The sequence below is a fragment of the Vigna umbellata genome, chromosome 4 (genome assembly GCF_029865625.1).
Source record: "Vigna umbellata cultivar VRB3 chromosome 4, Vumbellata_1.0, whole genome shotgun sequence".
NCBI lineage: Eukaryota > Viridiplantae > Streptophyta > Magnoliopsida > Fabales > Fabaceae > Vigna > Vigna umbellata.
Window position 1 is genome coordinate 8970733 of NC_142168.1, and position 72089 is coordinate 9042821.

Sequence of the window (72089 nt, forward strand, 5' to 3'; positions counted from 1 at the left end):
TACATATTCTTTTGGTTTTGTCCTTTATATAGTTTGGTGGCGTAGAAGGGGGAAAGGGTAATTTGCAGATAATTTGAAGAAAGAAGGTAATAATAATAAAATATGAAAAGAGTTGGCTGAAAAAAGAAAAGCAGAAATGGGGAAGTAGTATAATAGTTTTACGAAAAGAAAGTTGTGAGTGAGCACATAATGGGAAACGAAGGACCCATCAGATGGCCCCAATCGGTGTATTTTTGAGTTCTAAGTAGAGAGCATGCGTGCTTTCCACCATTGAGGTTCGCAATGTCCACTTCAAGTTGCTAAGGAAAGCTACTTCCAATACGTGAAGGTTAATAATGCCAACATGTTTCCGTGTAAGTAATACATTTGAATAATCTTCCATGACAAAAACAATTGCTCTTACCTATAAGGAAACCAACCCAACAAGACACATTCCCCAAATTTTTACAACATTCATATTTCAGTTAGATGCATTTATCTATGTAGGATTTTTTTTTCATCGCAATATCTCTCTGCATCATCACGCCATTGCCACCCTTAGTACCCTTCTCAATCATATCCAGGAACATGGAAAAAGCTGTTGCCAATCAATAGTTTTCAATCATTTTTCATCAAGTGAAACCATCACAAGAATCCTAGCTTCACCAATATATATATATATAATGGTAAGTCAATGATCACATACATTGCATATAATAGAAAGTTGAAGTCAAAAAGTGCTTAAAAATTTAGTTACAAAAGAACAGTGGTTTTCATTGGTTAACAACGGATGGATTCGTCGGTCCCTTTCCTTCTGATAGTAACTTGTCAAACTTATATTAGGTTAGTGTGAAAAGATATAACTGTAATGTTTAATATTATATTAAAAAATAAATAAAATTAAAACTTAGAAACGTACTCTAGAAAATGTTAAGTTTGAACGTATACAAGTGTTAGGCTCTTACGCACAATGATATAAATAATATATTACAAAGTCTCGGTACCCATATCTAGTTATTCTTCGCAATCATCTTATCATTATTTCTTTTCTATGACGTCGTTCTTTTGTGGCTCTTGAACGAGGAAAATATTTCTTATTAATAGGATAATATTTTTATTTTATCTATCGCCTACATGTAAGTAATGCAAAAAAAGTTGAACTATGTACAAACTGATTACATTGAAAAAGTAATTTAGATTAAGCTTAACACATACCAAACCAATGGGAGATCCTTTTATTTTTTTGAAAGGGGAAATTAAATATATTTTTTATGGTGATACTAAGAGTACCCAAAAAAGTAAAATATCTTCTACAGAGTTTACTCGATTAAATGTAATGTAACATGAAAATAGGTTATAACAAAAAAAAAAAAAAATCTCCACCTCACCTGATAGACGTTTTCCAAATCTATCTCACTGTAAGCCACACAAATCCAGAATTTTATTCCACAAAAACGCATTATGTTGAAGCAAAGTTCGTTTTTGTATATCAGCCACGAGTGTTTAGAACTGTCATCATATATTATCGACCACATTCAAGAATGATGTGGCTTTAATACCTTTTATATCAGTTACACCTAGTTAGGTATTTATAGAAAAAGTTTAATTATATGCAAAATCTCACTATAAGAACATGATTGCAAAATGTAAAACTTACTATACAACATATAAAACAAAAAACATATAAAATAAATGTCCTTCTTCTGGAGCAAATGTTGCATGTAGAGTGCTCCCATAGGATTTGGTAGAAATGTAGATAAGTCCATCTATAATAATAAATATAATATGTATATCATATGTCAACAAGGATCATGCAAAAAGAAAAAAATGTTCCATCGTGTTATCCTTTGAGCTTCAAAAGTAACATACAGATGTCTTATCATCTAAAGCAAGTTTACTTTTTATATCTTCAACTATTGATTCTCAGTCTCATTCATCCTTGATCAAATTGGACTGAGTAAAATGAATTGGATCGTGAATTTTTTAATTTTTTTTGCTATAATTTGTAATTTTCAAGCATTTTTTTTAGAAATTTTAGATTACTTTTTTAAAAATAAATTATGATATTTATTATTTAAAAATACATATTTTGTTAATAAATAAATGATTATATTACAACTAACTTTATTAATAATTTTAGTTAGGTTTGGTTGGTCTTGAGTTCAATAAAAAAAGTTGTTCCCATCATTTCACTCCTAAAAAATTGAAATAGATTAAATTGAGTCTAGTTTGACTCAATACAGAGAAAACTTGTAAGAAGTTACGAAATGATACCTTATAACTATAATCACTTTATACCACTTAAATTCACTTAGGAAAAAAATAATAGTTAAATATATATATATATATATATATATATATATATATATATATATATATATATATTTTAAACTCCTAAAAAATGTTGTATTTAGTTTTTAAATTAAATTATAAATTATTCCGTTTTCAAACTTTATAAAAATTATGTAAAATATTTTTTTAAACAAAATACATGTAAAACTTTTTTCTTGTAATAAATGAAATTTCACATATAATTTTCACATGATATTTTACATTATTTTCATAAAATTTAAAGATAAAATATATAATTTTATAATAATTTGAGGATGAAAAACATATTTAAAAAAATTACTTCTAGAAAAATGACATGTTGGTTATTTAGAAGGTAAGTCGTGCTTACATGTAAATTTGATTATGAGTTACTTCAAGAATCTTTAGGGTTTGTGTCCGTTCAGTTGTTTCATTTTTATGGTCGACCAATTGTAGTAATGTATAATTTCGGTTGTACGGACAGTACATTTGTTATCACATTTTATTATTCGTTAAGTATTAAATAACTTCTGTAAAATACTATTATTAACTTCATCTAAACGTAATTTTATAAAAGAAAATAAAAAGAAATAATGAAATATAGTTTTATAAATTAAATTTAATTTACGCATAAATTAAAAAAAAAGTAGTATGAACTCCTAGAAATGAATTTATATGTAAGCTAATTACTTATAAATAAAATTATTCCATTTTTCACTTAAAAATCTCGGTGAATTAGTTTCACTAAAACTTATATACGTAAATTAATTTTTACTAATTAAAATTGATTTCATTTATTTTTAATTTTTTTCTTCTATAAGCATTTATATGAAAGTTTCTCTAAACAAATTTGTATTTACATTTATGATATCTTTGGATTGATATACAATCACATGAGAAAAAAAATCTATATCAACAAGGACCAACCAAAAAAAAAAGTCTTTTTTTAACACCATCTTGACATTTTTGGAGATATATAATTGCATATAGAATCCAAAGTTGTCCAAAGATGAAATATTATGGTCATGTCCTTCTCAAAGTGCTTGCATTATCTTGGAGGACCATGCTTGACAGATTGTCTATTGAAACTAATGTGTGTAAATGAACATATTGTTTCAAGTGAGTAAATTTTACGTGTTTTATTTTTCCATGAACTGTGATACTCTTTACGTGTATTTATATTGTCTAGTAACCAATGGACTTTGTAATACTGTTATATGAGTTTATTATTGTGAAATTTGTCTAATGACATTTCTATTCTTTATTGTGTTAAGTTTAACTTTATTTTATATGGCATATAAGTGATATGATTTATGGAAAAATAACAAATTTTTAAAAATGGGTTTTAATAGATTTAAGACTTTGTTTTTTCATATTGTTAGATCGTCAATACAATAAATTTGTAATGGTTGTGTTGTCAAAACGGGTCATTCCGTTTGACCCGATTCGACTCACCACAGACTCATTTATTAACAAACCGAAACAATTTGAATCTGGTCTGACCCACCACTTGGTGGATCAAACGGGTTGACTCACTAGTTCACTTAACTTTTTTTCACCCTCTTCTCCAGGATTTTTATAACAAGTTACTTTGATTGATCAAATTTAAATAATAATAACTGGACCAATTGATATAAAAGAAATTGAAATAAAAGAATTCTATTGTTATATATTCTAAGCTATCAAACATAAAATTTTATCAATTTAGTTTAATGAGACATACGCAACCGTTTGACTAAGAAACTAAATATAACAATTAAAAATATATAGCTCAATACTTGTATATTCTAAAACTGTCATTCTTGTAAATAAGTCTAAAAACAAGATAAAACAAATGACAATTCAATCTATAATATTATCCATATATTAAATTGAAGTTTTGAATGAATAAATGCACAATATTATGCTCTTTTGTAGTTGCGCAAATGGAAAGACTGTATGTTCTTTTGCATTGGGAGCGCAACGTTTTGAGTTACAATGTTTTTGGTTTGATTGAATAATTAATTTCATTATATTACAAAAGGATTGATGAGTCGAGATCTTAGTGAACCAGGTCAAAATTGACTTTAATCAAAATTTCACATCTCAAATTTTTTTTTTCAATCTAACCCGACCTAGACCCATAGTAGGCCAAATTCACTTATAAGTCTCATTCCATTTTAACAACACTAAATTCACCTACTAAGTCAAAACATAAGAGATTATTACAAAGAGAATTGTATCTCTTAGATATAGATGACATGCAATAACCAATTATTTTTATAAAAGATAGGTGCAAGGAGTTATTTGATAAGGTTGGACAAAATATTTGTCATTAAGTTAAAACGGTTAATAGTTGAAAATTAAACTTGTGATTTGATCTTGATATATTTACTATTTGACAAAATGTTGTAAGTGATAGTTATAATATAATATTTTTTATTTAAGATCATGACCAAATGTCATGATTTGTTTAAAATTTGACTCACTTTGACTTTTAGAGAATTGATATCATTAATAATAAGGTTATATATATATATATATATATATATATATATATATATATATATATATATATATATATATTTCAATATTTCCAATGAAGAGAATATTCAATATTTTTAAATATATACTAAACTCTTCACATATTAATATATACAAACGTTTATTATATATTATTTAAAAATTTTCACTTTTGTTATAGTTTAATAGTATATAAACTTTAATCATTATTTCTTATATTTCAAAAATTCCATCAGTATTTTGTCTTAATTGGTTGATACAAGTAAGTGTATTGACATAAAATCTATACAATCAAATATACACACCAAGATAAACTCAAAATGTAATAAACTAAAATTAAATAAAATATATAAAATATCAATAGAAAGTTATGATTAATCGACTAATAAAAAGTTATTATTTTTCTTAAATTATTTAACAAAAAATTGAATACTCAATACACTTAGTAGTTATACATACTCTACTAAAATCTAATATTATTTGTTGAGAAATTGGGATATCTAAACCTAATACCAACGCTTTCAATAAAACAATATTCTTAATTATTCTCAATATATTCTAATTTAATAAACATAAAAGAATTTAACCTTAATTGATATTTAATTAAATGTTAATGAACTTAAGAAGAAAGGAATAGGAAGGCGATGGAGATATGAACAATAAAATATGTAGGCGTGGCTTAATGTGGCTGTTAAGATGAAGGTAAGTGTGGTTGGACGACGTGACTAATCAACTGTGACATAGAGCAGCTCAGTGAGAGAAGAAAAAATGGAGAAAAGGAGAGTGGAGGCGAAAAAAATATACTTTTTGAGTTATAGTAAAAGAAACGACAAGAGTTTTTTTAAAATAATCTTCATAACTTTTTTCTAACGATCCAATTTTTTTTCTAATTTGATTCTCATTTGATTAATATAAATATAAATGTATGTTCAATTTTATAAGAACTATATATTTGTTTTTTGAAATATTACATTAACAGGAAGATTTTTTATATACATATAATTTAATCTTTCAAATCCATATTTGAAGTTTCTTATGTGTTCTTCACCGTCTACAAAGACATCTAGAATTAGTTATTGTAAGTGGACATAAAAGAAATAAAAGGTAAACTTATTTTTATCATAAATTTTTATAAATTTAAATAATTTTTGTAGTAATTATTTATGATAATTTAATTTCATCAGTATATATACCACATCGTATCAGTCATACAATCATAATCATCTATTAAAACTTTAACATGATCTAGATATTAGTTTCAAAAGCAAATTTGTGAAGGCTTGATCCGGAGCGAACAATATCTTATTTGTGTGGAAATCTATGTGTATGTTGTCCCTCCCTACAATTGGTATAAGAGCCGATGGTTAGTCTTGGTAACCGACTCAAACGAGTACGTCCCCCTATGGTAAGGTGAAGCCCTGACAAGTGACTGGTGGCAGACAGCCAGATCGATCATGGGAGGTGCATGGGTCGTGAAAGAGAACAAAAGATGCTAAATGCAGCCCACAATGTACTCGAGGATTAATAAAAAGATTTCCATTGTAGGAGAGGTGGAGAACCATAGTCATTTGTTTGAAAGGAGGATTGTTACGATACAAACAAAGTCTCACATCATGAGTTTATATACAAATAAGATACCTCCATTGGTAAGAGACCTTTTGGAGTGGTACCAAAAGCAAATCCGTGAGGACGTGACCTAGAGCGGACAATATCTTACCGATCTATGTGTGCGTTGTCCCTCCTTGCACTAGACTCAATTTCAGGAATACTCATGCATTGATTTGAATACTCGTGTCAATCATGTAACTATCATGAATTTTTTCCACATTAAATTTAACAACAACAACAACATTCTTTTTATACAAAACTCATCAATCTTATCCCATACAATCATGACATGGTTAATTTCTTTCCTTTGGATTCTCACCATCTAAACCTCATTCTCTACATGAGTATAAGAGTTTAGTAGACTTAGGATGACTTTGCTATATGGATTCAAACACAATGCAAAAGTGCCTTATTGAATATGACACTTCTCCTTAGGAATGATCATATTAACAAAATTCTCACAATCATAATATATTCGTATCACATGATCTCATAGGTTTTTGATATTCAAGCCTAAACTCTATTCATTCTCATGCACATCCTTATTCCAAGAATTTTGTTACCATCTATTCTCATTAAGTCATAAAAAGTCATCATAGAAAATTTTATATCATATCAATCAAGTTGCATTCAAATATTAATCATTCAACTCATCCTTTAACATTACACACAAATAAACTTATAAGACACTAATAAAATAAATATTTCCCCTGTTATAAATTTTAAATACAATAAATTCAACATCAACAATAATATTTCCCCTTTCCCAAAACGTTATCCTTATCAATAAAAACCACCATGACATGGTCAGTTTCCTTCCATCCTTTAAGTCACAGTATTATTTCGTACCGATCCTGCAAACTATGAACCTCCTTTGACTCTCATAGTTTAAATCTTCTTCTTTATATGAGTATGATTATTTAGTATAGTCAGAAAAACTTCACGCTAGAATTCTCACACAAATGTATACATTATACTATGCAATACACGTATAGTTTCTATTTTTGTGTTTAAAAAGTTTTTTTATGAAAAATTGTATGGATCAGAATTAATATGGATGACCAGGGTTTGTTCTTTGGAGAATGGACTTGTCATGAACTTTTATCACGAGAGAAATTTATGGCCTGAATTTATGGTTGTCCTGTAGGGGCCAAAACTCACTAAGAAAAAGATAAAAAAAATTGCTTATGAGATGATGGAATAAGACTAATTTGTGTATGTAAAGTAAGGATAGAAGAGGGACCCAAAGGATGATCATAGGCATATAGAAGTTGGTCCCATCCCATATGAGCATGAAAATGTGAGTATGAAAGAAGGAAAAAATTGTATGATTAGTTAAATCTCCTAAGTGAGACCCATCTTTTATATCTTCACTAGACAATTTGGGTGAGTTTTCCCATGAAACTATTTGTCAGCAAGTTAACATGAAATGACCTAATTTGAAGTGAGTGAAGTGTAGTCTTATGTTTAGCTCCTACATAACTTGATAAAATGGAAATTCCATCCAATTCATGTTTTCCATGCACATATACTATTCACAAATATCACTCACATTTCGTTGCTTCATACATTCACTCTTCCATCACTAATTATTACTAACCTTTCTTTCTTTTTAATAAACAAAATTAAAATAATAACCAACATTACTCATGTTCATAAGCGAATAACCAACCTTATCCATAAATACATCTTTGATTAGTTCGAATTACACGTGCCTAAGTCATGTCATGACAATAGATAACAATGTATGTTAGACAACTATTTATCATTTTGTTGGATTTTAAACTCTTAATTAACACATTCATGGTTAGCTTAGAGTAATTTGGCTTAACCTATTTATTAAATACGAGTGGAAGAGGTTGTTGATCTTATTTCCCAGTATACTTATATTACTATATTACTGTCAACACTCAATTTTGTCCGGGTTGTAAAAAAATGTGTTTTTATTGGTTTTCTATTATTTTCATTTTATTTCATTTTTATCTTTTGTTTTATTCTATTTCACTGTATTTAGATCTTTGCTTTTAATTTAATTTCTATTTTATTTTTTTATATTCATTTTGTTTTAATAGAGTTAATTAGTCAAAATAATTGAAAAATAAAATTAAAATTAAAAATAAAGTAAAAAATAATAATAATAAAATAAAAAAAAATAAAATAAAATTGAAATAAAAAATAAAAAATAGAAAAAGAGGAAAACGTGGGAAATGGTATGGAATACGTGTCTAGGGTGAGGGGACCAGGTGGTTAGGAAAGGATTTTTCCCAAGATCTTGGGGGGGGGACAAGGTGGTTAGCGGAGAGGATTTTCCAGAGATCTTTGGGGCAGGATTTTGTGGAGTCAGAGAAAAAAAAGGGAAAGGGGGCACAGGAGGGACGTTCATCTACAGCGATCATCATAGAAGATCACCATTGGCACCGGAAAAGAAAGACAAAGGCCAGAGGAGGAAGGAGAGGAAGTCACCGGATTCTTGCAGCAAGCAGCAGCCCTAGAGCTCTGAGAGGTAAGCATCTTGCTCCCCTGTGTGGTCATGTATGCTTACTGCATAAACTCCATGCACCCCTGTCTAGCCAGCCCATATACCATTGTCACAGAATCATCCATCTCACTCATGCTCATATGCACACTACGCACTCATCGTTTCCGATACCAAATGGACCAGATTCAATCAACATTAAAATCAATCAATAAACAATAAAGATTAGGAGAGGCAGAGAGGAAAAGTGGTGTTGCGGGGAGCATTTGGCATTCGAGAAAATCCTCGAATGGGGAAGAAGAAGAGTGGCGTTGATGGCACCGGTGAGGTTAGGGGCGCGACGGCGTTGAGTCCCGGCAGCCCGAGCTGTTGAAAGGGAATCTGGTGGCCGTGGAGATGAACGCGGAGGAGGACCCTCCCTGAAAATCGCTGTTGTCGAAAAGAGAAAGGCGGAGACGGTGACGTCGTGGCTGGTGGTGGTTCTGGTGGCGCGAGGTGTCGCCGGCGAGGCTAAGGCGCGTTCTGTTTGAAGTGACGGTGGCCGGTTATGGTAGAGGCGGTGGTGAGTTCGTGGTGCAGAGCTGGGGACCTTGGGTCAGAGAAGACGTGAGCTGGGGAGTGGGAATGAGGATGAACCTCCTGAACCCCTAGAAAATTCTAGGTTAGAAAGCATTGGACTGGGCCAAGCCCAGAAATGGGCGTACGTCTGGTGCATTGGGCCTTTTGTGGGGCGCTCGTTAGTTGGCGTCCTTTCACCATTCCCCCACAACGAACGCTCGTTATCCAAACAAACGAGCGTTCGTTAAAACTTAAGCTTTTTTCTGACCGTTCGGTCAGCTTCTACCTAACGAGCGTTCGTTATACAAACGAAAGACCGTTCGTCCTTAAGCTTCCACATTTGAACGTCCGTTCGTCATGACAATATCGAACGTTCGTCCTTAAGCATCCATTTTTGAACGTCCGTTCGCCATTTCAATAACGAACGTTCGTTCTTAAGCTTCAATTTTTGAACGTCCGTTCCTCTTTTCATACAACGAGCGTTCGTCCTTAAGCTTGCATTTTTGAACGTCCGTTCACTATCTTTACCAATGTGCGCTCGTTATTTTGCTTTCGATCCAAGCGTTCGTTATTTTGCTTTCGTTCAAAACGTCCGTTCGCTCGGCACTCTCACCAACGAGCGCTCGTTATCCAAACGAGCGAACGCTCGTTATCCATAAGACTTTTCGACCGTTCGTTCAACATTCCAAACGAACGAGCGCTCGTTATCCAAACGAGCGAACGCTCGTTATCCAAACGAGCGAACGCTCGTTATCCTTAAGACTTTTTGACCGTTCGCTCAGCACTCTCACCAACGAGCGCTCGTTATCCAAACGAGCGAACGCTCGTTATCTTTAAGACTTTTTGACCGTTCGCTCAACCTTCGCACCAACGAGCGCTCGTTATCCAAACTAGCGAACGCTCGTTACCTTAAGCATTCTTGACCGTTCGTTCAAATCTTCTCCCTGAAGAGCGCTCGTTATCCAAACGAACGAGCGTTCGTTTCCGAACCAAAGAACGCTGGTTACTCAGCCTTAATTTCCCAACGTTCGTCCTCTCTCCAAACGAACGAGCGTTCGTTTCCGAACCAAAGAACGCTCGTTACTCAGCCTTAATTTCCCAACGTTCGTCCTCTCCCCAACGAACGCTCGTCATTCTGAATACTGTCCCCAACGTTCGTCCAGCCTTTCCCATTTCTTTTTTTGTTTATTTATCTTTCTTTATTGTCTTATTTTATTCTATTTATTTATTTTAGACATTCACTTATCCTAAAATATATATTTAATAATACAATATTGATAGTTTAAATAAAAAGAATTTATAAGAAAAGTTTTAAAGGTTTAAAGCGCACGTGTGACCGCTCGCGTCGTCCTTGTGCTAAAAACCTTTTCTTCTTTTCTTAAATAAAATTTCAAAAATACGTTTTAAAGGTTTAAGCACACGTGTGACCGCTCGCGTCGTCCTTGTGCTAAAAACCTCTTCTTCTTTTCTTAAATAAATTTACAAAAATATGTTTTAAAGGTTTAAGCACACGTGTGACCGCTCGCGTCGTCCTTGTGCTAAAAACCTTTTTCTTCTTCCTTAAATAAATTTACAAAAGAAATACGTTTTGAAGGTTAAGCACACGTGTGGCCGTTCGCGTCGTCCTTGTGCTAAAAACCTTTTCTTCTTCTTAAATAAAATTTCAAAAATATGTTTTAAAGGTTGAACACTCGTGTGATCGCTCGCATCGTCCTAGTGTTCAATACCTTTCTCTCTTATGTAATATTAAACGAGGGTATGAGTGCTCGTGCGATCGTCCGCATCAGCCTAGCACTCAATACTCTTAAGTTTTCCTAAATAAGTAGATAACGGTATGAGTACTCGTGTGATCGTTCGCATCGTCCTAGTGCTTAATATCGTTATCTCTCTTTTAAAAAAAAAATATAATAATTAAAAATATTTAAATATCATTTTAAAGGTATGAATACTCGTGCGACCGTTCGCGTCGGCCTAGTACTCATTACCTTCTTTTTCTTGAAAATATTAAAAACATAAAATCTTCAAAAATTAAAAACATCTAGTTTCACACAACAAACAGTCTTTCAAGCTAGAACTACGTAACCCTGATTTCTCATTTTGAATGAGAATACGTAGGAGCAAGGTCAATCCTTGTCGGGCCCAAAAAAACTAAAAAATATATTTTGTTTATTTAGAATTTTATTTTAGGGGATAATTAAACACTTTGAAAAACCACATCATATTCATGCATTTAGTTAAAGGTACTGCCTTAGGGCAGACGTTGTGGGGTGCTAACACCTTCCCCACGCGTAACCGACTCCCGAACCCAATCTTTGGTTTTCGTGGACCGTGCTTTATCGTTTTGAGGTTTTTCCATAGTTTTCCATAATAAACTATGGTGGCGACTCCAAATCTCTTTTCCAAACCCGTTTCTTTTTTGGATCGTCGTCCCGTCGCGATTCCGGTTGCGACAGATGGCGACTCCACTGGGGACGTTTAGAGAGTCAAGCCATTTAATTAGATGCGCGAATTTGGTGTGGTTTTGCTTTGTGTTTTTCTTTCCCTTTTCTCCATCTATGTGTGATATTTGGAATAACTGCAATAACTGTGGAATATTGAACCCTAGGGTAGACAATATGTTTATATCTGCCTGGGAATTTTTCTGGTTGTTTTGCAGGTGAGGGTTTGGGTGTGCATAATTTCTTCCCTTCACACACACACTTTTGGCATATCATGAGTGGGGCCCTATACCCGGGTCTGAGCGTAGCTTAGAATTAGAGGAGTTGTGTAGCGGTGTCACTCTGGGATGTACTTCCTGTTTGGCTATCGTGAGAACTCCAGCTAGAGTCTGTTCTCTTCATATGTGTTTTCACACCTAGTTGATTACTCGACTGTTGTGGAAATGCTACGAAGGGGGCCATAGCTCTAGTGACCTTTGACCTTTAGGTTCAGGAAATCATCCTTGTGAGATTGCATATACTTGACCTTGAACTCAAAGCAATGAACCTTTGGTAGGGCACGATGGGAGGAATATATGTTTCTGTAACCCTCACGCTGTTCGTTTTTTTATGATATTACATTTCATACCATGCATGTGTTTTGTTTTGTCATGTTATTTTATTATCATGCATCATATTCATACATCATTTAGTAACATGTTAATTTTAAGGGAAATCACAGGTACCTACTTGACTTCATACGAGATGGATGTTAACACAAGATCCGATGCTACACGGCATACCGACTCTTCCGATTTAAGAAAGAAGTATAGTCTAAGGACTCATGTTGGAAATTTGACCGGGCTGATAAACTTGGGCAAAAGGCTTAAGACTATAAAGAGAGAAACCTTTCAGAGAAGATATGGAAATTTGTTGAATTTAATGGAGGTTGAAGTACAAATACCCGCTATCACAGCCTTGGCACAATATTATGATTCTCCGCTTCGATGTTTCACATTTCAAGACTTTCAGTTGGCGCCAACCATAGAGGAGTTCGAGCATATCTTGGGTTTGCCAGTGGAGGGCACCACTCCCTACCAACATTTAGAGCATCATGCCTCTATACCCACTATTGCTACCATCATGAAATTACATCCCAAGGAGCTTGAAGACAGGATGATGATGAGGAATCAAGTGCATGGGTTATCACAGGGATATCTAGAGCAGTATTTACATCATCTGGCTGATAAAGAGGATTGGGAAACTTTCATGGATGTATTAGCCCTTGCCATATATGGCATCGTCTTGTTTCCAAAAATAGAAGAATTTGTGGATTACACCGCGATAGACGTCTTCGTGGCGAGTAAAACCAGATCAGAGAATCCTGTAACAGCAGTTCTTGCGGATGTTTATGGGACTTTGAGTTTTTGCCATGAGAGAAAGGGAAAGAAGATTCTTTGTTGCTTACCGGCGTTGTATACATGGATGACAACGCGCGTGTTTAAACAGATGGTCGACGTTAAGAGTCTATCGGAGAATTTGTCACACCAAGGGCTTAAAGGTAAAGGAGGAAACGATTGGGCCCGATTCCTTGCCGGCTTGAGCGAAAGAAGTATAAAATGGCGCCTTCCTTGGCTCGGAAATAAACTGGCTATACAACATTGTGGTTGTTTTCCTAATGTGCCTCTCATAGGTGCCCGGTACTGTATCAATTACAACCCCCTTTTGGTGCAAAGACAATTTGGGCATCCTATAAAAGGGGCACCTTCATCAGATTACCTTGCTACCCTATTCATTTATTACGAAGACGGGCATTTCATCGAACTGTTAAGAAAGGTTAAAAGCGCCTGGGAAAATGTTGTTCGAGCAGAGAATGACTTAAGGGATGGAGTAGTGGATAGCAGGGTTAGTTATCACACCTGGATTCTGGAGAGAGTGAAAGTAGTCAAGCTGCCTTTCAAACCAATCAAGGATCAATCAGCTAGTGAAGGACCATCTCAAGCTCCAGAAAGTGAAGAGGTGCAACAATTGAAGGCTGAGATGGAGAAATTGAAGGTGAGAAATGCTAGGTTGGAGAATGAATTACAAAGAGCGCGTAATGATCTTGTGGATATGAGAAATGATAATGAAGAAAAGTCGCGGGCTTATGAAAACCTTGTCAAAAGCCAGAAGGCTGAGAGGGATTACACATTTCGATTAAAACAGGATCTAGCTGCCGCGAGTAAGGAATTATCCATGAGGGTAAATGAGAAGAAGGTGGCTTTAGAAGAGGGAAAGGAGTGGAAGCACCTCTACGAAGAAGCCAAAAGAGATAAACGAGAAGCCCTAAAGAGATTAAGAGAAGCGCAGATTCAGATAGAAAAAGCGGGGCATGAGATGAAAGAGATGGCCATGTCGTTTGAGGCGGATATGAATAGGGAGCGTTGGAAGCTAACAGAAGCGGAGGAAGAGCATCGAACTCTGATAAAACAAATGGAGGAATATATCGAGGAACAGGAGGAGCGATGGAGGTCGATAGATTTTGAAGAAAGGCATCAGGCCTTGATAAAGCGAATGGAAGAGCATATCGCCGAGCAAGAAATGGCTGTAAAGCACTGGAAGGAAAGATTCTCTCAGTTGGCTGCCTTGGCAAACGGGGCAATTGAAGACATCCCCAGGATGGTGTCGAATGCTGAAGCAAGCACTCATTTTTGTAACTCACCAGCGGAAATAGAATTGTTTATTAATCATTGTAAATGGTTGGTGGGAGAGATGAGATCTTTCATTGCCCGGGCGCGGGATTGATGTACATCAGAATTATGTGTTTTGTTCCTTAGACTATGTAATGGATCAAATTTCCTTTAAATGAAAGATAAGGGATGTTTGTTGGTATCGGCTTGTGTTAATTTTCCATCAGTATTGTCATCGTTATCCTGTGATTTCCACTTATCACTAGCATGCATCATGTTTTCTTTTGTTTTGCATTTTTCATCCTTATCTAATTTAATTTAATAAAAAAAATAATAATAAGCAGCAGTACAAGTGAGAAAACAACGGCAAATCTTCCACGACATCCGTACAGGACCAGAGCTAACTCAAAGGTCATGGAGAATTGGGAGCAGTCACACGAATCTATTAAGGCTGATGTCAACCAGTTGAAGGATCAAATGGCCCAGATTTTGGCGGCTCTCGAAGCCCTAAAGACTACGGGAGGGGCGACGCCGGCGCAAGTCGAGGGAAGTGCTCAATATTACCCTCCGATGTTCAGTTCTGGGAGCCAATCTGTTCCGTTCCCAATGTATGGATTACCTCCAGGTTACACCCCACCTGTGGGAGAATACGCAGAAGGGGAGCAGGCTTCATTCTCTTTCCCTACCACTGTCAACATACCGCCAATCAGTACTCAGGGACCTGTTGTAATGTCCGCACCCCTGGTAAATGAAGGAATGCATGCAAGCATGTCTGATGGAATACGAGTAACTCCGGTGCCGCCTGTGATTACCGGAGAGGGCTTTTCTACAGGGGCTGCACCACGTACCTCGTTTCAGGGGGTAAATGGTAATGTTGACGGGGCAAAGGATAAACTCGAGAGCCTAGAGGCAAGATTGAGGGTTGTTGAGGGGTATGAAAGTTATGGATTTGGGGATGTTTCTAGATTGAGCTTGGTTCCTGGCGTCAAAATTCCACATAAGTTCAAGGCGCCAGATTTTGAGAAGTATAAGGGAAATACATGCCCTAAGAACCATCTGACCATGTTTTGCAGAAAGATGGCTGCATATGCTTATGATGAGCAGCTGCTCATTCATGTTTTTCAAGATAGTTTGGCTGGAGTGGCATTAAATTGGTATACCCATTTGGAGCCGGCTCGAATTCGTTGTTGGGCGGACTTGGCTGATGCTTTTGTGAAGCAGTACATATACAATACCCATGTTGCACCAGATCGTTTACAGCTGCAAAATATGTCAAAGAAGGACAACGAAACTTTCAAGGAGTATGCCCAACGGTGGAGAGAGTTAGCTGCACAAGTCGAACCACCTTTGTATGATAGAGAAATGGTGGCAATGTTTGTGAACACTCTCCAGCCGCCATTTTACGAGCACATGGTCGGGAACGTGTCTGCCAATTTCGCTGATATCATTATAATAGGCGAAAGGATAGAAATTGGGGTTAAAAGTGGGAAAATTGCATACAGTTCGCCCGCAACTGCAAATTACAAAAAAACCAATTTCAATGCGGAAAAGAAGAAGGAAGGGGATGTACATGCGGCATCAGCAATGCCTGTATGGAGAGGTCAAGCTTCCGCTCATAGCTTCCGACCATACTTGGGGCAACCCCCTCTTGCAGCTAATGCGGCGTTTGCTCATCAAGCCAGGCCTCAACAACAACAAGGGTATTATCAACCGCCATTGCCCCCAACTGATACTTGGAGGGCTGGGGCAATTGCAGGTCCAAATCAGAATGCGGGCCAAAATACTTACCCAAGAAGGAACCAATTTGTTAACTTTACTCCAATTCCTACAACTTATACGGAATTATTGCCTCAGCTTATCAAACAAGGGCTAGTTGTCGTTTGTCCCCTGAAGCCTTTGCAGCCTCCGTACCCAAGAGGCTATGATGCAGAGGCAAAATGTAGTTATCATGGAGGGGCCGCTGGTCATTCCACTGAGAGGTGTCTGGCTTTCAAGCATAAAGTGCAGACTCTAATTGATTCTGGGTGGTTAAAGTTCCAAGAGGATAAGCCTAGTGTCGAGTCCAATCCTTTATCTGGGCATGGAAGTGCTTCGACGAATGCTGTCGAAGTGAAAGAACATGAGCTGGTGAGAAATGTGAAAGAAGTTAAGAGCTCTAGGAGGTTTATCTTGGAGGCGTTGTTGAAAGTGGGTATCTTGAAGGGTGATTATGATGAGAGTATGGCATGCGCGCTCCACCCAGAGGCTGAGCACTCTATTGAGGAGTGTGTTGAATTTGAAGAAATTCTGCAAGACCTGCTAGATTGTGGTCTGATGCAGGTATGTTACAAGAATGAGGAGGGAGAGGTATTTGCACAAACTGGTGATGAATCCGGCATGATTGTACCAGAACCATTGGTGGTTCGTTTCACTAAGACTACCTCTATTCCACCAACTCAAGGAAGGTCGCCTGTGGTTATTCATGTACCAGCCCCTTTTCCTTACAAGAACGAAAAAGCCGTCCCATGGAGATATGGGACGTATGCGTCAGGCGAAACGCAAAGCGTTGACCCTGTCGTCAAAAACATATCAGGGATAGGGGGAATGACTAGGAGTGGTCGAATTTTCACATCACCTGAGTTGGCACGAGAAAGGGTTAATGATAATGAAGCAACGATAGCCGCGAAAGCAAAAGAATTCTTAAAGGGGAAGGGGGCACAGACAGAGGAAATCCCCGACAAGGAAGAGAAGAGAGAGGTTTCTGAAGAGGAGGCTATTGAATTTTTAAAATTCATACAACAAAGCGAATATAAGGTGGTGGAACAGTTAAACCATATGCCTGCTCGCATATCCTTGTTAGATTTGCTCATGCATTCGGCATCACACAGAAAGTTGCTAATGAAGATACTCAGTGAGGCTCATGTGGAGCAAGGTATTTCGTTGAATAAATTCGAGGGTATTGTTGGCAATATTGTTGCTAATAATTATCTCACCTTTACGGATGAAGAGATACCTGCTGAAGGAAGAGGGCATAACAAGGCTCTTCACGTCTCTGTGAAATGCCTGGATCATGTTATAGCGCGTGTTTTAGTGGACAATGGGTCCTCCTTGAATGTCATGCCGAAAGCAACTCTGGAAAAGCTACCTTGCGAAGGAATGCATATGAGGCCGAGTTCAATGATTGTGAGAGCGTTTGATGGTAGCAAACGAGAAGTGATGGGAGAGGTGGAATTGCCAATACAAGTTGGCCCTTGTGTATTTCAAATAACATTCCAGGTTATGGATATCCTGCCAGCTTACAGTTGTCTGTTGGGACGCCCATGGATTCATTCGGCGGGAGTTGTGCCTTCTTCATTACACCAGAAGTTGAAGTACGTGATGGGAGATAAACTAGTGATAGTATCAGGAGAAGAGGATTTTCTGGTGAGTGGGCCATCATCCACACGATACATCGAAGCGGCTGAAGAAGCTCTCGAGATAGCCTTTCAATCGTTGGAGATTGTGGGAAATGCTTGTGTGGAACAGTTTCCAGTAAATCCTCGTTTATCATGTGCTTCTATTATGATGAAAGAGGGCTATGTATATGGGGAAGGTTTGGGCAAATATCGGCAAGGGCGAGCATTCCCTCTGGAGATCGTTGAAAACAAGAACAGATATGGCTTGGGGTACAAACCTACCCGGGAAGACAGGAAAAGGATGATTGAAGAAAGAAAAGAGCGCAGTTTGGCCCGTGCAGAAAGACGAGGGCCCAGAGAGAGCAAAATTCACATTGTTGACATCAAGGAAAGCTTCCGCAGTGCTGGGTGGATCAACATTGGCCAGATAGCAGCCGTGGAGGATGAAGAAAGGCCTCAAAGTTCGAGCTTTGTGTGGGCTTGCTCCCCTGATACTCAACTCAACAATTGGGAAACATTGGATCTACCTGTGATGCTTAATGTGAACAAAATGTAATAGTTTTAATTAAGCTCATAGTTTCGATTGGGGCTTTAGAACTAAAGTTTTGCGGATTGATTCTTTTTACTTTTCACTCAGCGTGACAATAAAGTTGCATTTCATCATCATTTGGCATTTTTTGTTTATCTTATTTATTTATACTTTTTCATAAATTTAAATGATGCAGATGTGACAATGATTGTTTTGAAAATAATGATATCAATGTTCCTAATTTTGAGCACCCTATCAATAATACGGAAGATGATTTCGAAGATGATGTGGAACCCTCTCCAGAACTGTTGAGATTAGTGGAACAAGAATCTAAGGAGATAAAACCCCATCAGGAGGAGATTGAAATACTCAACTTGGGAGAGAAGGATGAGATAAAGGAAGTGAAAATCGGTACTAGTATGAAAACGGAAGTGAGGGAAAGATTGCGTGTCCTGTTGAAGGAGTTTAAAGATGTGTTCGCGTGGTCTTACAATGACATGTCGGGTCTGGATACCGATATTGTGCAGCATAAGCTCCCACTCAAGCCAGAATGCCCTCCAGTCAAGCAAAAACTAAGAAGAATGAAGCCGGAAATGTCACTAAAAATTAAAGAAGAAGTCCAAAAGCAATTTGACGCAGGATTTTTGGCCGTGGCAAGATACCCACAATGGGTAGCGAATGTTGTACCAGTGCCTAAGAAGGATGGGAAGGTTCGAATGTGTGTTGACTATCGTGATTTAAATCGTGCAAGTCCGAAAGATAATTTCCCGTTACCGCACATCGATACTCTGGTTGATAATACGGCCAAATTTTCGTTGTTTTCGTTCATGGATGGATTCTCGGGATACAATCAAATTAAAATGGCACCGGAAGATATGGAAAAAACGACCTTTATCACGTTATGGGGAACATTCTGCTATAAGGTTATGTCTTTCGGACTCAAGAATGCTGGGGCAACATACCAAAGGGCAATGGTGACACTTTTTCATGATATGATGCATAAGGAAATTGAAGTTTATGTGGATGACATGATTGCAAAGTCTGAATCAGAAGAGGAACATATTTTCAATCTAAGGAAATTATTTGAGAGACTGAGAAAGTACAAACTCAGGTTAAATCCTGCCAAATGCACGTTTGGAGTAAAGTCTGGAAAATTGTTGGGCTTCATTGTTAGTCAAAGAGGGATAGAAGTTGATCCGGACAAAGTAAAAGCGATAACGGAAATGCCTGCGCCCAGAACAGAAAAGGAGGTTCGAGGGTTTTTGGGAAGATTGAATTACATTGCTAGGTTCATCTCCCAATTAACTGATACTTGTGAACCAATGTTCAAGTTACTACGGAAAAACCAGGCCGTAGTCTGGAATGAAGATTGTCAAGTTGCTTTTGAAAAGGTCAAACAATACCTGCAAGACCCTCCTGTATTGCGTCCACCTATGCCAGGAAGGCCGCTCATTTTGTATTTGACCGTATTGGATAATTCAATGGGTTGTGTATTGGGTCAGCATGATGAAGATGGGAAAAGAGAGCATGCTATATATTACTTGAGCAAGAGATTCACAGATTGCGAACAACGATATTCGTCGTTAGAACGAACTTGTTGTGCACTGGCGTGGGCTACTCATCGTCTAAGGCAATACATGTTGAGCCACTCTACTTGGTTGATATCTAAAATGGATCCTATCAAGTATATTTTCGAAAAGCCCGCTCTCACTGGAAGAATAGCTCGATGGCAGATGCTACTATCGGAGTACGACATTGTATATGTTACTCAGAAATCTATCAAGGGTAGCGCTTTAGCGGAATATTTAGCCCATCAGCCCATTAATGATTATCAGCCAATGCAACCTGAATTTCCTGATGAAGATATCATGGCTTTATTTGCTGAGAATAAAGAGGACAAAGATGAAAAAGCGTGGACTGTATTATTCGATGGGGCATCGAATGTAATGGGGCATGGAATAGGGGCAGTGCTTATCTCTCCTAAGAATCAATACATTCCAATGACGGCAAGGTTGTGTTTTAATTGCACGAATAATATCGCAGAATATGAAGCCTGTGCCATGGGAATTCGAGCAGCTATAGAGTCTAAAGCAAAAATTCTGGATGTATATGGAGATTCAGCTTTGGTCATCCATCAATTGAAGGGAGAATGGGAGACTAGGGATACTAAATTAATTCCATACCAAGCTTACATCAGGGGATTAATTGAGTATTTCGATTCCATCACGTTTAATCATATACCGAGAGAAGATAATCAATTAGCAGACGCATTGGCTACCTTGTCATCGATGTTTGAAGTTGATCAAGATGCAGAATTGCCAATGATTGAAATGAAGAGTCATGCAAAGCCAGTGTATTGTCATTTCATCGAAGAGGAGGTAGATGGTAAACCTTGGTACTTTGATATCAAGCATTATCTTAGGACCCGAGAATATCCAGAGAAGGCATCAGAAAACGACAAAAGGGCGTTAAGGAGGTTGGTTGGCAGTTTCATTTTGAGTGGGGATATTCTATATAAGAGGAATCATGACATGGTTCTCCTTAGATGCGTAGATGCAAAAGAAGCCGACCTGATACTAAAAGAAGTACACGAGGGTACATTTGGCACGCACATGAATGGGCACTCAATGGCCAGGAAGATACTGAGAGCGGGGTATTTTTGGTTGACTATGGAAAATGATTGCTGTACACATGTGAGAAAGTGTGAGAAATGCCAGGTATACGCAAGTAATATCAATGTTCCACCCACGACCTTGAACGTGTTGTCTGCACCATGGCCCTTTTCGATGTGGGGAATAGATGTTATCGGAGCTATAGAGCCAAAGGCGTCAAATGGACACCGTTTCATATTAGTTGCAATCGATTACTTCACAAAATGGGTTGAGGCCGCTTCTTATGCTAATGTGACTAGAAAGGTAGTGACCAAGTTCATAAAAAGGGAGTTGATTTGCAGATACGGGATCCCTAACAGAATCATCACTGATAATGCCACTAACTTGAACAACCAGATGATGACAGAATTATGTGAGGAGTTCAAAATTCATCATCTTAATTCTTCTCCTTATCGTCCAAAGATGAATGGGGCAGTAGAGGCTGCTAACAAAAATATCAAGAAGATTGTGCAGAAAATGGTGGTCACGTATAAGGATTGGCATGAAATGCTTCCTTTTGCTTTACATGGTTATCGCACTTCGGTACGAACATCGACTGGGGCAACGCCTTTCTCGCTTGTATATGGAATGGAAGCAGTACTTCCGTTTGAAGTGGAAATTCCGTCCTTACGAGTTTTAATGGAAACCCAATTAGAGGAGGCTGAGTGGGTTCAAGCTCGTTTCGACCAGCTCAATCTCATCGATGAAAAGAGACTAACAGCAGTATGCCATGGACAATTGTATCAAAGAAGAATGAAGAAGGCATTTGACAAAAAGGTACAGCCAAGAGAATTTCATGAAGGTGAGCTGGTGTTGAAAAAGATCCTACCTATACAAAAAGATCATAGAGGCAAATGGACTCCAAATTATGAAGGGCCATTTGTAGTGAAGAAAGCATTTTCTGGTGGGGCACTAATTCTCACAAGAATGGACGGAGAGGAGTTACCATTGCCAGTTAATTCTGATGCAGTAAAAAAGTTTTACGCATGATGATTCCGTGATAGTGGTTGCTATTAAAGGGATGTTGATATTATCTTCAACGCTTATTGTACTCTGTGTTTTATTCAATAAATAAATTTCACGTGAGTTCATTCATATTTTGGTTTGCATTCCATCTGAAATATTGCATGTCACGCTGAGCTGTTAAGTAGTTAAGTGAAAATGAAAATGAAAATAAGTAAACGCGTGTTGATAAAAGCATCACAGGTATATCAGGTTGGCGAGCTCGGTCCTGGAGGATGTCGGAAAGGAAAAACGAAAAAAAAAGGGTTACATGTTGAGTTTGTTGTTAATAAAGTTGTCAAAGACATAGTATTTTCGAAAACAGTTTTGAAAAATACCGTTGGTGAATACTTCCCTGATTCAAGGTTTTGGGTGTAACCGGTGTTCTTTTCTTGATAAAGCATCTGCATTCACATTACTTGAACCCTAACTTTTTCGTTTCTCACAAGACGAAGGATTTCGCCATATGCCTAATATTGGGGCAGTTTTCATCATGTTACATACCACCGATAATCCATTGATTAGGGAGATAAAAAAAAAAAAAAAAAATGAAATTGATGTGTCAAGCACTACATAGTTTAGTTTCAGGTTTAAATTCAAGAGAAAGTCAGACAAACAAGATTCGGAGTGACGTGTGGCCGTTTTTCGTTATCCAATCGTCAAGAAACAGTTCATCCAATTGCACCCCTTTTGAGCCAAAATTCATAATTGTTTTCATCACCCTAGACAAGAATCATTAGCATGTCGACGTCAATTTAAAAGGGTACATCACAAGCATCCAAAGTTGAGAAAAAAGAATGAAAAGGAAAGTATCATAAAGGACCACAACAGGGGCAACGAAAAGAATGATCCAAAGAGAAAGAAAGAAAAAACAACAATAAATATGCTTGAAGTTCAAATCCCTAGGGACAATTGACTGGGCACCCTGCAAATGATTCTTGTTTAAAGACTTTAACCGTCAAACACTTATTTGGGCCTTTGTTATCCTTTTTTTCAAAACCCTTTGACCTTTAGCCACGGTACAAGCCAATAAAAGTCCACACTGACTGAAGACTGTTGGTCCTAATCTTTCTCACGAATTTAACTTTGAAACAGAATAATGTGGTGAACGACACAATTCAGTGTTATTTTCAAAAAAAAAAAAAAAAAAAAAAAAAAAAAAAAAGTCTCCCTGTCAATCGAAGATCATCCAATTTGGGGGAATCCTTCATACCCAAATCTTTTCACTTTTCCATTGTGCAAAATTGGGGCAGTATGGGAGCACAACATGTTAATAGCACTTTTCCCCAAAGGAGGGACACACATACGTTAATCATTATTCATTTGCTTTTCATAACCATTCTTCCACATTCTACAGGGTTCAAGTTAATTTGGATTGCAAAAAGCGATAAAAAGAATTTTAACTCAGGGTTACACTTTCTTCCTGCTCATCAAAGGGTTCTATACCTATCAACGTTGTTTTTAGGAATGCGTTTTGAACGTACATTGTGTTTGATGACAATATTAACAATGGATTCCAAGCATGGAATTTCAAAAAAAAAAAAAAAAAAAAATGATGAAAAGCGAGAAAAGAAAAGAACAAAATGAAAGTCTCATGTGTCTATGCATTCATGCATCATCATGACATAACATCATCTCAGAGGAAGCGAGGAGAATTGTTTGCAAAATCTTCATTTAACTCGGCATTTATCAACTTTTCAAAGTTACAAATCAGGTTTTAATTTTCTGTTATCGACCCTCTGCATGGCAATGGTCGGATTTAAATTTCTGTTCTGTGAGTTTGGCCCTCTGCGAGGCAATGGTCAAATCCAGGTTTTAATTTTCTGTTATCGACCCTCTGCATGGCAATGGTCGGATTTAAATTTCTGTTCTGTGAGTTTGGCCCTCTGCGAGGCAATGGTCAAATCCAGGTTTTAATTTTCTGTTATCGACCCTCTGCATGGCAATGGTCGGATTTAAATTTCTGTTCTGTGAGTTTGGCCCTCTGCGAGGCAATGGTCAAATCCAGGTTTTAATTTTCTGTTATCGACCCTCTGCATGGCAATGGTCGGATTTAAATTTCTGTTCTGTGAGTTTGGCCCTCTGCGAGGCAATGGTCAAATCCAGGTTTTAATTTTCTGTTATCGACCCTCTGCATGGCAATGGTCGGATTTAAATTTCTGTTCTGTGAGTTTGGCCCTCTGCGAGGCAATGGTCAAATCCAGGTTTTAATTTTCTGTTATCGACCCTCTGCATGGCAATGGTCGGATTTAAATTTCTGTTCTGTGAGTTTGGCCCTCTGCGAGGCAATGGTCAAATCCAGGTTTTAATTTTCTGTTATCGACCCTCTGCATGGCAATGGTCGATTTAAATTTCTGTTCTGTGAGTTTGGCCCTCTGCGAGGCAATGGTCAAATCCAGGTTTTAATTTTCTGTTATGACTCTCTGCATGGCAATGGTCGGATTTAAATTTTGTTCTGTGAGTTTGGCCCTCTGCGAGGCAATGGTCAAATCCAGGTTTTAGTTTTTTGTTACTGATACTTTACTTGACATTGGTCGTTTGGCATCGGGACTTGAACATTTTGTTTGTTCTTTCATGATTGAAACCCGGACAAAATTAGTGTCTTTATCTTTACTTAGCTTTACTTAAATAATACGAAAAGATTAAATTTTCATATTATTTAGTAATATCTAAGTAAAGAGGGGCAGCTGTCAACACCAATTTTGTCCGGGTTGAAAAAATGTGTTTTTATTGGTTTTCTATTATTTTCATTTTATTTCATTTTTATCTTTTGTTTTATTCTATTTCACTGTATTTAGATCTTTGCTTTTAATTTAATTTCTATTTTATTTTTTTATATTCATTTTGTTTTAATAGAGTTAATTAGTCAAAATAATTGAAAAATAAAATTAAAATTAAAAATAAAGTAAAAAATAATAATAATAAAATAAAAAAAAATAAAATAAAATTGAAATAAAAAATAAAAAATAGAAAAAGAGGAAAACGTGGGAAATGGTATGGAATACGTGTCTAGGGTGAGGGGACCAGGTGGTTAGGAAAGGATTTTTCCCAAGATCTTGGGGGGGGGGACAAGGTGGTTAGCGGAGAGGATTTTCCAGAGATCTTTGGGGCAGGATTTTGTGGAGTCAGAGAAAAAAAAGGGAAAGGGGGCACAGGAGGGACGTTCATCTGCAGCGATCATCATAGAAGATCACCATTGGCACCGGAAAAGAAAGACAAAGGCCAGAGGAGGAAGGAGAGGAAGTCACCGGATTCTTGCAGCAAGCAGCAGCCCTAGAGCTCTGAGAGGTAAGCATCTTGCTCCCCTGTGTGGTCATGTATGCTTACTGCATAAACTCCATGCACCCCTGTCTAGCCAGCCCATATACCATTGTCACAGAATCATCCATCTCACTCATGCTCATATGCACACTACGCACTCATCGTTTCCGATACCAAATGGACCAGATTCAATCAACATTAAAATCAATCAATAAACAATAAAGATTAGGAGAGGCAGAGAGGAAAAGTGGTGTTGCGGGGAGCATTTGGCATTCGAGAAAATCCTCGAATGGGGAAGAAGAAGAGTGGCGTTGATGGCACCGGTGAGGTTAGGGGCGCGACGGCGTTGAGTCCCGGCAGCCCGAGCTGTTGAAAGGGAATCTGGTGGCCGTGGAGATGAACGCGGAGGAGGACCCTCCCTGAAAATCGCTGTTGTCGAAAAGAGAAAGGCGGAGACGGTGACGTCGTGGCTGGTGGTGGTTCTGGTGGCGCGAGGTGTCGCCGGCGAGGCTAAGGCGCGTTCTGTTTGAAGTGACGGTGGCCGGTTATGGTAGAGGCGGTGGTGAGTTCGTGGTGCAGAGCTGGGGACCTTGGGTCAGAGAAGACGTGAGCTGGGGAGTGGGAATGAGGATGAACCTCCTGAACCCCTAGAAAATTCTAGGTTAGAAAGCATTGGACTGGGCCAAGCCCAGAAATGGGCGTACGTCTGGTGCATTGGGCCTTTTGTGGGGCGCTCGTTAGTTGGCGTCCTTTCACCATTCCCCCACAACGAACGCTCGTTATCCAAACAAACGAGCGTTCGTTAAAACTTAAGCTTTTTTCTGACCGTTCGGTCAGCTTCTACCTAACGAGCGTTCGTTATACAAACGAAAGACCGTTCGTCCTTAAGCTTCCACATTTGAACGTCCGTTCGTCATGACAATATCGAACGTTCGTCCTTAAGCATCCATTTTTGAACGTCCGTTCGCCATTTCAATAACGAACGTTCGTTCTTAAGCTTCAATTTTTGAACGTCCGTTCCTCTTTTCATACAACGAGCGTTCGTCCTTAAGCTTGCATTTTTGAACGTCCGTTCACTATCTTTACCAATGTGCGCTCGTTATTTTGCTTTCGATCCAAGCGTTCGTTATTTTGCTTTCGTTCAAAACGTCCGTTCGCTCGGCACTCTCACCAACGAGCGCTCGTTATCCAAACGAGCGAACGCTCGTTATCCATAAGACTTTTCGACCGTTCGTTCAACATTCCAAACGAACGAGCGCTCGTTATCCAAACGAGCGAACGCTCGTTATCCAAACGAGCGAACGCTCGTTATCCTTAAGACGTTTTGACCGTTCGCTCAGCACTCTCACCAACGAGCGCTCGTTATCCAAACGAGCGAACGCTCGTTATCTTTAAGACTTTTTGACCGTTCGCTCAACCTTCGCACCAACGAGCGCTCGTTATCCAAACTAGCGAACGCTCGTTACCTTAAGCATTCTTGACCGTTCGTTCAAATCTTCTCCCTGAAGAGCGCTCGTTATCCAAACGAACGAGCGTTCGTTTCCGAACCAAAGAACGCTCGTTACTCAGCCTTAATTTCCCAACGTTCGTCCTCTCTCCAAACGAACGAGCGTTCGTTTCCGAACCAAAGAACGCTCGTTACTCAGCCTTAATTTCCCAACGTTCGTCCTCTCCCCAACGAACGCTCGTCATTCTGAATACTGTCCCCAACGTTCGTCCAGCCTTTCCCATTTCTTTTTTTGTTTATTTATCTTTCTTTATTGTCTTATTTTATTCTATTTATTTATTTTAGACATTCACTTATCCTAAAATATATATTTAATAATACAATATTGATAGTTTAAATAAAAAGAATTTATAAGAAAAGTTTTAAAGGTTTAAAGCGCACGTGTGACCGCTCGCGTCGTCCTTGTGCTAAAAACCTTTTCTTCTTTTCTTAAATAAAATTTCAAAAATACGTTTTAAAGGTTTAAGCACACGTGTGACCGCTCGCGTCGTCCTTGTGCTAAAAACCTCTTCTTCTTTTCTTAAATAAATTTACAAAAATATGTTTTAAAGGTTTAAGCACACGTGTGACCGCTCGCGTCGTCCTTGTGCTAAAAACCTTTTTCTTCTTCCTTAAATAAATTTACAAAAGAAATACGTTTTGAACGTTAAGCACACGTGTGGCCGTTCGCGTCGTCCTTGTGCTAAAAACCTTTTCTTCTTCTTAAATAAAATTTCAAAAATATGTTTTAAAGGTTGAACACTCGTGTGATCGCTCGCATCGTCCTAGTGTTCAATACCTTTCTCTCTTATGTAATATTAAACGAGGGTATGAGTGCTCGTGCGATCGTCCGCATCAGCCTAGCACTCAATACTCTTAAGTTTTCCTAAATAAGTAGATAACGGTATGAGTACTCGTGTGATCGTTCGCATCGTCCTAGTGCTTAATATCGTTATCTCTCTTTTAAAAAAAAAATATAATAATTAAAAATATTTAAATATCATTTTAAAGGTATGAATACTCGTGCGACCGTTCGCGTCGGCCTAGTACTCATTACCTTCTTTTTCTTGAAAATATTAAAAACATAAAATCTTCAAAAATTAAAAACATCTAGTTTCACACAACAAACAGTCTTTCAAGCTAGAACTACGTAACCCTGATTTCTCATTTTGAATGAGAATACGTAGGAGCAAGGTCAATCCTTGTCGGGCCCAAAAAAACTAAAAAATATATTTTGTTTATTTAGAATTTTATTTTAGGGGATAATTAAACACTTTGAAAAACCACATCATATTCATGCATTTAGTTAAAGGTACTGCCTTAGGGCAGGCGTTGTGGGGTGCTAACACCTTCCCCACGCGTAACCGACTCCCGAACCCAATCTTTGGTTTTCGTGGACCGTGCTTTATCGTTTTGAGGTTTTTCCATAGTTTTCCATAATAAACTATGGTGGCGACTCCAAATCTCTTTTCCAAACCCGTTTCTTATTTGGATCGTCGTCCCGTCGCGATTCCGGTTGCGACAATTACTATTGAAGTGGAATAAGTGAAACACATTTTTCAAAAGGTAAGTTTATATATGTGTTATATATTATTAAACTTATTTTTTAGTAGTTTGGGTGTTGGAATGTCGAGTGTTATTAATTATATATATGATGAACTGTAATGTATTTCTTTAATATATTTTATACTATAAGCAGGTAAATGTAGTAAAGGAGGTAGGGATAATATTGTCTTAGTGATTTTGATACTTTATTTTGGTTGTTCTTGTTCACACCTTGTGTTAATACCAAACTTGGTAAAATTCAAATTCTGCCATTGAAAAAACAAAGTGTGTAAGTTAAAAAGATTACTTCATTTGGATTGCATAGAAAACCAATTTTATAATAAAATAATAAAAAATGAAGTATTCACAAAAGAACGTGTTTTGGTAACCAAATATGGAGATAGTTTCAAAAGTTTGCGGGGTTAGCTGTAGGCATGCATTACATCATTCACCTTAAAACTCGATGCTCAAGAAATCAAATAATTTTATATAGTCTGGAAAATTCACAATTTCTTATCATTGTTGTGTTTTTTAATTCATCAAAAATATAATTAGACATTAGATTATAACATTTCTCTTTGTGAAAATAATGCGTGCAAATTCTTTTAATAAAAATTGGGTTTTTAATTCCTGATATTAATGTTAATTTGTCTATGAAAACATTTAATGCATCTCGTGGCAACGATCAAGTTTTTGAACAATCAGAAAAAGTTTAACAAACATTTACTGTTTTCAAAGGCATTTTCATCTTATTCAGATCGGTATATTCTTTTTTGGCAAATGTGCAAAATGTGCAAAATGTGCAAAATATGCAAAATGTGAGTGATATTTGTGAATAGTAAGTATGTGCATGGAAAACATTTTACATATCCACAAACATGGAAAAAGGTGTTGTCAATCAATAGTTTTCAATCATTTTGCATCAACTGAAACCATCACTACAATCCTAGTTTCACCAATATATATATATATATATATATATATATATATATATATATATATATATATATATATATATAAAAGGACATAGAACAAAAAGTTTAAATTATATACATAAATTCTTTATATACATTTATGTTAGACAACAGAGTACTGATGCACCGAAGGGGAGAGGACGATTGCACCGAACGGTCGAGGACCTCTGTACTGATCGGTAGAGTACTGATCGGTAGAGTACTGATGCACCAAAAGGTAGAGGACGCCTGCACCGAACGACCAAGGGCGAAGGAGATTTGGAGGGAAATGCATTTGTCATCAAGGGACACGTGGAAGAAGAAAAGATGAAAAATGACACATGTAAAAGGGTGAGAGCACGTAGGGAGAATGTGCTATTAAAGGATTTTGTTCGGTGAGAAGAAGGGCATTCTGGTATGAACCAATTTCTGTTTCCTCTGCTGAATTCTGATTCTCTCTCTTTGCATCTAAACCCACTCACTTATCCTTTTCTTCTCTTCTTCTTCTTCAGGTTGAACCTTATACATGGGGAATTCTTGATTGAATAGTCTTGTGAAATTTTCTATTCGATTTTTGTGGCATTGTTGATTAAGTTGTAAGCCATTTACAAAGAGTTTACTGTTGCATTCTGTTTCAATAAATGTTCCCCGTTACATTTGGTTCTTTCATTGTCGTCAATGGCTGAAAATACTCGGATGAAAGACATGCAAACTCAGCTCACTTCCATCTTGAATTGGATCGAGAAATAACCGGATCGTGATAAAGCCAACCGCGATTTGCTCATTCAATTTCAAACAACTAACATTGACCGTATGGATCAGATGCAGAAATTGTTCGATTCGTTAACACATGGTGACAATCGGCACATTAATGCTTCGAACTCAACTGGTTCGCCGTTGCTGGTGACTCCATCTGCTTCTGCGTTGTTGGTCCACAACATATATTTGGGTTTTCCTCACTTTGATGGCACAACACCAGTGTTAGAATGGATTTTCAAAGCTGAGCAGTTTTTTAATTATCATCATACTCCTGATCAAGAAAGAGTTGAGATAACTTCTATTCATTTTGAGAAGGATGTGATTCTGTGGTTTCAAATGTTACATCGTATGGCGGTCATTCGCACATGGTCAAATTTGAAGAGAGCTTTGGAGAGCCATTTTGGACCATCTCCTTTTGACTCACCTACTGCAGAATTGTTCAAACTGTATCAGTCAGGAATAGTTTCAGAGTACTACCTCAAATTCATGGCCCTAGCCAATAGATCTGAGGGTCTTACGGATGGCGCGATGTTAAATTGTTTCTTAAGTGGTTTAAATCGGGATATTAATTAGACGGGATGTAGTAGCCAATGTCCTACTAATCTTTTGCGTGCTATGTCTTTGACCAAATTGTATGAAGAAAAGTATGCTCCTATGGTGCATCAACGTTCTACCACATATATTCATAGATATTCTCCATTGTCATCTACCAGCGCAAATCTTACTGCAGCAAAGAATACAGGAAAACAAGCTTTACCTTTGCTTCTTCCCACACCTACCAGTCCTCCACTACGCCAGTCTAATTCAAAAAAATTACACCTGCGGAGATGCAATTGTGGAGAGAAAAATGTTTATGCTATTTTTGTGATGAGAAGTTTACTTTCAATCATAAGTGTGCTAATAGGCAGTTGTTGATGTTACAAGCTGAAGAGGAGGATTTTGATCATGATAATGATATTGAAAATCTATAATCTATCACTCATACAACTAGTGAAGATGGATTATAAGATAATCACCATTTATCCTTAAATGCTATGAAGGGAGGCTTAGGTGTTTGCACTATCCGTTTTTTGCTCACTTTAACTCTTTGCCAATCACAGTATTAGTTGATGGAGGTTGTTCGGATAATTTCTTACAGCAACGAATTGCTATGTTTCTTAAGTTGAACATGAAACCAACTCCTTTGTCAAAGTTATGGTGGGAAATGGCAATTATATGAAAGCTAAAGGATTGATTAAAGATTTGCATATTCAAGTTCAAAGGGCTCGATTTGAGTTACCTGTATTTTTGCTACCTATTTCAGTCTTATTCCACCATATCATATGCACTTTTCTTTAGATACACAAATTAGTCTTATTCCACCATTTCATATGCACTTTTCTTTTTATTCTTTTCTTAGTTTAGGCCTCTACAAGACAACCATAAATTCAAGCCATAAATTTATCTCGTGGTAAAAGTGCATGACAACCCCATTCTCCAAAGCAGAAACAAACCCTGACCATCCATATTAATTCTGATCACACAATTTCTCGCAAAAACATCTCTTTAAACACAAAAATAGAAATTATACAAGTATTCTTAAAAACTAATTACATTCATACTAACCCTTATAATGAGGGTCCCTTAAGGTCCAACTAGATAAATGAGGGTCCCTTAAGGTCCAACTAGATAAATGAGGGTCCCTTAAATTCTTCACTATATCAATAAAGAAAAAAAATGAACACCAATCTTAATATTAAACTATATTTATAAAGCTAAGCAAGTATAGAGACATACTGAAAGTTGAAAAGAAACATCTTCAAACATAATAGGTAATATCATTATGATAATTTACTAAAATTATCATTAGTGCAAAATTTAGGTTTATCCACCCGAATTAATGACCACAGAGGAGTTGTTATCATAAAAACAAGCATGGTGAATATTTTGTAAATACGATAAACATTTTTATGGTGATTAGTTAAGAATTGTCTTTAAAACTTAAAAATCAAACAAAAAAAACTGTTTCATTAAAAAATATCTTTTTTATTTAAGTCTTATTTAAATGTTTCCATAAGTAAATTGATAGATTGTGAACAAGAAAGAGTACTTTGTAAAAGTTAAAGATGATTTTGAGGTGTTTAATTAGTTTTTATTTTTGAGTTGTTTTGGTAAAATTGTAATCACAACCCATGAATCATTGGATTAGGCTCTAATTTTTACATAGTATTATTGAAATGTAATTCTCCACTATGATCGGTGAGATTTATAATTAGAACTTTACACTAAAAAAAATAATTTTTGTATTTTACTATAAAAGTTAAGTCTTTACATGTTTTCTAGTTTTAAGTTGTCTTGGTAAAAAGTTTATTCTTGCTTCATTAATGGTTAGATTTGGATGAAATTTTTATTCCAAGTTCGTAAGACAAAATGCTTCATTTTGACAATCGTGATCTCCATTTAGAGGTTTGTGGTTAGATAAATTATTTTCATAGTTTGAACTAGCATCACCTATAATTCTCCATTATGACAGGTGCAAATTATCATTGGAGGTTTATACTAAGAGAAACAATTCTCGCATTTTAGTATAGAAGTTAAGTTTTTACACATTATCTAGTTATGAGTTGTCTTTATAAAATTTTTTTGCTGCTTCATTAAGATCTCGATGAAATTTTTATCCCAAGTTCATAGGACATAATAGTTCGTTTTGATCATCGTGATTTCTATTTAGAGGTGTGTGGTTATTGAAAATATTATTGTAGTTTTAACTAGCATCACCTATTTCTTGTTTCGAGTTAGTAACAATTCGATTCCAAATTTGTTAACCGTTAGATCAAGCTCTAAATGTTAAAACATGTAATTTAGATAATATTATTCACTATGACCATTGAGATTTACATTGAGTTACATTAAGAGGTATGTAATAAGAAATATCATCTTTATATTTAGGGTAGAGAACAACTCTTCTAAAAAGTCAACCAGTCTTCTCTTAACTACCATAAGTTGCCAAATATGATATTTAAATAGTAATGGATGATTTTACTATTACTTGCTTGTGAATGTCTATGAAAAAAATAATATTAAAATAAAAACATAGTATATAAATTTTTTATATAATGTTAATAGGAGAAGTAAAACAAGAGAGTTTTGGTAGTTGTATCCATTAATATTTCTTCTTTATTATTTTATTAAGGTATGATTGAACTGTGATTAGGCCGGTAAAAAGATAAAAATTCATAACAATTATTATAAATAAAGTTTGAATATACAACTTTCAAATATATGCATTACACATGTATTATGGTAACTTATGTTTTTCCGCTTGGTCACTGACTTTAGTATCAAAATAATTTCTATATGTACCATCATAGCAATTTAAACGCATTGGATCCGACCAATTGACATGAAGATACGTTTGTTCAATGTGAAATAAAATTAGAATTGAATAAGGCTAAATACAAAACAAAACAGTAACCAAAGATTTTCATTGATAAATTTGATCGACATATTTAATTATTATTTGTGGAATGTTGAAAATTTTATTATTTAGAGTTAAATATATAGTTTGATTCTAGATTATTTTTAAAATTTTATAATTAGTTTATAAATTAAATACTATGTTTATTTTATCTTTAAACTTTTTGAAGTCATATTTTTAAATTAGTGTTTTAAATATTTTTATGTAAATTAAATTTTATAGTAAAGTATTAATCGTTTCTTATTCTAACTTAACGATAAAATCGTTTTAATTTAGTTTCAAATTAAAATTTGAAATTATTACTTAATGTTAAAATTCTCTCACAAAACTTAATAATAAAATATATTTCTTTGATTCTTATATATTATCCATTTTTTAGTATACACTTTTATCACTCATAATTTAATTAACAGTGCTTATTTTTGTGTTGTGAAATTATTACAAATAAATAAATAATTCAACATTTAATTAATTGAAATAATAATTAAGCACGAATACAGTTTGCAGTTCATATAATTGTTATAACAAGTGAGAATACTCCTAATAGTAGATTATATTCGTGGATATTTTTTGGACCTATGATGAAACTTTAAAATTTGGAAGACTTAATTTAATTCGTATTTCAAAACCTAAACCTTTTAATATAAAAAATTATATATCAAAATTTTTATATTTGCGTATTTCAAATTCCTCTCATCTCCTTTTCTGTTTTTTGAAATGTGTAATTTTTGGACAAGTTTTTGGAATGTATTATTAAATAAATATTTAAAATAGTTGTTTCAGTTATCAACAAAGCCGTCTTAGCTCAGCGGTAGAGCGCGTGGCTTTTAACCACGTGGTCGTGGGTTCGATCCCCACAGACGGCGTTTTTTTTTGTTTTGAATCACACTTATTTTTAACCCTTTTCTATTTTGAATTGACAGTACTATAAGAACTACTTAACTAATATCAAATTTTGATATATAATTTTTCATATTAAAAGGTTTAGGGATTGAAATTAGAATTACATTAAGTCTTCCAAATTTTAAAGTTTTATCATAGTTCCAAAATTTTCCACTAATATAATCTACTATTAGGAGTATTCTCACTTATTATTTAAATATTCGTGCTTAATTATCAGTTAATTAAATTATGATTGGTGTAACTTACTCTTTATCATGTTATAAAGTATATTTACTATTGCTAATTACACAAATTAAAGAAAATAATAACACTCTATTACTAAAATTGCAAACCAAGATTAGAAGTTAAATATGAAGTGTAGCATACTCAAGCACAACAGTTCTGCTCAATCTGTTCATGAATGCAGTGATCTTTTTCTCCCATGCACTCTGGTGCAACAACACCTCATCCAGTGAAGGAGTTTGGAAAGTAGAATCCATGGTAACTTGTGTGGTAGTAGCAATAGCTCCAAATCAACCCAATCATTAGTAAGTACATTAGAGGCATGAACTGCACACACCAATTTCAGAAAAATTTGCACCTGTAAGGAGGTTAAAATCTGGATTTATTCCACAATTAATTTCATCACAAACAGAAGATCGAACTATGTATCTTGAAGATCGAACTGTTCTGCGGCAGCTGTGGTAAGATGTTGTATGCTGCAATGCAAACATTATCTCAGAAGGTGATATTCTAGTGGAGTGCCTTTGAGAATGTGATATTTTATGAATGCTTACATTAAAATACTTCGACACTATCTAATGCCTTTTAAGTTCTTTACTTCATCACTTGAAGTGTAAGAAAATGCTAGTTATTGGTTAATCAGTGTGAGGTGTATGAAGTTTGGTGTATTTAATTTCTACTTTGGGCTAAATATATTATAGCAGTAAAGGATTCCTTCATTTAATATTCTGTTTTTAATTTTCTTCCCCACAAAGCCTTTCTTGTTTTTATCACGACAGGGATACAGCTGGTCAATAAATATTTAGCAGTCTTATTCCCAGCTTTGCTGTCATTGCTTATGATGTTGCAAGTATACCATTTAGGGTGTATCCCTGTCGTGATAAAAACTTGCAATAAGACTACTAAATATTATTATTATTGTTCCTTGAAGGAAAGACCTGGATTTGATCCTAGGTTTTGGTTGCTTGAATTGTTTTGCAGTTGAAATGTTGCATGTTTGATTTAGGTTGTGGTTTTGATGTCTTGTAACAGTGTTTTTTAAAATTTTCCATTCTGCTCATTGCTGCTGGCTCTCAACCTGATTCAGGGGGACGTGCTTGCTGAATGTGTCTTATCTTGAAGTTCTGTAACTTTTTTCTCAGTTCTACTTTTTTTTAAATATAAAGGTTCATCTGTGTTTTAGACCTTTTACTCCATTTTATAACATAATATACAGATGGCAGATAGAACAACTAATGTTGTTACAGTTGGTTGTTTAGTTTATCATTTTTTAAATCTAAAATATAGTTAAAAGAATTAAATTTACGTATTTTCAAAATTTAATGATTAAATTAAACTAAAATTTTGAAAAAGAACTAATTCTAATTTTTACGAAAATTAACTAACCAAAACATATTAACTCTTTAATATAACGTGATAAATTATAATAAAAATAATATTAAAAGTATAAGTTAATATTTATTTATTTTTAAAATGTTATATTATTTATTTACTACTAATACATTTAAATTATGTATAATATTGTATATAAATATATACTATATTAATTAGTGTACTGAAGATGGTACTGTATTTTGGTTTGAAACCAGAGTTTAAGAGCCCCATTTATAAACTACAATCGCAAAAGAAAAGTTAAGCTTTTACAAATTTAAACGCATACCATACACCCGGTTTTGCAATTTAAATTTAAGACGTTCATTTCTGGATATCCACGTGTCAGTCTGAGGTGAAAGGGATTGGAGATGCACAATAAGGCCCTGAGAGGATCCACACATCCCACTTTTTTTCTCTCAGATTATTCTTCCCATAATCTCATTTTCATTATCATGTCATTTCGTTTACCCTTCTTTGCATGCCAACATCTCGAGCAAAGTCTCAAATCGAAGGTTCTGCTTCTGCACTTCATCATGCTGAATTAACCAAGGTTAGGTAAGCCTTCTCACCCTCAAATTTTACATTTCTAAAATCAAATCAACATGTTCTTAATAATTACACAAGATTGTATAACACTCTGTCATGCCCGAAATCTGTTTGAGAAAATGCCGCAACCAGAAATTCCATGTGAGCTAACTTTCTTCACTGAAGACCACTGTCTCAGTGTAACATTAATCTTGCATTTGCTTTGTACAGTTTTTGAAGGTGCCAAACTTCAACACGTAACCTGGTTACTCTCTTACAAGTTACTAGTTTGTGCATATAATGTTTCTCTTTCAAGCAAAATGCATTAAACAAATGGAAGCTTTGACTCAAAGGTGTATATCTAGATGGTCTATTACACCTTATGCTCGTTACTCCGATACTTCTCAGAAGAAATCTAAGCTTGCTCCTTTGCAGGTTGATCCTCAACTCTCTTTTGCACATGAAAAGGACATGCTGTCATTTATTTTAAGTTTTTGACCGTTGCTTTGGGGTTATGGGTGGTTTTGTAGGAGAGACGAATGATAGACAAGTGTAAGATATTTGCAAAAGCAGGTGATGGAGGTAGCGGTTGCTCTAGCTTGCGCAAGGGAAGACCCGATGGTGTGTATGTCTCTTTATTATATGTATAGCCAAGGTTTTGATTTGCAGATTTAGTTGCGTTGTGATTGCAGAAATTGCTTTCCAATGCAACTGCAGTTGTGGTTGCAATTAGGTAGTAGAGACCTTCTACAAAACTGTAATAATGTAGCTGTAATATCAGTTGCAAACCGCAATTTAAGAAATGTGGATGGTGTGCAATGCAACTGATGACAGTGCTAATTTGATGTCTGTTTGACGTAGGTGGCAATGGTGGGAGAGGTGGTGATGTGATTCTGGAATGCTCTCCCAGAGTTTGGGACTTCAGTGGTTTGCAGCGTCATCTGGTATGCGTTTGTATATTCTGCCAAAATGTTTTATGAGATCATCAAATTTTTCATTAAAAGATTGGTGACACTAATTGTTTCTCATAGATAGCCGAGAAAGGAGGACATGGATCATCAAAAAAGTTGATAGGTAGCAGGGGTGCTAATAAGGTAATTGATGTTTTACCTGTTCTTTCGGCTTTTATTACAATTCATAGTTTTCTTTTCTCTTATTTAGCCTTGTTCATAATACATAACTTTGAGTTCATGCCAAAATCGTATGCTTTATTTAACAGGTTGCCTGTGTACCCATTGGCACTGTACTTCATCTTGTCAATGGTGATATTCCCTCCGTCGTCAAAACTCAATCCTCGACTGATGTAGACCCTTGGGATATTCCAGGGGCACTTGTTGATGATCTTCCTGACCCTGACAATGGTTCTACTTCCAGTGATACTAGAGGGGAAGTAAAAGCAACACATTCTTTTGGCTGCTCCTCAACGCAAGCTGAAGAAACAAATGCTAAGAAATCCAGACGTTCTGCATCAACAGATGCATTCTCTCAACTCTCCACTTCTAATGGAGCTCCTGAATTTTGTACAGAGGATATAGAAGAGAACCAAGAGATAATATACAATGTTGCCGAGTTAACTGAAGAAGGTCAACAAATTGTCATTGCTCGTGGAGGAGAGGGTGGTTTGGGCAATGTGTGTAGTTCCAAAGATTCTAGGAAATCTATGACTATGAAGGCAGGAGCTTGTCAGCCGATACCTAATCTTCGGGATCCTAACAGTATCCACTCCTCTCTGCATGCAGGTTTACCTGGTGTTGAGACCGTTCTTATATTAGAACTGAAGAGTATTGCTGATGTAAGCTTTGTTGGAATGCCTAATGCTGGTAAAAGCACTTTACTTGGGGCTATATCAAGGGCTAAGCCTGCTGTTGGTGACTATGCGTTTACTACTCTTAGGCCAAATTTGGGGAATTTAAACTACGATGATCTCTCAATTACCGTGGCTGATATTCCTGGGCTTATAAAAGGTGCACACCAAAATCGTGGACTCGGGCATGCATTTTTGCGCCACATAGAGCGCACAAAGGTTCTTGCTTATGTGGTAGACTTGGCTGCTGCTTTAAATGGAAGGAAGTGTATTCCACCGTGGGAACAACTCAGAGAGTTAATACTAGAGCTAGAGTACCATCAAGAGGGTTTGTCCAATCGACCATCCCTGATAATTGCAAATAAGATTGACGAGGAGGGTGCAGATGAAGTATATAAGGAGTTAATGAGAAGGGTACAGGGTGTTCCCATCTTTCCTGTATGTGCTGTTTTGGGGGAAGGCATAGCAGATCTTAAAGCTGGCCTTAAAATGCTTGTTAATGCTGAAACATCATATAAACTTTGCCTAGATCAAATTTTGCTTGCTTAGATAATTATTGAGAACTTTTTTTGCTTGTAATGGAAAGTATTTCTTTTTCTTTTTTTAAATTTCTTGTAATTGTAAGTCAAGAAGTTGGAAAATGTGATTCATACATGGTGTGATGTCCCTCACTCCGAGTAATCGGACCCTTTCTCCTTTTTAGTTTTATACTTCTTAGCTATGTAAAATTAGGATTAATGATTGTATTTGAGGTATTATTTGTTTTGAAATTATGAATTTCGATTTAGTTTTTTTTTAAAAGGTGTTTAACATAATTAAGTGAATAATATATATTTAAATTTTTTGATCTTAAATCTCAAGCCATGTGATATTATTTGGGGTATCAAAACAAGTTCTTGAGTCAAAATCTAAGGAGAATTAGGATTCATATATGGGAATGGAAAAAAGGGGTCTGAATATTTTTTATTCTCGTTTCCTTAGCCTTCAACATGGAAATGTAAAAGTGGTTTCAAAGATGAATTTTCATTCAAATTCTTAAAAATGACAAATAAACTTGTTTTTTAAGTATTGTTTGAACCTGTTTTGATTTTGACGAGAAATCTTCACATTAATCGAGTATGTACGTAGATAATATTTGATATTTAAAATTAAGTATTGAAATTAGATGAATGAATATGTACATATTTGTGTCTATGTCAGCGTACCTTGTGAACTTTAAACTACTAAAACACATTTAGTTTATTAGGTAATCTAAAAATATTATATTAACCTTTTTTTCCTAGTTTCCTAACTTATTTTTATGAGATACATTTAATATTTTTTTAGTCTTTTTTTTATAATTTGTATCGTATGCGCATTTAACCGAGTTCCTCCAATCGAGCTCCTCCAGGCTAGGCTCTTCAAACCCATCTCCTCTAGCCGAGCTCTTCGAAGTTGAGCTTTCCAAGGCTGAGTTCCTCTAGCTGAGTTTCAACACCGAGTTCCTCAGGATGAGTTCTCTAAGACCGAGATCCAAGACCGAGCTCCAAGATCGAGCTCCCCTAGGTTGAGCGCAAAGACTGATCACTCCGCAAAGAGCTCCTTTGGACGCTCACTCTGGATCGACCCGTTACAGCACGACTAAGTGGTTACAACATGGATGATCGGTCAGAACATGGTTAGATTAACAATGGTACTGACACATCAAGCTCTTAATGCAAATTAAGGTATGATTGGACCTTGATTAGATTGACAAAAAAGAAAAAGTCCATAACAACCACTATATATAAATGTCTGAGATATGACTTTAAGATAACATGCGCATAATATGCATTACAACATTGGTAGCTAACAGAATAGTCATCTATTGACTAACACCAAAGTACCTTCTACAGGTACCATACGAGCAAACTTTGGACAACGTTGAAAAGATGCCAGAAATCGAGCAATTGACGACAACCACAAGCCCGACCAAAAACTCACGAAAACATAATTATTTGACATTTATCTAATTTTTATTTAATATTTATACAATTTTCTTTTTATATTTAACCTTAAGGAAAGAAAATATGCATCATTCTTGATATTTGACATTGGAGAAAAAAATATATATAGTTTTAATACTTAATAATATTATGTTTTCTTTATTATGATTTTTAGTTATAAAAAAATTATTTCATAACATTGGGAACATTAAATGGACATATAGGAGGGCATGCAGGGCATGCATCACTGTGTGTTCCCTTATGTAAATAAGGATGGAATAAATTTTTTTCTTAAGAGTTAAGACAAAAATTAATTTAAATATATTTTCTCTCCTTAATCCTTTTAGGAGTTTTTCTAAAAATAAAACCAAAGTTCAAGCTTTAAATGGACAATACCGTAAACTAAGAGTGTCAAAATGGGTCAATATGGTCCGTTTATGCTTGGCACGACATTGGCCCACTAAAAACAGGTCGGGCCTAACTAGCTTGTCGATTGAAAATGAGTAGAATTTTAAAACCCCACTCAGCTCGTTGTCAGGCTACCGACTAGCCCGCCTGTTTTTTCTTCTTTTGCCATCGAAAGTCTAATATCACATGGAAATGGGTTGGATTTTTTTTGTTTTTTACATGAAAATGAGCTGATGACGGACAGTCGGGTTGAGTCTAGGCTGAAATGGACTACCATCACTAGTACACCAGGATGATATAACACCGGTTAAAATTGGTTATAGGCACCGGTTCTACAACCGATGCATAATCAGACGGGGTAAAAAAATATAGGTTTTATGCCTCGGTCATGAACCGAGACAAAAGTGGTAAGATTATGCTCCGGATTTTAAATAACCGAGGTCGTAACACCTTTTTTTTTTTTAAATTTAGGTAACCCAGTTCAGTTCAAGCAGAGGATTTGGTGACCGAGATTCACAAAAAACAGAACCCAGAAGCGCAACCCATAACCCAGAACATAACCCAGAACAGCAACCTGCAACCCAAAACAACAACCCAGAACCACCATAACAGCAACCCAAAACCCAAATCGTGCCTCCATGATTCAATCTTCTCCACCCCAACCTGCACAGAGAACCCAGAAACTCAAAAATCGGAGAAACGGAACTCAAATTGCAACAACCAAACTCAAATCGCAGAAGCCAAACTCAAATCGAAAAAACCAAACTCAAATCACAGAAACTCAAACGGTAGAAAACATAGATGGTGAGGGAGATCGAGGAATTTTCGCTGCCGCCGCGTCCTCGCCGTCGCCGCATCCTCGCCGTCGCCGCGTCCACCGTCGTTTCTGTCTCGTCGAAAACCACCGATCTCGCGGCTGTGCTGGCTGTGTGGGTGTTGTCGCGCGACGGGATCTAGACTCAAGGACGTTGGGGTCGTTGTCGCCCGTCGGAGATCTCGTCCATGGAGTGGGACAAGGCCGCAGTCGGAGAAGGCGATGTCGCTGGTGGCGCGGTCGGGGACGACGCGAGAAAGCGATGGAGGGAGTGGGAGGGAGGGAGTCAGATCTGGAGGAAAGGAGGGAGAGTGAGGGAGCGAGGGTGGGGAGGAAGAAGGAAAGGAGGGAGAGCGAGGGAGCGAGGGTGGGGAGGAAGAAGGAAAGGAGGGAGAGCGAGGGAGCGAGGATGGGGAGGAAGAAGGACAGGAGGGAGAGCAGGGAGCGAGAGTGGGAGTGAGATCTGGAGGAAGAAGGAAATGAAAGGTTAGTTAAGATACGTGCATATGACTCGGTTCTCTCTCACCCGAAACAATACATGCGTATAGGTCTCGGTTCTACACCTGACTGAGGCATATAGTCCTCAGAAAAAAATGAAAAAAAAATATAAAATGACTATATACCTCGGTTTCTGTTTAAACCGAGGCATAAACACTGTTTCGTAGCTTTTAGGCTTCGGTCGTTGCTTTAACCGAGGTAATATGCCACCGTATTTTAATAGGCTTCGGTTTCACCTAAACCGGTGCCTATAACGCGAGTTTAAAACCAATTTTTTTACTAGTGCATCTAGACTATTTTAGGTCTTGGCTGAGCTTATATCAAACCTCAATTGAGTTATATCAAACATTGGCCGAGTTGTACCATATCTTGGCCAAGTTGTTGGTTTGTGTTAATATGAAGTGTCACGGTATGTCTTCACATTTTTTTAATGAAGTCAGGTCGACCTAACTAACCCTCAAGGTTGGCATGCTAGATTGTCGTGCTTGGCTAGCTAGATCGGTTCATGTTCCCGGGTTGAAACCATTGTCTTAGTTTAGATTGTATGACTCGTCGGTAAGTTGACTCGCTAAGCTTAACTTTTGTCATCCCTAAGCCATTATTTAAATTTAAATTTATATCAAATTTCAAGTAAATTAATAATCATCTATTTTTATTAATTAAAACATTTCTTTTAATCTATTACATCATTCACAAACTCTCAAAAACTTTCCCTTCAAATCATCTATTTATTCAAATCACTTAATCCAAAAAAACATCATAAATATGCTCTCAAATTCATCCAATTCTAATCTAAATACTAACTAAATGTCCAAACCCAAACGATAAATTAAGGGAAAGTATGTTTTTAATTTATAAGATAACATTTATTTTTAAAATAATTGAATTTAATCTTTTCATATTTAACTTATCATTTACGTTTAAAGAAAATACTAAATTTACATATGTTTATTTACAAATTTAAAGAACAACACATCCACTTGAAAAATATAAAAAATAAAATGCAATTTGAAAAAGAAAGTATAATAATAAATAAACATTACGTTTTCCTGAGAAGAACACGTGAGGCAGCATTCTCCAAATTCCAAGCTAAACTAGTAACTTCCTGGTGTCTGTCCACTTGTTTCTTCCTCAATTTATTTCTTTGTCAACAAAGTCAGGAGTTGACTTGGTCTGCAAAAAACTTGTTTCAATCAAATCATAAACTCCCCATTAACACTTGGAACTTTCTCCCTTGGAATTTACTCAGCAAGGAGACAAATTTCCGAACACGACCAATTAAAACCTAGTCCCCCCACATTTCATTCTCAAGGGTGGTTTCGACTTTTCCAAAAAATATTCCAACTTAATAAAAAATGTCTCTAAAAACAAGTATATGAGTACGGCTAACTATACAAAATTTCTTCACTATAATACATAAAAGAAAAAAATATTTATTTTATTCGAGAATACCATAATTAACAAAAATGATACATACCCCGTTGTTTACATTAAAAATATCAACTAATAAATTTCAATAAAAAGTCTTGGTCGTTATAAATCTTCTTTAATAAACTTTTTTTATTCTTAATATAAATATGGTAAATACAGAGAATAAAGCAGTGTTGAACGAGTAATATTATAATTGTATAAAAGGATTGAAAATTCTTTCCAACAGGACTGAAACTTCCTCGTAAGACAAGTTCCTTACTCCGTCAACTTTCCAAACCACTTATGTTGTAATAGCGGCTCATATTCAAAGGCGCAGGAAAGTGCTTCACCATTAAAAAGAAGCAACCTCTTTCTTTCTCTCTTCTTTCTCTCACGTTTCCCAAACCTCATAATATTTAACTCTTTTCTTCTTCCTTCTCTTCAGCCCACCATTTCAGAGCATCACCAATCTTGTACATACATTCTTTTTTATCGTTTAAACAACGAACCATAAATCACGATGTCAAGAACAGTGGAAGTAACAGTTTTATCCGCGGAGAATCTCCAAATGAATAAAAAACCTTTAAGAGGAAACACATTCGTGACGGTTCACTCCGACGCCAGCACCGACGCAGGTGCTGTCACGAAAGTGGATTCAGAGGGTGGAAGCTACCCTTCGTGGAATGAGAAGGTTGTGGTGAACGTGCCGTTGCATGCAAGGTTCATAACGGTGGAGGTGAAGTCCAAAACGTCGTCGTCGTCGACGGGGTCTAACAGTATTGGCGTGGCACGAATACCGATTTCTGATTTCATCGGAGGGTACGTGCCAGAAAATCAGCTGCATTTCTTGAGCTACAGGTTGTGGGACGGTAACGTTAGGAGAAATGGGGTTATAAATATTTCGGTGAGGGTAAAAGTACCGGAACGTTCTTCTTGTAGTTCCAATTCTATGCCATTTTCGGCGGTAACTGGGGTGCCGGTGGCCGGTAATGGCTCCACTGGAGTTGTCACAGGATTTCCAGCTCTTTGGTTAAACTACCAAAGAAATATCTGAAAATGTAAAGTTGATTTATTTGATATTAGATTGCTCCAATTTAATATGCAATTATATTAGATTGTGTTGTCTCTATAGTTTCTACAAAAAAATCTTTGAGGCATTCAGTTCGTTATGTACTGAAAAAGGAAAGCCTTATTCATTGTTTTTCCTTATTGATTTGCTGTAGAAAAAAATGTGAGGGACAAACAGCGTGAAGATTCAAGAGGATTTGCGAAAAAAAGAAATCCATAAATCATCTGTCTGACAAACTGTTAGTCTCTATGAATGTGAAACTTTCCATATTTTGTGCACTCAATTATGATAAAAATTCAACTATTAAATTGATTGATATGAACTTAATTTTATTAATATTTCAAATGTACAAACAAAAAGGAAGAAAGAAGTAAAAATGGTTATGATTTTCTTGGATGTTTAGTATGTAGGAAAAACCAGTATCATCACTCGTTTCATGTATGACAAATTTGACACTGTACTGCACCTCAGAATTACCAACATTTTGTATATATGTTGTGGACTTCTTTGTTACTTCAATTGTAAAAATTCTTGATGTGTTTATTTAAAATCAATCAGAGTTAGGTCCGTGAAACTTGATGTATTTATTTAAAATCTTTATGCTACATATAACAGCAGTACATGATTCCTTCATCATTTAATAATTTTCTAACCTTATTCCCCACAAGAACCTCTGATGTTTCCTTTTGTCTTGCCTATGGTGACGCAGGTAGACAACTATACCTTGTGATGCTTCCCTTCATTTATTAACTTCTATTTTGTGCTTCTGGATCATAATGATAAATAGCTAACAGAGTTACTCAAATAAAATATGGGTCGAAAACATCTTTATTTTGGACAAAAGCAAAATACTTATTTTCCACATCTTAGGAAGCAAAAATTCTTCTTCTTTTGGATTCTTTATCTGAGTATATGATAAAGTGAGAGAATAAAAGCACTCCTATAACTTTGTCTGGGCTTATCTGTGTCAATTATCAGACATATATTGTCGATAGCCATGACTTTTGTCAGAAATGTACTTTTAAGTTTAACTTAATTTCACACAAAACCGGCTTGTAAATGTTTGTAGGATGAGGTTTGCACCAGTTATAAAATATGAATTTATCTTATCTCTAGTGAAACGTGGAACTTCCAACAACTTTGTCTAAATTTAACCTTCTCTAACACCTGGCTGCATGCAGCATGCTGTCCAAAGTCACTTTGGTTTTGACTTCTGTTTATTGAAGTATAAAATCTCTACTATTGGAGCATTTTTTCAAAACATCACTGGATACCTGCATAAATTTCATGGCATTAACTCTCTTGTTGCAGCGTAACTGATTGACTAATTAGTAGCTTGCTCATTGCTCAGCAGTTAAGATATGGTAACAGAGAAAATGTCTCTGTTATTACCAATAGCTCAAACCCAAAAAAATAAATTTAAGGAAAATTGTTTTTAATTTCTGTAATTTCAAATATATGAATCATACTTTTACTTATAAAAAAATTTAATTAATCTTTTATGTTTAAACTTATGATTGACAATTTTTCACTGCTATGATACTAAAGAAAAGACTAAACTTACACGTTTTTATTTTTAAAGTTAAAGAATCAATAAATTTCAAAAAATTAAAGAATAGACTAACCTTTTTTCACAAAAAAACCTTTATGGTTTCTTCTGTCTGTTGCCCTGTGATGCAGAGATACAGTTGTACATGCCATAGAAAAATAGACAGTTGTTTAGAAACTTATTTGTTGCTCTCATTGTTTATGAAGATGCAAATATGAAATTTGTGTTGTTTTCCTTCATTTATTACTTTTTATTTCTGTTTCTCAAATTATGTGAAATATAAAAAACACTCATAAAAATTTATTATTTTAAGTTTTTTTCTTTTGTTAGAAATGGTGTCAACATCTTACCAGAATTTGATTGTCTTATTGTAGTCTCTTCTTACGTTAGCAAAGAATAACAAGCTTTATTTTGCTATCATGATTTTTCATATTTGTTTGGAAATCTAAGTTCAGATGATGATTAGCAATTCATTATTATTTTTTATTTGAATTACAAACTTTAGAAAAATTCGTTTTTTTTCATCGTGAATTAAATATTCTAATATCCGTTCAATTATAGCATATTACATACATATTCACTCCACAATCACTATTTGAGCTTGTTTGGAAGATATTAAAGCATTGCTCTTGTTATTTTCTCGAGTTTTCGATATTTGGAACTCTTGATGACTTAAGGTATTTAGATCAAAACCTTATTAAAAAAGAAAAAGAAAAGAAAAGAAAAGCATTCGTTATCTTTCATTAATTTTTCTGTAATTTTGTTTGCAGAGGTCAATTTTCATCTCGGTATGATACTCATTTAATTTCTTTGTCATCATACTGACATTAATTGAAGTAACGACTACATTTCCCTTTGATCTACCTTCTGAGTTGTTTTTAACATACAATGAGTGTATCAGTATCAAACGAACACTATAGAGACGTTTCAACACTGTCATTAAGTTTGTATGATTAGAGATATAAAATGTAATAATTGTTTGAATACAATGGAATGGGGTGATTGCCATAGTATATGATACACAAAGTATGCCATTACTACTTATTCAATATTCAAAAGGTGTTAGCCAAAGGTAGAGACGTTGACTATGAGAGTTGGTTGACCTTTGTGCACCTAACAGAACTAAATTGTTCTGAATGTGCTATGTGAAGTGATTTAGGAGAAACGTTAGGTTCTTCTGCACTTTGATACATAACCCTACAGCTAGGTATCTTCTTCAGTTCTATTAAATATTACAGATATAGTGGATTACTGTTTTTGAATACAGTAATCTTGTTAGGTTTAGTTATTCTGTTTTCTGTTTTCCGTTTTGTATTCCCTTCCCTCTTGAACTCTATAAATAGAGTTTTCCCTCTCACCAACAGTTGTAATTTTTCACGCTCATTTCAAATAATAACATCAGTTTTTTCCTTTCTCCTAAATCAAGATGAGAGTTAGTTCACTAACCTGATTACCCGTACTCTTCTGGTCTTCTTCCTTGCCTCCGGTGAAGGTAGCGCTTTGCTCCGGTGAAGAGTCTCCGTGAAGCCCTAGAACCTTCCTCTCCTCACTCGATGCCTTCTGTCACACACTGCCTTTCTGATCTCGAGGCAGCTTTCAGCATATAACAAAAGCTTCCTGCGTTTTGGGTTTATTTGATGCGTTTTGGGTTAAAGGCCATTGGGCCTATTATTTTCTGATGTGGCCCATTCTCTTTATGGTATCTAGAGCAGAAACTCACTTCCGCTGCCCAGATTTCGTTCTTTGATCATTCTTGTTTAGTTTCTTGCATTGTTTCTTGCTTTCTTTTACCATGGATGTTACAGACCAGCCTGCCAGTCCTTTCTACCTACACCCAGGGGAGAATCCAGGATTAACCCTCATCTCTCAAGTACTGGGTGAGAATAATTACTCTTCTTGGAGCAGAAGCATGAGAAGAGCACTCCTATCCAAAAATAAAATCAAATTCATTGATGGGTCTATCAAGAAACCCAAGAAAACCGAAGCCTTGTTTGATGCATGGGAAAGATGCAACATGATGGTACTCTCATGGATTGTAAAAACACTTTCTCCAGAAATTGCAGAAAGTGTAATATATGTTGAAGAAGCCAAAGAATTATGGGATGAGCTAAAGGAGAGATTCTCTAAAGGTGACTATTTTAAAATCTCTGACCTTCTCCAAGACATTCATTCAATCAAACAAGGGGAAAGAACTGTTAATCAATTCTTTACTGACTTAAAAATCCTCTGGGAAGAACTGGAATCCCTTCGGCCCATACCCAATTGCACCTGCGATATCCCTTGCAGCTGTGAACTCTCAAGAACTTCTCTAAAATATAGAGAAGTAGAGCACGTTATATGTTTTTTAAAGGGGTTAAATGATACCTATAATACTGTCAGGACCCAGATTTTGTTGATGGACCCTTTGCCAAACATCAATCGTGTCTTCTCCCTCATTATGCAGCAAGAAAGACAAGAAAGATCTGAATCTGGCACTGCAAGCCATAATCACTCTACTGAAACCAGTAGAGTCATAGCCAATGTTACTAACAAGAACAGCAGTTGGAAAACCGACCAGACCTGGAAAAATCAAGGTCGTGGTGCTGGGTCACATAGTCTGGGAAGAGGGAGAGGAAAGAATCCTAATTACGGAAAACAGTGTTCTTACTGCAACAAGATGAATCACACTGTGGATGAGTGCTACTCCAAGCATGGTTTTCCACCTTGGTATAAAAAGAATGATAGCAATCAAGAGAAAAACAATGGCTGGAACTCTACTAATGTCTGCCAAAGCAGTTCTGGATCAGAGAATACACGTCAGGGAGACACCAGCACTGTTTTTAACAAACTAACCCCAGAGCAAATTGGAAAACTTCTAAAAATGATTGAGAAAGCTGATGAGCCTACACATAAGATCAATCAAATGCAGAGGAATGACAATGACAAGGAGGACAAACCAGGTACTCTTTCTTGGATTATTGATACTGGGGCCACTGATCATGTAACCCATGAGAAAGGGAATTTTGTCACCTTCTACAAGATTAAACCCATTACTGTTAAATTGCCTAATAATTCTGTTATTACTGCCAAACATGCAGGAACTGTCCAATTTTCTAAAGATTTTATTATCTTTAATGTGCTCTATATCCCTGATTTTTCTTTCAATTTAATTTCTGTTCAAAGTCTTATAAGAGACTTGAATTGTAGCCTAATTTTTTCTTCTGAGCTTTGTCAGATAAGGGAGAACTCTACATTGAGGATGATTGGGTGTGCTAACTCATACAAGGGTCTTTACTATCTACAAACTTTTCAGAATCCTAACCAGTGCCTTGTTCCAGGATCTGTTCTTTCTTTTAAACATATTGATGTAAATCTATGGCATTATAGACTAGGCCATCCTGGACACAAGACTGTCAAACAGATTTGTGAACATTTCCCTTATGTTCAAATGAATAATGATACTGTTTGTGATGTTTGCCACTATGCTAAACAACATTAATAGCCTCCCAGCAAGAAGGGATAGATTATTTGGACACATTCTCTCCTGTTGCCAAGCTAACTACCGTTAGATTACTCATTGCACTGGCAGCCTCTAAAAACTGGTTTTTACATCAATTAGATGTGAATAATGCATTCCTTCATGGAGACCTAAATGAGGAAGTCTACATGGAGCCACCCCCTGGTCTTAATGTCCACAAAGAAGGTCAAGTCTGCAGACTAACTAAGTCACTATATGGCCTAAAACAGGCTAGTAGGCAGTGGTTTGAGAAGTTGTCCAGTTTCCTCGCCTCTGTCAGCTATATACAGTCAAAAAGTGATCACTCCCTCTTTATCAAAGGCACACCTACTGGTTTCACAGCCTTACTTGTTTATGTTGATGATATCATATTAGCAGGAAATTCTATGACAGAAATTAGTCACATAAAAGGCCTTTTGCATAACAGATTCCAAGTAAAGGATCTAGGAGAACTTAAATACTTTCTAGGGCTGGAGGTGGCAAGGTCCAAGAAAGGAATTCATTTGTCTCAAAGAAAATATGCCTTAGACATACTTGAAGAGACAGGAATGCTGAATTGCAAGCCCTGTTCAACTCCTTTTTTGAGTGACACGAGTACTCTATACAGAAATGACAGCTACTTGAAAGATCCTATTTCTTATCGAAGATTGATAGGGAAGTTGCTTTATCTCACTAACACTAGACCTGATTTATGTTTTTCTATTAATTTGTTAAGCCAATTTATACAATCTCCTACTGACTACCATTATAGGGCTATCCAACATGTCCTTAGGTACATAAAGTCTAAACCCTCAGAAGGATTATTCTTTCCAGTTGACTCTCCCATACAGCTAAAGGCCTTCAGCGATTCAGATTGGGCAACTTGTCCAAATACTAGGAGGTCCACTACAGGTTTCTGTGTCTTTCTTGGATCATCACTCATCTCTTGGAAATCAAAGAAACAGAGCACTGTCTCCAGGTCCTCCACTGAGGCTGAATATCGTGCTCTGGCAGCCACTACTTGCGAGCTACAATGGATTCACTATCTATTAGAGGACTTACAGATTAAGGAAGCTGGAATTCCAGCTCTATACTGTGACAACAAATTAGCCAGACATATAGCTCATAATCAGAGCTTTCACGAAAGAACCAAGCATATAGAGCTTGATTGCCATGTTGTTCGTGAAAAGGTGCAAGCTAACCTTCTACATCTTCTCCCCATTCGCTCAGATGAACAACTAGCAGACATCTTTACCAAGTTTCCTCACCGAGTTCGGTTCGGATCTATCGTTCCCAAGCTTGGACTGGCAACTATACACCATCCAGCTTGAGGGGAGGCTATTAAATATTACAGATATAGTGGATTACTGTTTTTGAATACAGTAATCTTGTTAGGTTTAGTTATTCTGTTTTCTGTTTTCCGTTTTGTATTCCCTTCCCTCTTGAACTCTATAAATAGAGTTTTCCCTCTCACCAACAGTTGTAATTTTTCACGCTCATTTCAAATAATAACATCAGTTTTTTCCTTTCTCCTAAATCAAGATGAGAGTTAGTTCACTAACCTGATTACCCGTACTCTTCTGGTCTTCTTCCTTGCCTCCGGTGAAGGTAGCGCTTTGCTCCGGTGAAGAGTCTCCGTGAAGCCCTAGAACCTTCCTCTCCTCACTCGATGCCTTCTGTCACACACTGCCTTTCTGATCTCGAGGCAGCTTTCAGCATATAACAAAAGCTTCCTGCGTTTTGGGTTTATTTGATGCGTTTTGGGTTAAAGGCCATTGGGCCTATTATTTTCTGATGTGGCCCATTCTCTTTAAGTTCTCACTTGGTTTTGCCATGAAGCCGTCACATGATGTCGAGCTTTGTAAAGAGAGCATGAATAATATCCATCAAGTTTTCGTAAAATGTTTCAAGGTGTGCATCACAGGGAATGACAATGCAGAATGTTAGAGTCTTGCAGACTAATAATCACGTTTTAATAAAACAGGTAGGTTATATTGATTTCTTAATAAAACTGTGTTTTTTAAAAAAATTCTCCTTTAAAAGTCTAACTTAACAATACTTTAAGATACTAACAAAGAATAAAAAGTAGAAAAAGATAAATTCACACAATTTTTTATACAGATTAAAAGATCCTACATTATTAAACCCTCTAAAGAGATTAATCAATCATTAAAATAAACTGAAACTAAGTAGTTTAAAATTTAGAAAACATTTCTCTTAAAGACACAAGAGATGAAAAATTCACAAGGAATGAATCATCACCTTTGAGTCATAAAAGATGAACAATTTTTCTAACAGTAGAAATACTCAATCATCCAAGAACACATTTAATGAAAGTTATTCCTCTATCTATACTATGATTTAAAACAAGTTCTTTAAAATTCGAGATGAATAAATTAACTTTGGTTAATAGAAAAAAAAATTGTTAATATACGAAATATATTTATAGATTTTTATAGAAAACAAATATATTTATTATACAGAGTTGCATAATTCGAGTTGCATAAATGGTTTGGGCCATCTGAGCACTTTTTCAACTAAGGTTGTTTCTTCTTTCATCCCATTAAATTATTTCCTGCACTCCATAAGCTTCCGGAAATTTGATCCGGAATAGGGGTAGATGGTGGGAATTCACTAACCAGATTTATGTGTTCTGTGGAGCTGTAATATATACTTGTGGAGAAGGAAAGTCGTAATACTATTCATAAATGTCGTTGGGAAATTCATGTATTTGGTAGAGTGCACGAAGAATTTGATGGGTGCAGAAAGAAACACCTTCACCTAATAATAATGGACATGCAAATTTGTGAGAATTTGGTAATTTCTTTTTACACCCCCATAGATTTTATGTACACTCTATGGGAGGGGTCAAAAGACCATACTACCCCACATGATGCAACAAAAAGAATTTTCCTTCAAAATAGAAGAGGGTTTGATCTTCTTGAGGGTGCAATGCCCAAAACACCAAAGGGTTTTTTAAATAACACAAGGAGGTATGGCTGAAGATTAAATATAAAGCCTGTACTCGACTTCATATTTATTTTCTACCCCTTATACTATTATAATATAATACATCAATAATATTATAAAACCTTTATTATATTATATATTATCGAATCATTTTAGAATTTTTTTAAAGTATTCTAAAATAAAGTTTATTAAAATGTTCTTAGAATTTACAATTTGGACAATAAAAAAGCTGGTGATATATTATACATTCTGATATATATATATATATATATATATATATATATATATATGTATATATATATATGTATGTATGTATATATGTTTGAAATGTATAATTTAGAAATTTTTAATACACTTAGAGTAAAAATTTTATAAAACTTAAGAACTTTAAAAAGTTATTTTCGAATTAAAGAAATACAGCAAACAATTATGAAAATTGAGAAACAAAAGCCGAAACTGATCATGAAGCGATCTTTGCTTTTTTAATCGTGCTCTCTTCTTTGTTAAGCATAAAACACATTAAAAATATATTTATCATATAATAAAATATAGGTTAAATTATTTCGATGGTTCCACTTTTGCATTAAAGTCGCAAATTAGTATTTCAATTATTTTTTTGTTTTAATTTAATTTCTAATTTTAAAAAATCGATGTAATTCGATTCTTGTCATTAAATTAGTCACTCACACCGTTTAACCAATTTAACAGTAAAGATCAAATTACATTAAATTTTTTAAAATTAGAGACTAAATTGAAATAAAAAATAATTAAAGAATCAATAATGACTTTGGTATAAAAATAGAGTCATTAAAATGATTTAACTTAAAATATAAATCATGTTAATATTGGCCTCACAAATATTTAAAAATTCATTAGTTGTAAAATGTAACTACTTATTTGATCAAATAAATATTTATAATAGTTGTAGAAAAAGTTAATTTACAACTGAATTTAAGCTCAACTTTCATAAAAAGAATTTCAATAATGAGGTTTTATTTCAATTAATTTTTTGTTATTAACAACTATAAATCATTACATCAAACTAAAAATATTTCTTTCCAATTAAAGCTTACGTTGAAGTTTTCCGAGTATGATTTATAGAAGAAAAGCATTTTTTTTCCCGAAATTAAACTTTTGTAAAACAGTCGAACCTCATTATTTGACATCAATTCAAACACATGCGACGTTAAACTCATGCTTTTGAGATGAAAAATAGAGTAGCCGAAATTTGACTTGAGCTTTGGTCAAAATTTAAATCCTTTTGTTAAAAAAAGATCAAAGTCAAAGAGTTGAATTCAATAGGCCAAAACTAGTAATATGTGGTCCATAAAACGAATACGGCACCGATTACATGCAAATAATTCTAAAGCCTCAAATTTAATTCCTCCAAGTTAGAAATACATTGCCAATAATATCTTTATGTATTAATACGACGCATTTTCTTCTTCTTTCTTTTACAATATTTTATGGATGTCTTGCGTTGACCTACTTTATTAAATTCCATTCACCCAATATTCTCTCTCAAGTCTCATCCCACATCATTTTCTTAGTTCAGAGTCCTACATAACCTTCGTATATCATACAGGCTTAATTATATCTTTAATTCCTATATTTTGTAAAACTTATAGTCTTCGTTTCTATTTTTTCTCTCTCGCAATTTTAGTTCATTGATTTTTGATCATACGTAACTTTAGTTTATTAACTTTTACCTAATTTTTCTCACTAATTTTTAGTTATTTGATTTTTTTTTTCAATATTCAGTTTAGTTATTCATATTTTATTTATTACTCTGGACTTAGTTAGGGAGAAAACTAAGATGCTTTTTTTCAGTTTTTTAGGATCGAAAAAGATAGTTTTATATTAAATACAATTTAATAATGACTCAATATATTTCTAGAGCTGAAAATTGAATAAAAGTAATATATAATTAAAAATTAAGATATCAAAATATATTTACTTTATTTAGTTTTAATTAGAAAATAGTTGTCCTTGGGATTTAATCTGTGTAAACCTATTCAAGTTATATATTTTGTCATAAGAACATTTTAACTTTTCTGTAAAATTGAATTATCATTTAAATAGGTTAGGTCACACTTTGGAGAAACGCGTGTCTTCTCTGAAGTTGCACGATGGAGAAAATCTTGCTATGGAAAAACACAAAATGTCGAAAAATGAAAATCATGCTGATGAAAAACCACGCATTCAAAGAATTTGCAACAGATGAACAATCTAGGATTTATGCTTACTTGAAGACAAAAACGCACGTTTATGATTGTGTTGAGTGAGTCGTCAAAGGATTCTGCATGCAAATAACATGACACAAACCAATGTTTGACACCCGAGAGGTGCACCGTAGAACCTTAGTCACCCTAACAAATTTCAGCCTCACATGCATCTTTAATTTATTTCATAAATTTAATTACAAATTAAAATTTTCAACTAGAATGATTTAAACGATTAAATTTAATATTGTAAAATTATAAAATGAAAACTCATTATAAAATTATTTTTTTGTAAGAAATTGTTTAACAACGAGTATTTCTGATTTTTTTCCACGTCAATTACCAATTCTTTTATGCTTGTGAAAATTGGATAAAATTAGATAAGACAAAAATTATAAAATGAAAACTCATTATAAAATCATTTTTTGTAAGATTGTTTAACAGCTAGTGTTTCTGATTTTTTTCAGTTGGGGCTACCATAGGATGACAGAGAAAATGTTGGAGTGAGAGAGATGAAAAAGAAAGGGTTGAGAGAAATGAGGGAGGTAAGCAAGGGTTTAGGTTTTTTTTTTTAGTTTTGAGAATGAAAATTATCAAAATACCCTTAACCTTAAGACTTAGAATCTATGATATATAAGGGTATTTTTATCTACTAAAACTCGGTACACATTGCTAAAATGTACCAACTGAAAAACAGGCATACATGCGTTAGCAAACCCCCTATATATATATATATACATATATATGTATATATGTATATATATATATATATATACATATATATAGTATGTATAATATACATATATATATGTATGTATACATATATACATATATATACATAATATACATATATATGTATGTATACATATATACATATATATACATATATATATATAGTATGTATACATATATACATATACATATATACATATATGTATACTATATATATATATATATATATATAATATATATATATATATATATATACATATATATATGTATGTATGTATACATATATATATGTATATATATGTATATACATATATACATACATATATATATATGTATATATATATATGTATATACATATATATATGTATGTATATACATACATATATGTATATATATGTATATATATGTATATACATATATACATACATATATATATATATGTATATATATATATATATATAATATATACATATGTATACATATATACATATATATATGTATACATATATATATATATATATGTATATATATATATATTATATATATATGTATATATATATATATATGTATATATGTATACATATATATATATATGTATGTATGTATAAAACTTAAAATCGACTAAGGAAAATGGATCCCAATACGTTAACAACTCTTCTTTGTCAACTTTTTTACAACGCCATGTGTCAGCACAAGATTGGTCCGTTTGGAAAAAAAAATTTAATGGAAAAATGTTACGTGAAAAGGGGCTTAGGGTTCAAAAGTTGTTGATTCCAAAATTACCCCCGAGCCTTCGTCGTCTCTCTCCTTTCTCTCATATTGCCCATTTTGTGTTCTCTCTCTTCATTTTCAGTCTCTCTCTTTATTTTCGTTCTCCCTCCATTTTCGTCCTCTCTCCAAGCTTTGCTCAACCTCTTCAATTTCGTGGGACAGACCAAAAGCTCCTGTTGACAATATTGTACGCAATGACATCCTCCGGTGACGTTGGTGGTTCAAGCAAGGTAAATGAGTTTTTCCATTTTCTTAAATGCGTTATGGGTTTGGCTTTGGGTTTTTGTTTTGGGTTTTGGGTTTTGGTTTTGGTTTTGTGTTTTGTTTAATTGGGGTTTTATTTCATGGTTTTGGGGTTTTGTTTAATTGTGTTTTTATTGCTTTAGAGACAGAATTGGCTGAAGAAAAGAATAAACAAAGGAATAAAGATGATGGTGGACACAATACGACTCATCAAGAATCCCAAATGAACACTCCCTTTGTAAGCTCGGGAGACATTTACACCAACCAACCCACTACAGAGAGGTTTGTGAGGGTCGGATCACGAAAGCAATACAAGAGTAGAACCCTTAGGACTCCGTACACTAGAAATAGGGCGAAACATGAGTGATTTGTGTATTTAGTTATTATAGAAAGTAAGAGATCATTGTACATGGATGAACAAAATAATGTATTGTAACAGTTTTTTTTAATGTTAATGAAGATGGATCTTGATTTGCATTCGTTATCATGAATGTTATTTGAAGTGTTATTCCTTTCCCTATTGGCATTGTCAAGTGAGTTGTTGTTTGGAATGTTAAAAACAAAGTGTCCAATGTGATTGAGTATCATCCATTAATAATGAGAAATTTACAAAATTTTATTGGATTTCAGGCATTTGCAGGGTATTCTGTCACTTGTAATCGATTACAAGCACCTTGTAAACAATTACACGAAAATAAATCTTGTTTTGTACAAAAACTTGTTCAACAGGACCCAACTGTGGGAACACCACTAACCAAAGACACTTTTCTTAATTTTTTCATATCTCTTCAATGGATGAGACTTATTTTTAGTGTTCAAGTATGAGTAGAACCTCAAAACTGAGGTTTACGCAGTCCAAGGTGGAGGGCAAACCCAATCTTGGTGTGATGACCAAGTTAGGTGAAGTCATGAAACAAGTGTAAGTCATTATGTCACCTGTAATCGATTATAAGAGCCTTGTACATGATTACACGAAAACAAATATGGTTTTGTACAAAAACTTGTTCAGCAGGACCCAACTATGGTAACCAAACACATTTTCTTCATTTTTTCATATCTCTTCAATGGATGAAACTTGTTTTTAGTGTTCAAGTGTGAGTAGAGCATCAAAACTGAGGTTTGGGTAGTCCAAGGTGGAGGAAAAACCCAATGTTGGTGTGATGACCAAGTTAGGTGAAGTCATGAAACAAGTGTAGGCCATTTTGTCACTTGTAATCGATTACAAGAACCCTGTAAATGATAACACGAAAAAAAAATCTGGTTTTGTACAAAAACTTGTTCAGCAGGACCCAGCTATGGGAACACCACTAACCGAAGACATTTTCTTCATTTTTTCATATCTCTTCAATGGATGACACTTGTTTTTAGTGTTCAAGTGTGAGTAAAGCCTCAAAACTGAGGTTTGGGCAGTCCATGGTTGAGGATAGACCTAATGTTTGTGTGATGACCAAGTTAGATGAAGTCCTGAAACAAGTATAGGTCATTCTATCACTTGTAATCGATTACAAGAACCCTGTAAATGATTACACGAAAAAAAATCTAGTTCTATACAAAAACTTGTTCAGCAGGACCCAGTTGTGGGAACACTAGTAATTGATAATGCTAATTCTTACAATTATCTAAGCATTATTTTAGTAGCAAAATCAACTCTTTTCTAGCTTATAACTTGCTTACACTAGTACAAAAACAGCATACAACGTTGAATATTTTGGGCCTTTCACGTCGAATTCGAGAACGATGTCATATTAGGAGAAGTTAAATTGACGTCGAATTTAAAAAAATTGACGATATATTTAACGTCGAATTTTATCAATAAACGACGTTAATCAATTTTTTTATTTTTTTAAATTAATTGTGATCCTTTTTTACAACTTTACGAGATTTGAAAAGTAGAAAAACAACAAATTTCAGTTTTTTGTATTTTGTAAAGCATGAACTGTGAACATGTAATATAGTATCAACAACAAACAACAATGACACACAACAAACAAGTCCAATCAAACAACAAACAAGTTCAATCAAACAACAACAACAAACAAGTTCACCCAAACAATAACAACAAACAAGTTCAACAAAAAATAAGAAGAATCAAGTTCAACAAATAAGTTATTCAAAATGAAAACAAAAACGAAAACGAAAACTAACCTTGGTTCATCGAAATAAAGTGTTGCCACACGTGAGAGAGAAAGCAGAATGCGCCTATGAAGGACAACAACACGAAAATAATCGGTCAAAACAAACAAATATCTTACCTAAAGTAGTAAATTAACATGCATTTGTATCAAATGAAAGAAATATTATATGTGATAGTCGTCAAACTTCGTTCGAGAAAAGTTTGAGCAGAGAAGAGGGTCTCGCGCGCTAAGATAAACTGAATGAATTTTCAATCTCCGGCTCAAATTTTTATTGAATTCACTAATTTTGACGTCTAACAGTTGGGACATTCGACGTTTTATATCCTTTTACGTCGAACTACAATTCTAAACGACGTTTAATAATTGTATTTATTTACAAAAATGCCATCGGTCATTTTTAACGTTGGCTATTAAGTGGTTCGACGTTGAACGCGTGATGTTATACGTTATTTTTGCACTAGTGTTAATCCTCTTCTTTTGTCTTGTTTTCTAAATAATTGTGTTTTGGACTACATTGATATAAATTCGTTACTAATCCCCTTATTTTGTAGCTAAAAATGTGCTTGGAAGAATCTCCAACAATGTAAAGAACTGAACCAACCACAGAAGCAAGCGAATCTATAGAAAAAGAGAAAAAGAAGAAGTCCAGCAGAGTCAGGCTGAGGGCCCCTGGTAAGGGGCGTTGAGCGCCACCTGCACCAACTACATAAAAGCTTATTTCTGGTGTGCTCGCGCTGAGCGCCCCTTAGTAGGGGCGTTGAGCGCCATCAGCCTCACAATCTCGCCTGGGCGCCCCCTATAGGGGCTCTAAGCGGTGACGACGCTGATGTGGCAAATTTGGTCTTATTTAACCCTAAAATGCAAAGGGTTTTGGGTTTTTGGTTCTTTGGAGGCACGATTTCACTCAGAGGAGAGCTTGGAGGATGTTAGGGTTTGTGGGAACACTCCCTCTTCCTCTTTGGGTTTTTCTTCTTCTTCCATGGCCATTTTGTAAGCTTAAAGGCTCTCCATGGAAATGGAAAGCCAAACACATCTTGTTGGGGTTAGTTGTAGCCTTTGAATCTTGTGTATTTGTTGAATGGTTTGATTATATATATGTCTTTTTCTATCAATTGCTAGTATTCTTGTTTGCATTCTTAAAGCTTGCATGTAATGGGGACGTTCATGACTTGATTTTGGGGTTTCACGGGTTATGGAGACGTAAGATGGAACCTAGTACTGAAACAAGAGTCCTTGTGGTTCATTAATTCTAGGGATGTAAGATGATTCACATGTTGTCTTTGATCCTAGTTCTTAATGCGGGTTTTGCTTGTTAATTAATCAAGGGATTGATAGTTAATAGGTAAAAGTTAGGCTCTTTCACCTAAGGGATTAGGGCTAGAGTAATTTTGTGAATTGACTTTATTAATTTGATGGAGAGGAGATGAAATTGTGTATGCACAAGAGTGAATTGGTGAAACCTAACCTTAACAATGTCATTTTGTATCATTTCTAGTCTATTCCATTCTTAAGTGTTTTCAAACACCAAAGTCCAAACTTGTATAGTTGAAATTTTATCTTCTTTGCACTTGTCTTCCAATTAAAATGTTGTTCTTGAGTCTATATGAGTTGTTAATAATGCAATTAACTAGTGTTACACGAGTCTCTTGGAAAACGATACTTGGTCTTCCATTTTATATTACTTGAACGATTCGGTACACTTGCCAAAGTCTTTAACACTAACCAAAGACATTTTTATTAATTTTTTCATATCTCTTCAATGGATGAAACTTGTTTTTAGTGTTCAAGTGTGAGTAGAGCCTCAAAACTGAGATTTGGGTAGTCCATAGTGGAGGACAGACCTAATGTTGGTGTGATGACCAAGTTAGGTGAAGTCCTGAAACAAGTGTAGGTGATTCTGTCACTTGTAATTGATTACAAGAATCCTGTAAACGATTACACGAAAAAAAATCTGGTTTTGTACAAAATCTTGTTCAGCAGGACCTAGGTGTGGGAACATCACTAATCAAAGATATTTTTCTTAATTTTTTCATATCTCTACAATGGATGAGACTTGTTTTTAGTGTTCAAGTGTGAGAAGAGCCTCAAAACCGAGGTTTGGGCAGTCCATGGTGGAGGACAAACCTAATGTTGGTGTTATGACCAACTTAGGTGAAGTCCTGAAACAAGTGTAGGCCATTATATCACTTGAAATCGATTACAAGAACCCTGTAAACGATTACACGAGAAAAAAAATCTGATTTTGTACAAAAATTACAAATTAGTAGTCTTTGGAAAACTTTTTGAGTCTATTTTCTAATAGAAAAAGAATCACATCATTTGGAGGTATGTGGGAAAATTATGATTAAAATAGTCAGCAAAGGTCAAAGCCCATATATTTTTTGAATGAAGGTAGGTGAAGTCTATGACCAGTTTTGCCCAAGTTATGCCTTGGTAATCGATTACAGGGTCCTTGTAATCAATTACTAGGGCCTAATTGCTGGTTTGTACAAAAAGTAATACACGACTTGCTAGTTGGAGAAACTTGACTCCCCAAGGTCATTTTTTGTGTGTTTTTGGATATTTTGGGTGTGTTTTTACGTGATTTATTCCATATTTTTAGATGGATGATTGATTTTATTTATCGATACTGCCAAAAACTCCTTTTCTCACTTAACAAAGTCCAAACCTTGGAGAAAGGAGACATCTTTTCTCATTGATGGAGACAGCGAGAGAGGTAGAGACGTTGTTGGAGCAACATTGGTTAATGTCACTTTCGATGTTCCAATGGATGAGAAAACAAGAGCAAATAGTGAGAAGGAGACAACGCAAAAATGCGAAAACAAAATGAGACAAGAGAGAGATGAAGAAGACAACCAACAAAGAAGAGAGATTTTGGTGGACGTCACAGTGGTCGGTGAGAACGACGGGCAACCAAGAGACAACCGTGAAAGAGACTTGAGATAGAAAAAGATTTCAAGTTGTTGAGAGGAAGAAGATGAACCACTTTTCGAAATGATATTTCAGAACCCGTGAAACAAAATTCGTTCCCAAAATACCCTCTGCACATGATTTCATTTCTGAAAATATAATTTGAAATGTACCAATCAAATGCCGCCAAATAGCTTTGTTAAAAAATTGGCAAAAATGAGTTGTTAAAAAAACGTTTTCCAAGAAAAATGTGTAAGTACCGAAAAATTTAACACTTGTGAAACGTGAACAATTTCATATAAAAGATCAAAATATTATTTAAAAGGTTTAATGTCTCAATAGGTCCCTATTTTTGTTCAGAATTTGAAATAGGTCCCTTTATTTTTTGGCGTCTCAATTGGGTCCTTATTTTTGTTAATTTGATGCAAATAAATCCTTTCCGTCAATTTCATCAAACGACGTTAATGAATGTGTGACGTGGCCTAAGGACAGTATTGACACGTGTAAGGTCACGTCACACATTCATTAACGTCGTTTGATGAAATTGACGGAAAGGATTTATTTGCATCAAATTAACAAAAATAAGGACCCAATTGAGACGCCAAAAAATAAAGGGACCTATTTCAAATTCTGAACAAAAATAGGAATCTATTGAGACATTAAACCTATTTAAAACCTTAAATTTTTATGAGTGAATTTAATTCTATATTATTTACCTTATTTTAATTTATTAAATTTCTTAACAAAATAAATGTTTTTGGTTCACGTAGTTTTAATAATTCAATAAGCTCTTTATATTTTCATAAATATAATTTGGATTTCAAACCTTACGAAAAATGTATGCTCTCTCCTTTTTCACACTTGATCGGTTTTAAAAGTTACACAACCCAAACTATTGTAAGACTTGAGGATAAAATTTACGAAAGAAAATATAAAAAGTTGAACACAGGATAATATAAATGTATATGAATTTTAAATGTTGGGTATCAGAATAATAATATAAATACTTACAACTAAATAAAAGATAAAAATAAAAGCAACAAAACAAATAATAAATAAAGAATGTAATTTTATTAAAGAAAGAAAAATGTTTAAAGAAAAAACAATGAGAATCTCTCTCTTGAAAATAGAAAAAACAAATACAAAGAGAACATTAAATGATGTTTCTCTCATGTTTGTTAAGGTCTTTGCTTCCTTTGAATTTTTCACCTTATTTATTTTGCTCTTTTTCCTGGATTATTCTTAAAAAATAACTCTAGTAACATGCTCAAAGTTTAGGTGTCCATAGATATATTGTAACTTTTTACATTGATCATACCACTAGTACAAAAACAACGTATAACGCCACACGTTTAACGTCCAATCACTGAATATTTAACGTTAAAAATGACTGGTGACATTTTTGTAAATAAATGTAATTATTAGACGTCGTTTAGAATTGTAAAATGTCGAAGCCCCATACAATTCAACGTGTTTTATGATTGTAATTATTTAAACTAGTGCACCATTCTTTTTCTTCTTTTTTTAAACCATCAATAGTACGTTGAATTTTATAGGGACTTCTACGTAATATTTGTCAGCTAGAAATCAAAGAGTTACCCATTTTTAATTCTTTTTTCTTTTTTCTTTTAAACCACTGATAGTACGTCGAATTCTAAAGGGGCTTCAACCTATTATTTTTCAGCCAAAAGCCGAAGAGTTACCCCTTTTTAATTCTTTTTTATTTTTTCTTTTAAACAACAAATAATACGTCGAATACCGTAGGGGCTTCGACGTATTATTTGTCAGCCATAAGCCAAAAAGTAACCCCTTTTTAATTCTTTTTTCTTTTTTCTTTTAAACCAAATATAATACGTTGAATTTTGTAAGGGCTTCGACATACAATTTTTCAGCCAGAAGCCAAAGAGTTACCCCTTTATTCTTTTTTCTTTTAAACCACCAATAATACGTCGAATTTTGTAGGGGCTTTGACGTATTATTTGTCAGTCAGAAGCCAAAAAAGTAACCCCTTTTTAATTCTTTTTTCTTTTTCCTTTTAAACAAAATATAATACGTTGAATTTTGTAAGGGCTTCGACATACAATTTTTCAGCCAGAAGCCAAAGAATTATCCCTTTTTAATTCTTTTTTCTTTTAAACCACTAATAATATGTCGAATTCTATAGGGGCTTCGACGTATTATTTGTCAGCCAAAAGTTTCCCCTTTTTAATTCTTTTTTCCTTTTTCTTTTAAACCATCAATAGAACGTCTAATTTGCACGGGGCTTAGACATGATGGGCATTAGAGTGGTTGGCTGCATTAATTGAGTGTTGTTATCAAAATCCTAAGAGATCTATTACAAAATTATATTTGAACGTTGAATGCCCCAGTGTTAGACGTCAAAAGGTTAGTGAGTTCAATAAAAATTTAAGCGAAAGATTGAAAATTCATTCACTTTATCTTAGCGCGCGAGACCCTCTTCTCTTCTCAAACTTTTCTCAAACGATGTTTGACAACTATCACATGTAATCTTTCTCTCATTTGATACAAACTTTTTCCTGATGCACTTTAACTCTACAACACTATATTCATTAACACAATACTATTATAATGAGAATAATAGCAGAATATAATTACACAAACCAATGATTTTGATATCAAAGTGGAGTATCAAAATAATAACACAAGTACTCACAATTAAAATAAAAGAGTAAAACAGATAATAGACAAAAAAAAACGTAATTTTATTAAAGAAAGAAAAATTTACATATCATTATCTCTAGTTTCAAAAAGAAAACAATGATAACATTTCTCTTAAAAATATGAAAAACAAATACAAGATGAACGGATAAACTAACTTTCTCTCTTACACTTTGTTCACTTTAATGAATTTGGGGGAGAGTGGTAGAATGAATTTGGAAGGATTTGAAGGTAAATTTTTTGTTATTTATTTGAGTGGATTTGAAAGTAAATCTTTTTAATCTGTCATATCAATCAAATCCTACACTAATTTTCACCAACTTTACTTTCAAATTCACTCTCACTTACTCCAAATCCCCTCAAATAAACAATAAAAAATTTACTTTCAAATCCTCTTAAATTCATTCAATCACTCTCCCACAAATCCATTCAAGTGATTAAAGCCTTAATTATTCTACCAGCATAAAGCAAAACGAAAGAAAAGAAAAATACTTTCCAATGATTTCTCTGAGAAAATACTTATAACATGAAAATCATGCTGATGAAAAACCATGCACGCAAAGAATTTGCAAATTTGCAACAGATGAACAATCTAGGATTTAAGCTTACCGAAGACAAAAAGACACGTTTATCATTGTTTTGAGTGAGTCGTCAAAGGATTCTGCATACAAATAACATGACACAGACCAATATTTGACACCCGAGAGCTGCACCGTAGAACCGTAGTCACCCTAACAAATTTGAGCCTCGCATGCATCTTTTATTTAGTTTCATCAATTTAATTACAAATTTCAATTTCAACTTGAATGATTTAAACAATTAAATTTAATATTGCAACTTATATATATATATATATATATATATATATATATATATATATATATATATAAATCTTAACATCGACTAAGGAAAATATATGTCGAGTACTTTAAGGGAACACCGAAAACATTTAACACTTGTGAAACGTGAACAATGTCATATAAAATATTAAAATATTATTTAAAACCTTAAATTAATAAATTTATGAATGAATTTAATTCTATAGTATTTACGTTATTTCAATTTATTAAATTTCTTAACAAAATAAATGTTTTCGGTTCAACTACTTTTAATAATTCAATAAGTTCTTTATATTTTCATAAATATAATTTGGATTTCAAACCTTACGAAAAATGTATGCTCTCTCCTTTTTCACACTTGATCGGTTTTAATAGTTATACAACCCAAACTACTGTAAGACTTGAGGATAAAATTTACGAAAGAAAATATAAAAAGTTGAACACAGGATAATATAAATGTATATGAATTAAATGTTGGGTATCAGAATAATAATATAAATACTTACAACTAAATAAAAGATAAAAATAAAAGCAACAAAACAAATAATAAATAAAGAATGTGTTTCGGTTGAATTGGTCCGAGGGTCGGTTGTCCTTCCTTGCTCTGCTCTCTTTTGATCTCCAATCCTCTCCGAGAACGCGATCCACTACAATGGGTTGTTAACCTGCAGAAGACACTCCTACGCACAAGTCAGATATGTTTAATAAAAAAGTATATATTTTATTAGGATAGAAAAATGTGATTGTACCTCGACATCAGTTGTCTACTTATAAGGCTTGTGATAGCCACGTCCATTGATTAACCATTAGTGCAATATATTTTAGGTAATCAAACCCAAATCAATTCCGATCGGTATACTTCATATAGTATATAAGCCCCAAGTCCGAGCAAGCTCTTTATTAAAAGAGGTGCATAGGGATTATTATGAGCTTTAAAAGAGGTTGCTCATGTTATATTTAGGGAGCCTATCTTCAATGCTTTAAGTTTTCATTGCTCTATGTATCGAGCGACGAACTCTAGGAGTTCTCTTTGGATCTGTTCCTTAGACTCAACAAAAATGATAAGAGTTCTCTTTGAAACTTTTCCTCTGCAAGAGATTTTCACTCCAAAAAATATGCTTTTAAATAAAGTAAATGCTTCAATATTTATTTTTATAATGAAAAGACATTGAAACTTGACAAAGTTGAACATGTTCAGTAGTTGACTGATAAGTAGTTGACTGATAAGAGTCCTGTTTCGAACTTCATGCGTTGAGCGGAGATTTCTGAAGCCATTTCTCTAACTTTCCCCCGAGCGGCTTGCGGCAGGAGTCATTTTTCTGACTTCCTGCATTGAGCGGGGATTTCTGAAGCCATTTTTTTGACTTCCCCCCGAGCGGTCCTGAGGCAGGAGTCATTTTTCTGACTTCCCCCAAGCGGACATTATAACCTGACCAAGTTGAGGTCTGAACCTTCCTGCACATAATGTTTTATAATTTAAAATTAAGAGTCGTTAGAACCTGACAAGGTTGAACGCAGCTCTGAACCATCATGTGCATAATATTTTATAATTTAAAATTAAGAGTCGATAGAACCTAACAAGGTTGAACGCAACTCTAAACTATCCTGTGCATATGCATAATATTTTATAATTTAAAATTAAGAGTTGGTAGAACCTGACAAGGTTGAGCGCATCTCTGAACCATCCTGTGCATAATATTTTATAATTTTAATAATTTAAAATTAATAATTTAAAATTAAGAGTGGTTAGAACCTCACAAGGTTGAACGCAACTCTAAACTATCCTGTGCATAATATTTTATAATTTAAAATTAAGAGGAGTCGTTATAACCTGACAAGGTTGAACGCAGTTCTAAACCATCCTGTGGATAATATTTTATAATTTAAAATTAAGAGTTGGTAGAACCTGACAAGGTTGAACGCAACTCTGTACCTTCCTATGCAGGATATTTTTACTCAAAAATATGAGTTAAACAACTATATTATAATTTGTAAATTATAATGAAAACTAGAACCTGTGAAGGTTGAATGTAGGGCTGAACGTTCCTGAAAGTTCTTAAAACAAAAGACATGCCTTTAGGAATTATTACGGAATCTTTTACTCTTCTTGCAAAACCTGGTGTTGATATGAAGTAGCGATGTCGAGACCGAGCCTCGTCTAGTTCTTCGTGGCTTCATGGGGATTCCGCTCAGCCCCACGGTGGGCGCCAAAATGTTTCGGTTGAATTGGTCTGAGGGTTGGTCGTCCTTCTTTGCTCTGCTCTCTTTTGATCTTCAATCCTCTCCGAGAACGCAATCAACTACAATGGGTTGCTGACCTGCAGAAGACACTCCCCCGCTCAACATCAGATATGTTTCATAAAGAGATCTATATTTTATTAGGATAGAAAAATGTGATTGTACCTCCACATCAGTTGTCTACTTATAAGGATTGTGGTAGCCACGTCCATTGATTAACCATTAGTGCAATATATTTTAGGTAATCAAACCTAATAATTAATCATTAATGTCGTATATTTGTAGAGCGTAAGGCAATCTAACCTATTAGTACATGCTTAATAACAATCAATTCCGAGAGTATTAAAGAAAAATGTTTAAAGAAAAAACAATGAGAATCTCTCTCTTGAAAATAGAAAAAACAAATAAAAAGAGAACATTAAATGATGTTTCTCTCATGTTTGTTAAAGTCTTTGCTTCCTTTGAATTTTTCACCTTATCTATTGTACTTTTGTTTGTATAATTCTTCAAAAATAACTCTAACAACATATTCAAACTGTGGATGTCAATAGATGTTGTAATTTTTATGTTGATGATGAGTTAATCATACGAATCAAGTGATTTGTCGTTGAAAGTTGGACAAATAACATATTTAGATTGCTGATGTGGTTCATCGTTGATGTGGTTCATCACTGATGTGGACTCACTCATTTGAAGAATACAAAGTTTTATTTTAAAGAAGAATATTCTTATGTAACTTTTCACTTTTCACTATGAATAATATTATCTACTAGAGATACTAAGCTTTTCCTAGACATGTATTTTCACACTACCACACTATATACACTAACACAATACTATTTTAATGATAATAACAATAAAATATAATCACACGAACGAGTGATTATGATACCACTGTTGCATATCATAATAACACAAAATGTAATTTTATTGAAGAAAGAAAAATTACATACCATTATGTCTAGTCTAAAAAAGGACAATGATAACTTTTTTTCTTGAAAATTAGAAAACAAATATAAAGACAATTTTAAAGGAAAAACTATCTTTCTCTCTTAATTATTCTCTCAAACACTAAAGCAAAAGGAAAAGAAAAGGAAAATACTTTGGAATAATTCCTTGAAAACACACATGTAACATGAAAAGTAAACCAAAGATAAGTTATGTGGGATTTCTTTTCTAACATTAAATACATATTTTTGGTAAAGATAAACCTTATATAAAACTTTGTTTCGATGCATTATCCTTCATAAATTACTCTAATACTAAATATAATTTTTGAAATTCGTTCACATTGTTTGTTTGAAACAAATATTAAAAGAAACTTTAAATAAATTAATTTTAATATATTTTAATACATTTTAATATATTTAAAAACAACATATTTTTGTTCTTGATAATTAAGAAAACTTGAACTATCATTCAAGGATCTCACAAGACACGATGATACTTTCTTTTTTTTCCATTTCACTTTTAATAGAAGAGTATCACTTGAATGCTCTGATTTGTGTGAACTGATAAACGTATAGTAAATTTAATTTTAATCTCTCTTGTCGGGTTGTTTGTGGGATAGATATAACTTGTTGCTATTAATAAAACATTAGCTATGTGCAAACTCCACCATACATAACACGTTATTTTTCACAAAGTTGATCCAATAAGCTTTCACCATGTTTTATTATCCCGAACCAAACATCTACCTAACACTCAAAGCAAAATGAAGATATATGGCAAATAGAGGTTGGAATGCCATATGCATATATCACAATGATTGAGACAGAACATAGAACAAGGACGGTGTGCCCTTCAGTAGCAACCACATCGTTTTATGAACACAAAGGTGGACGGTGCTGTTCTAACCAAAACATTACTTTTTTTCTCCGTTGTTTATTCATCGTAATACTGTTCATATTTGTCTTTCAACATTAATTTTTCATCTTTTCAATCAGAAAATTTAAAAACAAAGTTCTACATCAATCAGATAAAACAAGTGACATATATGAATTTATATATACATAAAATACTCTTCTAACAAAAAGCTTTTCGAAATTAATAAATCCGTAAAAACTTGATAAAAAACGAACAATATCTTACAAGATATATGAGTAAGTTCAACTTCCTTACAAATATTTACTTTTTCCCATAGGGAAGTCTACCAGCTACGAACAATTATATCACCTCTCTACAACTAATTATCACGATGAACAAACAAGAGGTTGTAATGATTTGGACGGAAAAATTGTTTATACCTATGAAATGGTGAATTTAATTTAAATGGATATAATTGTTAAGCATAAGCTTCCAAGCATTCATTTTCCTGTTTCTCTTGCCCCAGATTTTAGAAAAGTAAATGGAGGATTACATGCATGATATGATAGTGACAACGTTGAAAGAGTCTACTTAATACTGACACGGTTTTTTGTTTTAGTCACACACAACTTTTCTCCTTTTCCTCGTTGAATGTATAACTAATTCACGCTTGAAACATAGACACACCGAGTTGACGTTTATTTATTATTTTTAATTTATATACCTTCTCAATGTAAATGTATTTCTTCCTTCATAATCATGATTTATACAACATCTTGTGAAAAATATTTACAAACCTGACGATGATATAATTAGAATCGAACGAAAGAATAGTTCATATAATTAGAATCGGACGAAAGAATAGTTAAGAATGAACGATCGGTCACATAAGTCTAAATCTATGAAATTCAAATAAACAATACAAGGGCGAGCGATCAGACGTGAATAGAGATTAAACAAACGTTCTTAAACATCACCAAAGAACTGCTGCAAATCAAGATTAAGAATAAGTGTTACTTAATAAATAATGAGTTAGGATTGGACCGTAATTTTTTACTAATCCTAGACTCATCTCAAAAACTATAAATATAGATCAAAGGTAAGAGATAAATGATTAACATTTATTACGAACTTAAAATTTTACTCTAATACCGATCAGAGTGCCTTTAACAGTATCCCGGATGGTTCGAAACAAGATTTTGACTAAAGCGCACAGGATTACCTAACCTAACTTGGAAAAAAGTGTGAAAACGTATTTTGTGGAGATCCTACCGTGGAAACACTCATGTTATTAACTCACTTATATAATTTTACTTTACAATTTTAACAAATTTTATTCTGATTATAAAATCATTTTAAAATTAAAATAGATAGCTATCTCTCTTTCTAGGTACTTTTTATTTGTATACACTCTAATTGCATATTTGGTTTTGAAAGAAATAAAATCAGATGAAAAAAAAGGAAAATTGCGTAAAAATGTCTTAAAAGAGACTGTATATAGAGAGTCTGTCAGTGCAGAAAGAAACCTCAAGAACGCATTATGAATTATTGTGGTCTTTTCTGTCAACGAGCCCACGTAGAAAAAGATATGGTAGCATTTTCTTATAAAATTAACTTTAATGGTTTTTTTTTGCCTTTTATGTTTTTATTTACTTTTTTATGATTTTGTACAAGTGGAAATTACAACTTTTTAAAAAAAGTAAGTATACATTGACTATAATAATATGAATAATAATTATAATATTATAATAATAAAATGAATATTATTAATAATATTTATTATTTCTTATAAAATAATATAATAATACTAGTAATTATAACTATATTATTATAATAAATTTTAAATAGTAAACAAAAATCACTTGAATAATATTATGATTATTTGTTATGTTACATGTTTGTAAAAAACTATAATAGGTAAATCAAGAGAGAGAAAAAATAAATGAAAAAATATAGAGTAAAAAAGACAATATTTTAGAAAAATGAAAAGAAAATCATAATATATATCAAATGTTACAATATAAGTAATTTCTACCGTATTATTCATGTTACACGCAGCATAAATAATATTCTGAAACACACGTTTTTTAATATTTTCAAAAGCTAAATTTAGTTAGATTGACTTTTGGAAAGATAAAATGCTAAACCTAAATATAATACGCTGTTAAAGAGTTTTTCTTATCCAAATATCTATTATTAAGACAATAAATTAATAAATTTTTCATTTTTTATGGTGTTTATTCTCTATTTTTTATTTAACTTGAGACTTAAACTCGTATTTATAGTTTTAATAAATAAATGATAAGATTAGAAAATCTATCTCTCCCAAATGTCTAATTTTCTGGAATCACAATCACACTTTATTTAAGGAGTACAACCACAATTATTATCATATTTTCTGCTATTTTCCAGACCACATTTCTTTTTATTACGTAGTCAAGGTTGTACAATTATAAAGTGAAAGGTCATCCGCTTTTATGTTAAGAGTGGAAATGAAGCTTAGGTCGTACTAATTGGATTGCAGTGTAACAAATATATTATAAAATAATATTTTTTAATTTTATTTTTTTATATAAAAACAATAAAATAAAGAAAAGTGAGACAAATATATTATAAAATCTTAACATATCAAAATGAATACAAACAAGTCACATATTTCATTTTATTGTATTGTATAAATATTTAAATTAATTTTTTAGTGGCTAATCGAAATACTGAGTTTTACGATGATTAATAAATAATAAGGACTAATATATAACTAGAGGTAAATATAAACAAAAATGAAATTACACGAAGGTAAATATAAATAAAAATGTTATTTTAAATATCAATAATTGCAATTCAGGTTAAGAAACTTGAAATTTTGGGAAAGTCATATTAAAGTGTATCGATGGAGGACAATGACTCACATTTACAAGTTCTTAGATTAACATATTATAGTGCTTAGTGGAGGAAAATAAAATTTAGGAAATGGAAACTAATGTGAACATGAA

At 34.4% G+C, this 72089-nt stretch overlaps 3 protein-coding genes and 1 non-coding gene across 5 annotated transcripts; all 4 read left to right on the forward strand.

Annotated features, from left to right (window-relative positions):
• Positions 1 to 15248: 15248 nt before the first annotated feature.
• LOC124824883 (uncharacterized) lies at positions 15249 to 30652 on the forward strand. Its single transcript, XM_088112594.1, has 5 exons — positions 15249 to 15263; positions 15378 to 16020; positions 16174 to 18445; positions 18619 to 21139; positions 30143 to 30652. Exons 1-5 carry the CDS (start codon positions 15249 to 15251, stop codon positions 30650 to 30652), a joined length of 5961 nt encoding a protein of 1986 aa, XP_087968720.1.
• Positions 30653 to 34330: 3678 nt separating this feature from the next.
• On the forward strand, positions 34331 to 34402 carry TRNAK-UUU (transfer RNA lysine (anticodon UUU)). Its single transcript has one exon. It is a non-coding gene; the product is annotated as a tRNA-Lys (tRNA).
• Positions 34403 to 36435: 2033 nt separating this feature from the next.
• LOC124832307 (putative GTP-binding protein OBGM, mitochondrial) lies at positions 36436 to 39110 on the forward strand. 2 transcript variants are annotated; one of them, XM_088111936.1, is made up of 6 exons: positions 36436 to 36590; positions 36792 to 36995; positions 37091 to 37181; positions 37422 to 37504; positions 37592 to 37654; positions 37780 to 39110. In XM_088111936.1, exons 2-6 carry the CDS (start codon positions 36861 to 36863, stop codon positions 38911 to 38913), a joined length of 1506 nt encoding a protein of 501 aa, XP_087968062.1. In that variant the 5' UTR covers positions 36436 to 36590; positions 36792 to 36860; the 3' UTR covers positions 38914 to 39110. The 2 variants fall into 2 exon arrangements, with proteins under 2 accessions (XP_087968062.1, XP_087968063.1); XM_088111937.1 differs by having other exon boundaries at positions 36438 to 36585.
• Positions 39111 to 43752: 4642 nt separating this feature from the next.
• On the forward strand, positions 43753 to 45081 carry LOC124832306 (BON1-associated protein 2-like). Its single transcript, XM_047306484.2, has 2 exons — positions 43753 to 44516; positions 44682 to 45081. Exon 1 carries the CDS (start codon positions 43979 to 43981, stop codon positions 44510 to 44512), a length of 534 nt encoding a protein of 177 aa, XP_047162440.2. The 5' UTR covers positions 43753 to 43978; the 3' UTR covers positions 44513 to 44516; positions 44682 to 45081.
• The last annotated feature ends 27008 nt before the right edge of the window (positions 45082 to 72089 follow it).

What these genes read in the sequence shown, in the direction of transcription:
- LOC124832307 (XM_088111936.1), top strand. Translation starts at nt 36,861, where the DNA reads ATGTTTCTCTTTCAAGCAAAATGCATTAAACAAATGGAAGCTTTGACT. An exon ending in GCGCAAGGGAAGACCCGATG is followed by an intron (nt 37,182 to 37,421) that starts GTGTGTATGTCT and finishes TGTTTGACGTAG; the next exon opens with GTGGCAATGGTGGGAGAGGT. An exon ending in GTAGCAGGGGTGCTAATAAG is followed by an intron (nt 37,655 to 37,779) that starts GTAATTGATGTT and finishes TTTATTTAACAG; the next exon opens with GTTGCCTGTGTACCCATTGG.
- LOC124824883 (XM_088112594.1), top strand. An exon ending in ATGCTTAATGTGAACAAAAT is followed by an intron (nt 18,446 to 18,618) that starts GTAATAGTTTTA and finishes TAAATGATGCAG; the next exon opens with ATGTGACAATGATTGTTTTG. An exon ending in GAAAGTGTGAGAAATGCCAG is followed by an intron (nt 21,140 to 30,142) that starts GTATACGCAAGT and finishes CGTATGGATCAG; the next exon opens with ATGCAGAAATTGTTCGATTC.
- LOC124832306 (XM_047306484.2), top strand. Translation starts at nt 43,979, where the DNA reads ATGTCAAGAACAGTGGAAGTAACAGTTTTATCCGCGGAGAATCTCCAA.